Source organism: Pleurodeles waltl, chromosome 1_1, assembly GCF_031143425.1.
Source record: "Pleurodeles waltl isolate 20211129_DDA chromosome 1_1, aPleWal1.hap1.20221129, whole genome shotgun sequence".
Classification (NCBI taxonomy): domain Eukaryota; kingdom Metazoa; phylum Chordata; class Amphibia; order Caudata; family Salamandridae; genus Pleurodeles; species Pleurodeles waltl.
In genome coordinates this window covers 270,514,412-270,586,500 of record NC_090436.1, presented here as the reverse complement: position 1 = coordinate 270,586,500, position 72,089 = coordinate 270,514,412, and positions in this window count along the sequence as shown.

Below are 72,089 nucleotides of genomic sequence, written 5' to 3'. Positions count from 1 at the left end.
ATTCCATGCAGTCCAACAACTGCCAAACCCGTCGGTCTCACAGGGCCTGCAGCAGGCAGGGAAAGGCAGAAGCAGGTGTGTGTTAATCTGGATGTATTAAAAGGTTCAATAGGTCACAGTACCAAAACTTCAGTCAAGAGTTCAACAGTTCATTATACAGGAGTTTGATATTTAATTTAATTTTTCCTCTCAATTCCTCCCTTTGAAACAAAGGAGTATATTCTCCTGATGGCTCACACCAACACGGTTAGTGACATTAGTCCACTGATTTCTTGCCTTTCATTATCTTTGTCCACCTGTATCCTCTAATACATGCGAGCCACCTCGTGCTCCGTTGGTGGCAATACCATGGCTGACAATGGAGTGAATAAGCCTTGTCTGCAGAGCTGCTGTATCAAAGAGCAACACCATTGCAATATGCACAATCCCAGGATGATGGCAGTGACAATGCCTATGAATGCTACCACCACCTTTTTCACCTTTTTTATCCATCCTGTGGGCAGCCAGGATCACAACCATGAACAATCTATGCCCCCAAGGTTTCCCTGGTCCCCCCTTTGAGAATACATACACAGCATCATTTATTCTAGTGATGTTGGTTTCCATGTTTCCAGATCTGTTGATATAGTAACAACTTTCATTGATGAGTCTGCAGACCCCCCCTTGCTGTGATGTTAATAAATAAAGCGCCAATCTGTTCTGCACTGTCATGGCTGTAACAGAGTTAGCTTCCACTTGCAGTCCTTGAATAGCATCCCTGGTGGCATTGAAGGCAATGGCCAACTCTGCAGAAATGTTGACAACAGCTTGTTCTAGGTCATATATCCCAAATCCAGCAACATACACATGAAGGATCTTAAAAAACACATTTTGTCTTGTCTCCAATATAGGAGTAGGTCTTTTATAGCACTGTGCAAAATGTCCCCAATTCAGAGGTTCATGAGCTTCCACACATGGAACTACTGTGATATTAGGAGTAAGGTAACCTAGAGATCACGTTCCCTCCCAGTCCTGTGAGATCACCTTATAGGCCCTCTGACCACATACAAAATACAAGCCTCCTTGCACCTGGGTGTCCATCTCACAATATTCCCTATCAGGGAGGCCTACCCCTTCTGGCACATCATGATGGAAGCTGCTACACCAACTGTAGTCTCTCCAGAATGTTTCAAGCCAGTGACATTCTTCCAAGGGGAGCATTGGTCCGTCCAGATCGGCAACTCCAGGAATCTAGAGACTAATTGTGGAGGGGCAGTTCTTGAACCTGGGGCCTCATTCAAGGGATCATGTACGGGCACCTCAGGGACCACCAACCAGCACAGTATCTCCATCTATAGGCAGGTTCCAATAATGGACTGTGTAATAGAGGTTCTGTGACCCGGTCACAAGGGTCCAGTTTCTACTCTGTAACTCTCTCACCTTCATTTCCCAGTTCCCTGTCACTATGTCAAACTCCAGCAGGTTAAGACACTCATCCCCCTTCAAGTTTCCCAGATACTGGGCCTCTGGAATGCGTCCTAGCAACTGCTGTCAAAAGCACAATGGGAATTTGTCTTGGGTAGAGTTTTCCCCAGGAGAGGGATGCACATCATACTGGGTCTGAACATTAGATTTCAAGGTGCAATGGGGCTGCTTCCCCTCTAACCCTGTAACACACATCCAGGTGATGTCTGGTACATGGCACACATCTCCGTCTTGATATTCTCCCATTTGCTCTGGTGTGGCATATAGCCTTATAGGGCCCCCTGGATGCCTGGATAGTTGTTGACGGATCCAACAGTTAAGACTCAAAATTTTGGCAAGCTGCACATGAACCTTGATCAAGGGTTGCAGTGCTGGCTACTGCAACAAGAGGGTAACACAGGTAACCATTAAGCTTATTAGGGCAAAATATTCCTGCCACCTCATTTTTTATTATAATTTGATATTTCAGTAAAATGAACGTTAAAAAAAAAAAAAGTTTCATAAGTCCTGGTATAGCAAGTTCTATTGAATGTTCAGTCTTTACCATCCTGGGAACCAGTTGAGCAGTTTCACAGTTAAATTGCTGTCGTCTACTACTCGTCCTGGTTCGTCTATTTCTCGTCCTGGTCCATCTACTTCTCATCCTGGTCTGTAGTCGTCTGATTCTGGGGCAGTTTCCCAGCCCTGCCCTGCAGTGTCCCCTTGAGTCTAGTTTTCAGCAGGTGCACACCAACGAGATTTCGTTCTCTAGACTTCACTCCACAGCATTTGGTGGCACTAGATTCCTCTTAACATGCGACAGGTGAATCCAGTTTGGGTGTGCATCCACTTTGACTGCAGTGTGGGAGGTTAGTAGTACCTAGCAGGGTGCACTCAACCTTGGCTCGAGGCAGTCTTTCCATTTGAACTCCCTCACGCAGACCCAGTCCCCTGGCTGCAGATCGTGGGCAGGGACTGCAAGAGGGATAGTTTGAGCACTTTTAGCAAGATCATGATATTTGGTAAGAGCCCTTTGCATCCTTCTGCAATACTGCACCAGGTCCTATTTCCCACCCATAAGAGAAACATATGGAATTCTAAAGTGCTCCAGGTGTGGAACCGCCCTTCCAAACATGATTTCAGAAGGGGATCCATGTTTCTTACTGGGCTGAGTCTAATGGTCATAGGGACCACAGGGAGAGCTTCTGGCCATTTGAGTCCTGTCTCTTGATACCTTTTGGCCATTTTATTCTTGATTTGCCCGTTCATCTTCTCAGCTGCCCCCAAGGACTAGGGATGATAAGGGGTGTGCAGATTCTGAGAAATCCCTAGACACTTAGGAATGTATTTAAACACTTGAGCTACAAAATGGGGTCCATTATCAGAGTTTATAGATTCTGGTACCACGAAACAGGGAATGACATCAAGCATTAGGTTTTTTTGCCATTGTTATTGCATCCACATTCCTGCCTGGGAAGGCTTTGGCCACCCCAACATTTTATCCACCATTATTAGCACATGTTTGTAGCCTTGTGAAGGTGGTAGGTCTATAAAGTCAATCCCCTTGCTGTCTCAGTGCCCCTCCTGGGTTATTCCTCCTACATGAAATGCAGTTGCGGGTCATATCCTTCGCTATGTGGTGTATCCAGGGGCATACTAATGTTTCAGTTTATATTTGCAGTTGCCCCCTTGCACATGTGTGACATTGAATGAAACATGTGCCAGCTGTCATTGAAATATGGGAGTAATTAATGTCCTTCCGTCATGGGAAACGGGGTCTAGGGTGCAGCCCTGGGAAGTCCAAAATGTTGGAAGTTCATTAGTGGTCTTCTGTTGCATTGCAAGCAGGTCAGAGACAGAATGAGACAGGGGGTTTTGCAAAGCACCTAAGTAAGAGAAAGTGGCAGCAGTCTCCTACAATGCAGCAGGGCGGGAAGTGACATCTGCATGGGCATTACCATAGGCTACATCTCACTGTTCTCTAGTTTGGGCAAAACAATGGACAACTGCAATTTCTTTGGGCCGGTGAATGGCATCAAGTAGAGCTTTAATAAGTACAGCAGGAGAAGTAGTGGAACCAGAGGATGTGAGAAACCCTCTCATCTTCCATAGCAGATCATTAGCATGACAGACATTAAAAGCATACCGTGAATCAGTGTAAATAATCACCTGAGTTACAGCAGATAATTAACATGCACTAATGAGAGCAACCAATTCTGCAACTTGAGCACTGCGGGCTTGACGGAAGGCAGCACCTCTAGTGTAGCGAATTGTGTACACACTGCTTAACCAACGCATAGTGCACCAAAATCATCCCACAAAGCAGAACCATCAGTGTAAAGAACAGAGGCCCTCATTACAACCCTGGCGGTTGGTGTTAAAGTGGCAGTAATACCGCCAACAGGCTGGTGGTAACTACCAGCAAATTATGACCATGGCGGAAAGATCTCTGATAGACAGCCAATGTACCACACTGACTGCCAGGGTGGAAACAACAGCCACCACGGGGGTAGCCGCCTACAGCCGGGCGGAAGTCAATGTTCCACTCACCATATTAAGACACAGCAAACTGCAACCTTTTTTGGGGGAAGTACCAACGACATCAAAAGCCTGGCAGAAACTGAGCTCAGAAGGGAAAGGACTCACCATTGGAGACACAGGGAACAACCACACCACCATGGAGCCCGAACTGCATGTCTTCCCCATGATCTTCTACGTTCTGCTCCACCACGAACACCAACGCCGGCAAAGACGATGACGGTGAGTACAGCCGCCTAGCACACAAGGGAGGGAGGGAATAAAAGGAGAGTGGAACACACACCACAGCCCCCCCAACACCATACACACAATCTACTGCATTACAAAAAAAAGATTCCCCCTAACTCAGATGAATAATGCAAGGACAAAACAATTTTGAAAAAGTGAATGTAATGAGATCAGCACAGCAATAAGTTAGGCAAGATAATAGATATATACATATGTACAGAAAATGAGAGACAGCCCAGTCCACAATGTTTGTAGGCCACATGGCCACAGGCCAAAATCCAAGGTCACACATGTCACCTGCTTCAACAGAGATAACACTGCAGGGGCATCAGTTGGTAAATAGGCAGGTACCTCAAGGGGGACGGGGGCAACTCAGCCAGGAGATGGAACAAGACCACTGGTTCTGGAGGGGGCAACGTGCCCTGTGCTTGGTCCTGGGAGTGCAAGGCCACAGTCTCTCAAGTAGGTGACTTGCCCACTGGTTCTGGAGGGGGCAACATGCGCGGTGCTTGGTCCTGGGGAGTGCAAGGCCACAGTCTCTCAAGTGGGTGTCTTGCCCACTTGTTCTGGAGGGAGCCTCGTGCCCTGTGCTCTTTATCCTGGGGAGTGTTGGGCATGTGGGTGTCTTACTCACTGGTTCTGTAGGGGGCCTCGTGCTCTGTGCTCTTGATCTTGGGGAGTGATGGGCATGTGGGTGTCTTACCCACTGGTTCTGGAGGGGGCCTCGTGCCCTGTGCTCTTGATCCTGGGGAGTGATGGGCATGTGGGTGTCTTACCCACTGGTTCTGGAGGGGGCCTCGTGCCCTGTGCTCTTGATCCTGGGGAGTGATGGGCATGTGGGTGTCTTACCCACTGGTTCTGGAGGGGGCTTCGTGCTCTGTGCTCTTGATCTTGGGGAGTGATGGGCATGTGGGTGTCTTACCCACTGGTTCTGGAGGGGGCCTCGTGCCCTGTGCTCTTGATCCTGGGGAGTGATGGGCATGTGGGTGTCTTACCCACTGGTTCTGGAGGGGGCCTCGTGCCCTGTGCTCTTGATCCTGGGGAGTGATGGGCATGTGGGTGTCTTACCCACTGGTTCTCGAGGGGGCCTCGTGCCCTGTGCTCTTGATCCTGGGGAGTGATGGGCATGTTGGTGTCTTACCCACTGGTTCTCGAGGGGGCCTTGTGCCCTGTGCTCTTGATCTTGGGAAGTGCAAGGTCATAGTCTCTCAGGTGGGTGTCAGGGGGCCTTGTGCCCTGTGCTCTTGATCCTGGGGAGTGGAAGGTCACAGTCTCTCAGGTGGGTGTCAGGGGGCAGGCCGCACAGCAGCCCATGGAGGCAGGATTACATACCGTCTGCCGGCAATGACGGCTGCTCAGTGGAGGTGGTGGTGCTGCTGATGGGGGGAGGCTCCTGCCCATCCCCTGCAACCTCGGATGGCTGCACAGTGGAGGTGGTGGTGCTACTGGGGGGGAGGCTCCTGCCCATCCCCTGCAACCTCAGATGGCTGCTCAGTGGAGGTGGTGGTGCTGCTGGGGGGGGGCTCCTGCCCATCTCCTGCAACCTCGGAGGGCTGCACAAACATGGTTAGTGGTGGGGACTCCGTTAGAGTTCCTTCCCCAGGCCTCCTGCTCTTCCTGCCTGCTGGTGCAGGCTCCTTACTCTTCCTGGCAGCTGCTGCAGGCTCCTTTGTCTTCCTGCCAGCTGGGGCAGGCTTCTTTCCCTTTTTACCTGCTGGGCAGGCTCCTTGCTCTTTCTGGCAGCTTGGGCAGGCTCCTTTCTATTCTTGCCTGCTGGGGCAGGCTCCTTGGTCTTTCTGGCAGTTGGGGCAGGCTCCTTTCCCTGGAGGCTGCCTGGTGCAGGCTCCTTCACCTTCAGGCCATGTGGCCTGGATCCTTTTCCACCACAAGTGGGTGTGGTGATGACTGGGTCCATGGACTGGGTGGCTGAGGTGCTTGGCTGGGTTCTTCCAAACCTACCCATACGTGCAGGATGGGGGAGGGGTAGGGAAGAGGTCAATGGTGGATAGAAACAGTTTTTTAGGCACATTGAGTTGGAAAGAGGGACAAGGAATGGGAGTGGAGGAAGAGGGAGTGGTTGTTGGAGGTGTCCGTCTGCTGCTTTTGGGTGCAGGTGCATGGGCTCTATGCTGTTGTGAGGTGGATGGCTGTTGGGTGTCTGAGTGCTTGCGTTTGTGTACCTTGGGGGTGGGACAGACAAAGTGGGAGAGGACACAGGTGGCAATGGCATGGCTGTTGTGGAGCTGTCTGCCAGTAAAGTGTGTGTTCTGCTTGGTGTGGTGATGATGCTTGTAGTGGATGATGATGTAGCGCGTGCAGGTTTGAGTGTAGATGGAACTGGGAGCGAGGTAGAGGAGGAAGAGGGGGAGACAGTGAAAATAGTGGATGTTGGTGTGTCTGCATCTGGATGGTGTTTGTGTGAGTGCCTGTGGGATGAAGTGTGGTGCCTTTGTTTGCCTGTACCACTCTTGTGTGTTGTCTTGTGTGCATGCTCGTCTGGCTGTGTGCTTGGGATGGGCTGGGGTTGAGGAGAATGGGACTGGGAAGAGGAAGTTGGAGGGGGGAAGGTAGAAACAGGGACAATGGCTGCCATCAGACAGGAGGCCAGAGCCTGGATTGATCTCTGTTGGGCCACCAATCCAGTGTGAATGCCCTCCAGGAATGCATTATTCTGTTGCATCTGGGTTGCCAGCCCCTGGATGGCATTCACAATGGTTGACTGCCCTACAGAGATGGATCTCAGGAGGTCAATAGCATCCTCACTCAGGGCAGCAGGGCTCACTGGGGCAGGGCCTGGGGTACCTGGGGCAAAGGAGATGCCCACCCTCCTGGGTGAGCGGGCATGGGCAACTCAATGAGGGGCTGCTGGGAGGGTGGTGCTGGTACGGGGGTGGCGGATGTACCTGTAGCTGGGGTGGTCACTGAAGTGTCCTCAACCACCAGAGAGCTTCCATTGGAGGAGGTATCTGTGTCAGAACCGTCCCCTCCAGTCTCTGCCATGGTGCTCCCCTCTCCCTCCGTCCCACTTGTGCCCTCACCATCAGTTGACTCTGCCTCCTGGGTCCTGTGGAATGCAACTCCCTTTGTCGCCGCTGCCTCTGCTCCTCTGCCAGATGATGCTAATGCACATAAGGACAGGATGACAAAACAAAAATGGAGGGGGAAAGAGACAAAGGATACACTTGGTCAATGGCTGCACCAACACCACCGTTGGCGTACACAGCACCCTCACACACAGGGAACAGGCCTACAAAATATGCCATAGCACCACCAGAGAAATAGTTAGCAGCCAAGGCATGGGGAAGGGCACACTCCGCCAAGTGCACTACACTTGGGACCCACATAGCCCTGACCAGTATTGGATGCCTAGGAGTTAGGTAGCAAGATTTTCCCTTCAGAACCCTTGCCACTAGGGTACCTACGCTGCAGTGTCAGGCCTGGTCTAGGGGCACCCACTGACACACATACACTACCCGGATACCACCCTACCATGCGTAAGTTGTAATGATGGTCACTGTGCTCACCACCTTGTGCCTGCTGTGATGCCCTCAAGAGCCCATCGAGCTCAGGATAGGCCACGGCCAGTATGCGGGCCATCAGGGGGGTCAGTGCTCAACGGGCACCCCTTCCTCGTTGGGAGGCCAGCCCCAGCTGAGCCTCTGCGGTCTTTCGTGCCCAGCCTCTCAGGTCCTCCCACCATTTCCTGCAGTGGGTGCTCCGCCTGCAATAGACCCCCAGGGTCCACACCTCCTTGGCGATGGCATGCCATATACCCTTCTTTTGATGGGCGCTGACCTGCAGAGGCAATACACACAGGAAAATAGAATTAGACAAACAGTCCTGCCTGTTACACTTATGGCCCACCATACCCCTTCACATCACCATTTACAAACACATGGCCCGGCACACAACCTATACGCCGCCCAGAGGACATCCACCCACCCCCCTTACACGAGGCCTTCACACACACCACTCCATGCATTCATGCCACATGCATCGTGCCCACAGTGTACTCACCTGTTTGTCTGTAAGCCCATACAGCAGTCCGTACTGGGGTAGGCCCCCATCGACCAGTCTCTCCAACTCCTCTGAAGCGAAGGCAGGGGCCCTTTCCCCAGTCACACGGGCCATGGTAGGTTTCAGACACAGGTCACAGCAGTACATGCAGTATAAGTCCTCTCCTGTGGAAGATCAGGTAGCAAGTGAGGGATCAGATGGAAAATGGCGGTCACGTCTGCGGCGGTGCATACCGGCGTAGATCACAATTGGCCACTGTAACCCATATGGCCCTATGTTAACCAATGAGGAATAACATGGTGGATCCCGTCCGCCTCCCACAATGGTGCACAAAGTCAGTGGAATTACCTCACTTCCACCTGTCCCTCCACACAGGATAGGTGGACGCCATTTCGGGGGGGGGGCAGGCCCTAGAAAATTGCTGCTTCACTGGTGAAATTAGGACATACTGGACAAATCACACTTACCCATTACAAGTTAACAGCATGCAAAGTTCAGTTGTAGCTCATTGTTCAGTTTGTGACCGGCTTCTCACTCTTTTGCCCCATAGATTCCTACTGCTGTGGATGAATAGGAGATGGAGACATACCCCCGTGTACAGACCCCTGGTGGACTTGGCAACAATGGAGGACAGGCACATTATCCTCACCTATAGACTGAACAGGGCCACAATCACAGAGCTGTTTGCCTAATTGGAGCCTGGCCTGATATCTGCTATCCGTCATCCCACTGGGATCCCCCCTCTTGTGCAAGTTCTATGATTTCCTGGCAACTGATTCTTTCCAAGTGACAATGGTCTTGCCAGCAGTAATGTCACTGCCAATGTTCGCAATAGTGCTGACAAGGGTGTTGTCTGCCCTGATTAAACACATGTGCAGCTACATTGTATTTCCCCAGGTTGAAGATTTGGCAACAGTGAAGGCCGAGCTCTACGCAATGAGACATATTCTCAACATAATTGGGGTGATTGATGGAACACATATTGCATTTGTCCCCCCCGGTCAGAATGAACAGGTGTTGAGGAATCGTAAGAGTTTCCACTCTATGAATGTACAGATGGTGTGCTTGGCGGACCAGTACCTCTCCCACCTCAATGCTAAGTATCCTTGGTCGGTGCAGCATGCCTTTGTCCTGAGGAATAGCAGCATCCCAAATGTGATGTCCCAACTATGGAGGTACAGGGTGTGGCTAATAGGTGAGCCCTGGTTCCCACCCAGTATATGTTGGTGTATGGGTATGGTGTGGGCCATATGGGATGGCTAAATGTTGTCCCTCAATATTTGCAGGTGACTCTGGATACCCCAGCCTATCATAGCTGCTGACCCCTGTGAGGAATGCCAGTACAAGGGCAAAAGAACGTTATAATGAGGCCCGTGGGTGAACCAGAAGGATAATAGAAAGGACATTTGGCCTCCTGAAGGCCAGGTTCTGGTGCCTCCATCTAACAGGGGGTCCCTGTGCTACTCCCCCAAGAAGGTCTGCCTGATAGTAGTGGCATGCTGCATGTTGCACAACCTTGCCCTGAGACGCCATGTGCCTTTTCTGCAGGAGGAGGAGGCTGGAGATGCCCGTGTGCCAGTGCGCCAGCTGTGGACACTGTGAACAGTGAGGATGAGGAGGTAGAGGATGAGGATAAGGACAACAGAATATCAGTGATCAGACAATACTTCCCATGGCACTGGCATGCTGATATTTCCCACCTCTATGCCCACTTACTGTTACCGCTGGCAACTCATTTTGCAGATGTTCGTGACCTCACAAATATTCCTGGTGTGATCACTACAGCCAGCTACAGGTCATTAATCAATGTTCATTTCCTGTACAGTTGAATTGCAACGTTTGTGCCTGTTTCAATGAATACCTAATTGAAAAATATAACATACTTCAAACTTCTTCTTTTTCCAAGGGTGTTTATTCAAGTGCTAAAATATTGAGGGGCAAGTGCAATGGGATGGGGTGATGATGGAGGAAAGTCCAGGGTATTGTTCCAGTCTGTTTGTAGCACAGGTGCATTGTCGAAGGGTTCATAGGAAGGGGAGCAATGGCAGTTCAAGGTGGACAGGGTGACTGAGTGGGACACAAGGGTGACAATCAGGAGAGTCTCATTTCCTGGTGGGGGTCTTGGCAAGTGTCTCTGGCTTCTGTCTGGTTCGCAGGGAACGTTTGTGGGGTGGTTCTCCTTCTGCAGGGGGAGGGGTGCTCGTGGCCTTTGAGTCCTGTGGCGGGGCCTCCTGGCCACTAGCGGCAGCAGAAGTGGAAGGCTATTCAGATGTCTGGCTAGTGTCAGGGGCCTGCTGTTGTGTGACTGCCTCCTTCATAATGTTGGCCATGTTTGCCAGCACCCCTGCTATGGAGATCATGGTGTTGCTGCAAGTCCTCCCTGATCCCCTGGTACTGTCACTCCTGCAGCTGCCTGTTCTCCTGCACATTGTCCTGGATCTGGCCCATCGTGTCCTGGGAATGTTGATAGGCTCCCAGGATCTCTGCAAGTGCCTCCTGGATAGTCGGTTCCCTGGGCCTTTCCTCCACCAGGCGCACACAGTCCTCCCAGTGTCCCTGGTGGCTTGTGCCTCTGTCCCCTGAACCGTGTGCCCACTGACCCCAAGTCCCTGATTGCCTTGGGTATGAGGTGTGGCCTGGAGTCCCTGTAGAGGTGGACACACTGCTGATTGATGTGTCCTGGGGACAGAGGTGTGGGTATGCTGAGTGGGTGCTGTGGTGTTGGATACTGATGGGGGAGGCTCTGTGGTGGACTGTGAGTGGGCTGGGGTAACCGACTGACCAGTGGTCCCCGATGGGCCAGGTTGCTGATCCAGATCCAGAAGTCCAGAGTTACTGTCATCACTGGGGGCATCTTCTGTTGGGGGGCTGGATAGTCATGGCACCTCCTCTCCGCTGACACTGGCTGGGACACCTGTGGCGATGTAAGTGATGTATTATGCTTCATGCCTGTGACATATTGTACATCCCTATCTTCCCCTCTATCATTGCTGTTGCCCTGCCGATTTTGAATGTGTATGTTGATGTATTGTGGGATTGTTAGTACCCCTATGCTGTGCATGCTTTGGTGATGGGTGTCCATGCAGGGCTGAGAGGGCTGTCCTTGCATTGCTATGGCATGCAGGGCTTGGCTTTGGTGCAGTGTGTGGGATGGAGTGGAGTGATGGGAGTGAGGGTGTGAGATGGCATGCAGGCATGTGGGTGATTAGTGCTAAATGTTGACCAGTGTCCAGCCCTCCGGCTACTCCAGTGAGTCCCTCAGGATGTAGTAATGCCAAGACTTGCTCCTCCCATGCTGTGAGCTGTGGGGAGGAGGTGGGAGTCCACCATCCAGTCCTCTGTATGGCGAGCTGGTGCCTTGCTGCCACGGAACGTACCTTCCCCCGTAGGTCGTTCCACCTCTTCCTGATGTTGTCCCTTGTTCTTGGATGCTGTTGCATGGCATTCACCCTGTCCACGATTCGCCACCATAGCTCCATCGTCCTTGCAATGGATATCTGCTGCACCTATGCTCCAAACAGCTGTGGCTCTACCCTGACTATTTCCTCCACAATGACCCGCAACTCCTCGTTTGTGAAATGGGAGTGCCTTTGTGGGGCCATGGGTGTTGTGTGGTGTGTGTACATGTGTGGGTGTCGGGTAGTGTGACTGGGTGTGCGTAGTGGAGTGCGTGAGGGATGTATGAGTGTGTGTAGTTGTCGCAGTGGTCTTGATGTCTGGCTGGCGGCAATGATTTGTATTTGTAAGGGTTGATGGGTAATGTGGGTGTGTGTTTTATAATGGTGTGAGTGGGTGGGTGTGGTGTGTGTATGGGTGTCAGGTGTGTGTTTTTCGAATTGGCCAATGTTGTGTTGTTTTGTATTTGAGTATCCATTCAGAGCGTGGCGTGTTTAACGCCAATGGTTTACCGACATTGAATGTCCGCCATGGTAATTTGTGGGTCATGATGTGGTGGGTGTTGTTTTGTTGGCGTAACAGTATGGGTGTTGGTATCGACAGTTTACCACTGACCTTTGGGCTGGTGTATTTGTGTATGGGGCTGCATTCTGTCAGTTTGGTGTGTGTCTCATAATATTGCGAATAGATATGCGCCACCGCAGCGGTATGTTAGCGGCTGTCACCATGGCGGTAAGTGGGATTTACCTCCTATGTCATGATGAGGGCCTATGTGCTCATCCCACCCTCTGTCTTCAAGAAGCTGGTCTTTTGTACCCCGATATGCTAATGTTTTTAACTTCGTTGCCAGACTGGGTTACATATCGCTACAACATATGGTTGGGTTCTACAATATAAAGTGTGCTGCTTCAGTGTTTTATGGTGTACGTGTTTGAGGCTTTGCTGATTCCAGAGTTTTACAGGTCAAGGAAAAGAAATATTGTAGATAGTTACCAGCACTTCCGCAGAGTAGTCCGCATTTTTCGTGTGTCAAGAACTGGGTCTTTTCTACTTAATGGCTACTTAATGGCTAGAGTTCAGCATTCCCTGCTCCCTTTATGTTTATATCTCTGGTATACTCCTCGTACAGATTTAAAGAGAAGAGTAAGCTAGGACTGCTGAGCTCACGATTTCCATCTTCATTCTAAACTGTTAAATGATATAAAATCACCTTGTCAAGAGCTGGGCAGGTACGATTTATTTGCTAGTCCCAAGAATCATACAAATCAGATAAAAATGAGAGAAAATCACTCTATACCAAATAACAAATTTCAAACAGAGAAGACCTTGAACTCTTAAATTCTGCTGTACAATACTTGGTTGTGATCAAACCACAGAAATCCATGGAACCGTATTTAATTAACATTCAAAATACCTGGACCTTTCCATTTTGACAGGTTTTAAAATGTGTTCATTATTCTCTTTCAATTCCAAAGGGGAGATCGATGTTTTAAAATTCTGTGCTTGTGATGCGACTTCTTCAAAACCTGCCAAAAGATATCATGGGGCTGAGTTAAGAGCCCCTAGCTCCTTCGTGCACCACTTTAGTGTCATTTTCTGCTAAAGTGGCCCAACTAGGCCAAAATCTCCACGCCAAATTTACAAAGTGGCGCAATGCATGCATTGCACCACTTTGTAACCCTTTGCGCTACATTGTGCTTGCGCCAATGTAAGCAAAGGGGGCGTTCTCCCATTGGGGGAAGTGAAAAAATGGAGCTTAAAAATCTAAGAGACTTCTTTGTGTCATTTTTTTGGGCACTTTTAGGCTCGTATTTACACTTTTTTGCGCCGCATTTGCGCCATTTTTTATGCAAAGGCAGCGCAATCGTACAAAATACAATTATATTTTGTAAGTGTGCACCACTTTTGTGTAAAAAAATGGCGCAAATGCGGCGCAAAAAAAGCATAAATACGGGCCGTAATGTCTTCTCAGAGCAGGCGTTAAAATGGAGGCACGCTATTGCTTACAATGGGCCTCAATGGGCTTTGCAGGATTAGCGTCAACATTTGGACGCTAGTCCTGCAAAGCTCTGAACTAGCGTAAAAAATGTGGACGCTAGTTTCCCTAACTACTACCATAGTGCGCCGTATCTTAGATATGGCACACACATGGTGGCGTTAAGGGGGCGCTAAGGTGTGCATGAAAAGTGGCGCCGCATTGGGTGCAGCGCCACTTTTTCTTAAATCAGGGCCTATGTGTTTTGGCATATTTTATATGTCACCTAGAAGTAGATTTCTTATACCAGCAAATAAAGTTGCTAATTTTACCCAGTATTGTCCGGGTTTTCTTTTCCGTAATTACTAGACACATCTTTGGTGTGCATATCTTTCTGTCTTGCGATATTAAAATTAGAAACAGGATGGATGTATCAATTTCATGATCTCATATGCACTTTTTTGTACTTCTCCTGCTGTACTGTATTAATTATTTTTAATTCTTTTAGGTCTTGAATTTGTGACATATTTTTATGATTTGTCTTCTGAATAAAGTATGAATTGAATTGAAATGAACTGCCATTTAAGGTAATATGGCTAATCACTGTTTGTAAGCATAGTATGTTCATATTGCTTTTTAATCAAAAATAGATTAATAGAGTAAATTCCACTTATCACATGTGAGATGCTAAATGCTATAGCGATCACACATATGTGTAGTATGTGCTGTTTAAAGTATGTATTATAGAATAAAGTCTTGAGCAAGAATATTCAAGTGGGTTTGTTTCGGTTGATGTTTCAACCAACAATTCCAGGGAATTACCTGTCCCTCTCTGTAACAGCTACGTGTTTGTCCAGAAAGACAAATGTGCAAAGTCCTTTACAGCCACCTACAACTCTTACCACCAGATTGTGGCTCTCTGCAGCATTGTCAGATAAGGCTGCAAAAGACCTAGGTACAGACCTAGGTACAAGAAGGTTATATTAATCTAGGTATAAAAGGCAAGATTTTCTTGATAACTTTATGTTGGAAGAAAAGAGAGGAGGAGACTGTCTTAACTTGCTGCTTCATAGAAAGATAGTTGTCAAAATAAAAATCAAGGGCCATATTTATGGCAAAGTGGCACAGTGCAGCGCAGCAAGTCATCTTGCTGCACTGCATTGCAACACTGGGAAAGGGCAGGGATATGCCACACAGGCCCCCTTGCAAAATGGTGCAATGGTGCCTGTGATGCATGCAGGCTTGTTTTTGTGCAGGAAAGGGTACCTTCTTGCACAAAAACAATGCTGGGAGGCACATGCCTCTATTTATGTGTGCGGCAAAAAGAAGCACACTTAGAAAGAGGAAGAAATAAGTAGAAATGGAGATGTTTCTTGTTGTTACGCTTCCTGTAGGAAGGTGCAAGCTTTTGCTGCATTCCCAGGAGTACAAGTTCTTGTAAATCTGGGAATGCTCCAAAATCCCTGGGGGTTGCTGGGAACATCCACACAACACCCATGGAATGCCTTTGCAGGGCAGAGTAGGACAATGTAGTGATTAGCAGTGCATTGCCTTACTCCTTATCTTTGGAGCCACTCAAAGCCACACAAAGTGGCTTTGCCTGGCTTCTACAATATGACTTAAGGTTCGCATCCCACTTATACCATGTTGTGCAGTGCAAGCATGATGCAAACTGCTCATAAATATACCCCTAATTTACTTAACTTTTGAAGGAAGAGAGGGAGTGGGACCCAAAGAATTAGGCCAGGTGGATTTCTGCCATCACACCATGTGGTTTCCTACCAGTAGGACCCCTGTCTTATTGGAATCAATCTGTGTTAGAAATCAGGTCTCTAGTTGGCAGAGTCCTGCAATCTGTCCAAGTATGGACCACAATCATAGTCAGGGCAAGTAACAGACACACTAAAAGTTTACCTAGGCTAACCCTTTGGTAGCTTTGCAAAGAACAATCAGGCCAAACTAAAGAGGCAATGTGGAAAGTATTTGTGCACATACACAATAACACAGTGAAAACACCACAATGAATCCATACCCAAATAGAAAAACAGCCAATATGTATATGAGTCAAACAAGACCAAAACAACAAAAATTCAACATATACAGGCCAAGTTATGAATTTAGAAATATTAAAGGCCTTATTGCAACACTGGCGGTTTGAGGACCGCCACTGCCGCAGTGGCAGTCGGACCACTGTACTCCAGGCCGTCTGACCGCCACATTACGCCCCTGCAGTCGGACCACCCGGGGACCGCTGGGCTCACCAATAACATGGTTCTCGATGTGCTGCCATTCTAATCACAAGTCCAGTTTTTGCCTGCCCTTTCATGGCAGGGACCCTTGCAAGAAAAGGCTTGTGGAAACACAGTGCAGCCCCCCCCCCCCCGCCCAGCACCCTCAGAATGTTCACTGTCTGCTTTGCGCATTCTGAGGGTGCTGATGTGCTACGGTATTGGCCACCGCTCCATCAAGGGAGCCGAGACCAATATTGGAGCACTTGGAACATTGTAATATGATGTTCCCACCAGTCAGCCTGGTGGGAACATCATAATTCAAATGAGGGGTAGGTAGCCTGTATGATGGCTGCCTCCTCCCTGCATCTTTGACGGTTGGGCAATTCAGATGGAATGCAGGGATAGTTGAGTATCTTGTATTTATGGCTGTCTGAACTGAATGCACAAAAGTAACTGTCACCTAACCTTACACAGACCAAATGTGGATTAGAGGCAGGCTAAGGCACAGGATGGATAAAGTAAGAAAATGGCAACTTTCTAAAAGTGGCATTTTCAGACCTGCTTTTTTAAAAAACAATTTCACCACAAGATGTGCTTTTAAATTGTGAGTCCAGAGACACCAAACTCCATTGTTCTATATTTTCCAAATTGGAAGTTACACTTAAAAGATGTTTTAAGGCAATCTCCATAGTAGCCTATGGGAGAGATAGTGCATGCAATAGAGATAAACAAATTTAGGAGTTTTTCATTACCTGGACATGTTAAACTTAAAAGTACATATGCAACCTTTTAAATACACTGCACCATGCCCTTGGGACTAACCATGGCCTACGTTAGGGGTGTCTCACATGTAATAAAAATGAAGGTTTGGGCCTGGCAAGTGGCTACACTTGCCAGGTCGAAATGGCAGTTTAAACTGCACACACAGGCTCTGCAATGGCAGGCCTGAGCCATGCTTGGAAGGCTACTATAGTGGGTGGCATGCTGCAGGCCCAGTAGTAGCATTTGACTTACAGGCCCTGGGCACACATAGTGCACTTTACTAGGGACTTACCAGTAAATCAAATATGCCAATCATGGTGATGCCAATATTATCATGTTTTAAACACAGAGCACATGCACTTTAGCACTGGTCAGAAGTGAAAAAGTGCACAGAGTCCTAAAGCTAATAAAAACAGGGCCAGAAAAAAAGAAGAGGAAGGCAAAAGGTCTGGGATGACCCTGCAGAAAGGGACATTTCCAAAAAGCTGTAATAAATTTAAAAAAATCAAGTATCATCCAGGTATGAAACCACCATGCATTCAAAGGAATTAATAAGTGAAATGAAAGGGTATGTGTATATTAAATAAGATAAGTGGTAAGGATGATCTCTGTGGCACTCCACAGTTGTTTTTTTGAGAAGATGAGAGAAAAGGCAGGAGCACAACTGTGATTGTTATGTCTTGTGTAGACAGTACATTTGCTGTCTCTTTGAGACCTGTTGTTTTCTAACACCAGGCTTGGAGACTGTCTATCCCTTACCATTGATTGGCTCCATAGTCACCCTCATTGCCTTGCTTCTTAGGGGTCAGCTGTCATTAACTTCCTTCCAATTTGTGTGCTTGTCCCTTCCCTGGAGCATGAATGTTTTAGTTGTATCCTTCCACTGCTGATTTTTTAGGAGCTACTTTTTTCTTTGACTGTAATCACTCAACGAGAGTGCATCTTTTTGAGCTGTCTCCCTTGTGTACTTGCCCCCCTCTGTGTTTGATGCCCCGACAGCCCTTCACTTTCAGTTTTATCTGTCTGCTTGCCCTGACACTCCCTCCCACTCTCTGTTGTCATCATCTTGCCCCCAATTCCTCCTGCGCACCCTCCTTTTTCACTGGCATTTGCCCTCTCACAGTTCATTGTTCATGTACTTCCTCTTGGTTCCTCCTTCCTTCACTCTGTTTCACCAGTGTGTTGCCTTTCCTATCTCTGTTTTGCCAGATGCCCTTCTCCCTTCCTCAATGTTTCCTCCCACCTACCACCCCGCAATAAACAAAATAAGATGCAATGACGTGGCCAACACTGTACCACTCCATGTGTGTGGGGAAAATTACCCCCACACTCCCAACCTACTTCCATCCCATCATGTTGCCTCCTGCCTGCCCTGCTAGCAATAAAAACAAGAGACATAATGCAGTAAGTGCTGGCTGCATCATAACACATTTTTACTTTCATTCATGTTACATAGCAGCCTGTGCTGTGTACAACATGGCTAAAAACATTGAGAAATCTAGTAGCTCTCTCCTCGGCAAGACTCATTGGCTTTGTCAATGCTTGTTCAAGAAAAAGCAAACCATAACAGCAGCAAAATCTGTGTGACTCGGTCTCCCTATGTTCCAGTTCTATATTGAGAACCAAGGGGCATATTTACAATCCCCTTGCTCCGCTGATGAGTCATTTTTTGGGGGTGGCTTTTCATAGAGACGTAGATATGAAGTAAGGCAAGGCAGAGCAAGTTGCTGTATTGCCTTACTCTGCGTCAGGGGGCAACCATGAGTGTTCCATGGACTTTGTGGTGGGTTTTTCCCATGCAACACTCGTGTGTTTTGGCACATTTCCAAATTTACAAGGCATGTTAAAACTTAGATTGTATCAAAATCTTGGGTCTCCCCAGGGGAGGCATAACAAGGAGAAATACCTTTAGTTCTCCTCGTTTTTTTCCTCTTTCTATGTATACTTCATTCATTTTGTGTCGGAAGGTGTCCAGTTTGATGACAAACTATTGAAACCCTAAATATTGTGATACAAAAATATTGTCTCAAAAACATCAAGCAAAAAAATATTGTTTTCTTATTCATATATTGTAAAGTACAAAAATATTGAACAAAAAATCGTTTTACACTAATATTGAAAAATATCTCCAAAAATATCGTTTTTTAGGATGTATGTAGCCAAAATAGTAAACATTAAATATATTAACCTGTAACAGTAATATAATGCAAATTAAATATATTTAAATAATATCAAAAATATATTATAAACATATATTTATATAAACAAATTATTAAAATAATATTTTTTCATTTTAAATGCAATAATGTAACAAGTATATCTATGCATATATATACTGATGAAGGTACACATCCAAAACGTGCCTGTTTTTTTGTTATATGTATTTATATATCTTTGACAAACTAATCTACAAGCACATGCAATAGACTGCAATGGGTACCTGCTTTGACCCCAGCTATGAGAATTTGTTCATGGGATGGTGGGAGGTGCAGGTGCCCATTGGAAACATGGAATTTGAGGAACAGGTAATTTTGTGGTGCCGATATATAGACGATGTGTTCCTTATTTGGAAAGGTGATGAAATATTGGCCAAGGAGTTTGTATTGAATTTGAATACCAATGAATACAATCTACAATTTAGTTCTAATTTCAGCAGGTCCTGCATTGAATTTTTGGATGTGGAGGTTATGGTGAAGGGAGATTGCCTGAGTTCTAGATTATTCAGAAAACAAACAGCGGGGAATAATTTGGTAAATGCACGTAGTGCTCACCCCTCTAGTCTCATACAGAGTATTCCTTCTGGAGAGTTACTATGTGCTTGAAGGATATGTAGCACTATTGAAGACTGTGAGCAGGAGTACACGATTATGTGCAAACGGTTTAGAGAAAGAGGTTACAGCAAGCAGACGATTTCCCAGGCAGCAGAGAAAGTCAAAAGTGTCACACAGGATTGTATATAATATACTGTTGCCAAAAATAAGATAAAAGAAGATCAAACAGTAAGGTTCATTACAACTTTCTCCAACTAATCATATAATATTCTCAATACACTCAACAAGAGTTGGCATACTCTGCAAACAGATCCTGTTCTGGCCAAATCTTTACATGTTACACCCCAGATCACCTTCAAGAAAAGTAAAGTTCTTCATGATCTAAGCCACAGTATGGTATCCAGACAAACAGCCTTTCAGGATATGACAAGTCTGGGGTTCTTTTGCTGCTTGCGATGTAGGGCTTGTTCTATCAGCAGAAATTGTAGGAGTCTACAGACTGGACAAGGCAATAGGTTATATCACATTAGAGGTATCTTTAACTGTAATACTGATTTTCGTATATATTGTCTAATATGTCCATTTGACAAGCAGTACATTGGTAGCACTATCTATAGAGCCAAAAAAAGAATTTGAGAACACAGGAGAGCTATTCATCACAACAATCAGAACCATCCTGTTGCCAGACACTTCCATGAGGTGCATGGGGGAGATGAAAAGTTACTGAAATTTGTGTTGTTAGATCAAGTGAAAGCAGACATTCAAGAGGGGCAGACAACAAAGATTAAGAATACTAGAATCTAGATATGTCATTGATTATGAGACTCTCATCCCTCGGTGCCTGACCTCCAGTGAAAAACTTGCCGTACATTAGGGTGAAAATTATGGGGGCATGGGTTTTCTTGCCCTGAATTATTTTTCAGCCTCCTAGGGCATTTCAGTGATTCCAAATTTTTAGTATGCTTTTAATGGGTGTGTATGTAATATTTTTTGCTTCATGTTCTCTTTTTTCTTTTTTAATTTTTACACAGGAGAAAGAAATGGTGGGATTACAAAAAGCGCCTTTGTGGTTACCAGAGCCTCTACGTATCTGTTTTCATACTCATATGTCATATTAATGATGGAGCATTTAAGTCATATGTGAACTGTGGCCCACTGATTTATTCTGATCAAGTATGTGATGTAACCAAGTGTTGGGACTTTCCTCTGTATGAAATGGATATCACCATCAATAGATTTGATAATCTGAGATACTTTTTGAATAATAGGCTCCATTTATTCGCTCCATTACTTATTAGCCATACGCCCACTGGGGCGAGAGTGATGCGACTTGGGAATTACTCAAGAATTATGGCTCATGGAATACCCACTGGGGTGGTATGTACTCTTGAAGTAAAAACAAAAAAAATAAATAATTGGTGTAAACATACTAATCTATTGATAGGGTGAGGCGCAGCATACAATGAGTATAGATGTAGATGATTTATTTGTATTTCTGATATGTAGTGGGCTATTTTATGGTTATTACTATTAATGAATTTGAGAATCTGAGATACTTACTATATTTCAAAATGGCCGCCACATTAGCCCTCCATTGAGCACTGGTTAAGATATGTGTCTGTTATTTGTGTTTGTTGTGTCTATATGGATGTGCATTTGGCATTTTCACTTTTTACCGTGAACAAGGCTACGGCTGAAACGCGTTGGTGTGGATGCCTGTAATTCCTATTATTTTCAATTAAACAGCATTTTCGAATTGTCATTGAGTCTGTATTCTTCTTTATGGCAAGAGGGTTTTGCGTACCATGATTGTTGCTATTTATAACTTGACATGTGACAAAATCATAAAAACAAACAATGGGATTAACATGCCCCATTTCAAAAAGTTAATTTTACATGCCATTTTGTAATAAGTTTCTTTTCCATATTCTCACTCCTTAACTTAAACTAGATAATACATTAATGGTAACACAGTAGTTTTCTCTTCAACACATCCACGTTTACACCTAATACAATAACCCATCCATTAATCATGCCTTCATTCATACAACACCAGTTGTATATTGCCCATATTCAGCTGCTACCTCTATTCCAAAACACCTAATACATTGAAATATGCCCACTTCCTACATGCCAGATTGAACTGATTGCAGTACTATTAATATGGGCAAGTGCCATTCCCTCAAGGAATCCTTTGGGTCAGGACCCCAATCCTATTCCTTGAAATCATTTTAATCACAGTCTGCTTGGCTCCACTGATTTAGTATAAGTCATCATCTCCCAAGTGGGTTTGGGTGAAATTAACCCTAGTTGCCAGCATTATTCTAAAACATAAATTAAATTCAATACACACTTCTGTACTGATACAACATTATGGCCCTCATTATGACTCTGGCGGTAAATCCCGCTTACCGCCATGCTGACGGCCGCCAACTTACCGCCACGGCGGCAGATATCCATTCACCATATTGTGAGACACACACACCAATCCGACAGAATACATCCATATAAACAAATCTGCCAGACCAAAGGTCAGTGATAAACTGCCGGTATCAAAACCCACACTGTTACGCCAAAAAGAACAACGCCCATCACATTATGACCCACGAATCACCACAGCGGACATTCAACAGCGCTAAACCATTGGCGGTACATACCAATGCCCTCACAATGGACACCCACATACAAAACAACACCACATTGGACAATTCAAACAACATACACCTGACACCCATACACACACCACACCCACACATCCACACCACTATAAAACACACACCCACATTACCCACAACCCCTTATGAATCATTGGCACGAGACTGACACCAAGACCACTGCGACAACTAGACACACACACCACATATACCCATACATACCTCATGCACCCCACTTCACACACCCCAACAAATTACCCAACACACCCTCACCAACACACATCACATAGCATCCATGGCACCACAAAGGCACCCCCATTTCACTGAGGAGGAGTTAGGGGTCATGGTGGAGGAAATCGCCAGGGTAGAGCCACAGCTGTTTGGAGCACAGATGCAGCAAATATCCATAGCCAGGAAGATGGAGCTATTGTGGAGAATCGTGGACAGGGTCAACGCCGTGGGACAGCACCCAAGAACAAGGGACGACACCAGGAAGAGGGGGAACAACCTATGGGGAAAGGTGCGTTCCATAGCAGCAAGACACCAGTTCACTATCATGAGGTATGGTAGTGAACCTCACCTCCTCCCCAACAAGTCACAGCATGGGAGGAGCAAGTCTTGGCAAAACTGCATCCTGAGGGCCTGGCCAGAGTCAAAGGAGGACTGGACTCTGGTAAGACAACTTTCAACAATTATCACCCCCTACCTGCATGTCATCACATACCCTCACCCTCACTCCCATCACTCCACTCCTTCCCACACACTCCACCATCACATCTCACTAATCCCAATGGCAAGCCCTGCATGCTGTACCAATGCATGGACACCTCTCCAAGCCCTGCATGGACACTCAGCACTAAAGCTTGCACAGCATATGGAAACTAACCATCCCACCACACTCCAACATACACAAGTAAAAGCTGACAGGGCAACACCAACCATAGAAGGGAAGCCAGGGATGTACAACATGTCATACACGTGAAGCATAATACATCATTTAGATCCCAACAGGTACCCCAGCCATTGTCACTGGAGAGGAGGTGCCATCACTATCCAGTCCCCCAAAAGAAGATGCCCACAGTGATGACAATAACTCTGGTCTTCAGGATCTGGACGATCTACCTGTGGGCACAATGCATGTGGCATGAATGTATGGAGTAGTGTGTGAAGGCATTATGTAAGGGGGGGGCGGATGTCCTCTTGGTGGTGTACACGTAGTGTGCTGGGCTATGTGTGTGCCAATGGTGATGGAAACGGGTATGGTGGACCATTCGTAGTACTGGCTGGACTGTTTGTCTAATGGTGATCTCCTGTCTGTATTGCCTCTGCAGGTCAGCGCCCATCAAAAGAAGGGTATATGGCGTGCCATCGCAAAGGAGGTGCGGACCCTAGGGGTCTATGGCAGGTGGAGGACCCACTGTCGCAAATGGTGGGACGATCTGAGACACTGGGCACGGAAGACCACGGAGGCCCAGATGGGGATGGCCTCCCAACGAGGCAGGGGTGCCCGTCAGACCCTGACCCTCCTGATGGTCCGCATACTGGCAGTGGTCTATCCTGAGCTGGATGGGCGCTTGAGGACATCACAGCAGCCACAAGGGGGTGAGTACAGAGGCCATCATTGAAGCTCACGGCTTGAGGGGTGGTATCTGGGTGGTGGTTGTGTGTCAGTGGGTGCCCCTAGGCCAGGCCAGACATAGCAGTGTAAGTCCTCTGGTGGCTAAGGGTCTGAAGGGGAAATACCTCCTACCTAGCTTGTTAGCATCCACTACTGGTCCCAGGTGTGCTGCAGTTGGCGGTGTGTGCTCCTCCTCATGCCTTGGTGGCTAGCAATATCACTGGTAGTGCTATGCATAGTGCGTAGGCCTGTACCCTCTGTGTGAGGGTACTCTGTTCACTAACAGTGGTGTTGGTGCAGTCATTGACCTAGTGTATAATTTGTCTCTCTACCCCCCTTTCTTGTTTTGTCATCCTGTCCTTATGTACATTAGCATCATCTGGCAGAGGAGTGGAGGCACCAGCGACAGAGGGAGCTGCATCCCACAGGACCCAGGAGGCAGAGTCCACTGACGCTGAGGGCACCAGTGGGACGTAGGGCGAGGGGAACACCACAGCAGAGACTGGAGGGGACAACACAGACTCTGACACCTCCTCCAATGGGAGCTCCCTGGTGGTGGCCACCCCAGCTACAGATACAGCTGTCACCCCCGTACCAGCACCGCCCTCCCAGCAGCCCCTCAGTGAGTTGCCCATACCTGCTCACCCAGGAGGGTGGGCATCTCCTTCGTCCCATGCACCTCAGGCCCTGCCCCAATGAGCCCTGCTGCCCTCAGGGAGAAGGCTATTGACCTCCTGAGATCTATCTCTGTAGGGCAGTCAACCATTGTGAATTCCATCCTGGGGCTGCAATCTAATGTATTCCTGGAGGGCATTCACAGTTAATTGGCGGCGCAACAGAGATCAATCCATGCTCTGGCCTCCTCTCTGATGGGAGCCATTGTTCATGTTTCAACTGCCCCCCTCCAACTTCCACTTCCCAGTCCCTCTCCTCAACCCCAGCCCATCCCAAGCACACAGCCAGACGAGCATGCACACAAGACAACATCCAGGAGTGTCACAGGCAAACACAAGCACCATACTTCATCCCACAGGCACTCACACAAACACTATCCAGTTGCAGACACAACAACATCCACTATTTCCACAGTCTCCCCCTCCTCCTCCACCTCCCACCCAGTTATGTCCACACTCACACCTGCATGCACTACATCATCATCATCCACTACCAGCATTATCACCACAGAACACACACCTCACTGGCAGTCACCTCCACAACATCCATGCACATGTCCCCTGTGTCCTCTCCCATCCTGTCTGTCCCCCCTCCTAAAGTACACAAACGCAAGCACTAGACACCCAACAGCCATCCACCTCAGAACAGCATAACACCCATGCACCTGCACCCAAATCCAGCAGACAAACACCTCCAACAACCACTCCCTCATCCTCCACTCCCATTACGTCTTCCTCTTCCCGCCCCAATGTCCCTAAAAACCCTTTCCTTTCCCAGATTGCCACTTCCCTACCCACCGTCCTGCACGTATGGCCAGGGTATCAAGGACCCAGCCAAGCACCTCAGCCAAACAGTCCACGGGCCCAGTTTTAGCAGCACCTACTCATGGTGGAAAGGATTCCAGGCCACAAATACTGAAGGGAAGGAGTCTGCATCAGCCACAAAGAGGGGGAAGGAGCCTGCTCCAGCCATAATGAATGGGAAGGAGCCTGCACCAGCCACAAAGAATGGGAAGGAGCCTGCACCAGCCACAAAGAAGGGGAAGGAGCCTGCATCGGCCACAAAGAAGGGAAAGGAGCCTGCACCAGCAGCTGTCACAGAGCCCCCACTGCCAGACGTGGTTGTGCAGCCATCAGAGAGTGCAGGGTCTGAGCAGGAGCCTCCCATAACCACCACCACAGTGTAGCCATCGGAGGGTGCAGGGGCTGAGCAGGAGCCTCACAGAACCACCACCACAGTGCAGCCTTCGGAGGGTGCAGGGGCTGAGCAGGAGCTTCCCACAACCATCACCACAGTGCAGCCATCGGAGGGTGCAGGGGCTGAGCAGGAGCCTCCCACAACCACCACCACAATACAGTCATCGGAGAAGGCAGGGGCTGAGCAGGAGCCTCCCACAACCACCACCACAGTGCAGCCATTGGAGGGTGCAGGGGCTGAGCAGGAGCCTCCCACAACCACCACCACAGTGCAGCCATCGGACGGTGCAGAGGCTGAGCAGGAGCCTCCCACAACCATTATCACAGTGCAGCCATCGGAGGGTGCAGGGGCTGAGCAAGAGCTTCCCACAACCACCACCACAGTGCAGCCATCGAGGCTGCAGGGGCTGAGTAGGAGCCTCCCACAACCACCACCACAGTGCAGCTGTTACCGCCGGCGGACGCCATATAGTCCAGCCTCCATGAGCTGCTGTGTGGCCTGCCCCCACCAGAACCAGTGGGGTATTCACCCACTCGAGAGACTATGGCCTTGCACTCCCCTGGACAAAGCACAGGTCATGTTGCCCCCTCTAGAACCAGTGGGCAAGTCACCCACTTGAGAGACTGTGGCCTTGCACTCCCCAGGACAAAGCACATGGCATTTTGCCCCTCCAGAACCAGTGGGCAAGTCACCCACTTGAGACACTGTGGCCTTGCACTCCCCAGGACCAAGCACAGGGCATGTTGCCCCCTCCACAACCAGTGGTCTTGTTTCTGCATCTGGCTGAGGTGCCCCCCTCCCCCTGAGGTGCCTGCCTATTTGACAATTGATGCCCCTGCACTGTTCTCTCCGTATTGGTGCAGGAATCTAGTAGGGCTTTGGTCTTTGCCCTGTGGTCATGTGGCCCCTGTGAACTATGGACTGGGCGGTGTCCCTTTTTTGTACATTTGTACATTTCTGTTGCATTGCCACATCGACTTATTATTTTTGATGTTCCTCTTATTATAATCACTGTAGTCAATTCCTGTTGTCTTTGCATTATTTTGCTGATTATTGTGGACAAATTGGATTTTCTTGTGCATCTGCTTTTGTGTATGGTGTGTGTATGTTGTGCGTGCATGTGTCACTCTCGTTTTCACCCCCCCCTCCCTTGTGTGCTAGGTGGCTGTACTCACCGTTGTCATCTTCGTTGGTGTTGGTGTTCGTGGTGGAGCATGACGTAGAAGATCATTGGGAAAACATGCAGTTCGGGTTCCATGGCAGCGTGGTTCTTCCCTGTGTCTCCAATGGTGAGTCCTTTGACATCTGTGCTCTGTTTCTGCAAGGCTTTTGATGTCGTTGGCACCGCCCCGGAAAAGAAGGTGGATTGAACGGTCTTAATATGGTGGGTGGAACTTTGTCTTCCACCTGGCTGTAGGTGGCTACTGCCGTGGTGACTGTTGTTTCCGCCCTGGTGGTCAGTGTGGTACTTTGTCTGTCTTTTGGAGATATAACCGCCATGGTCATAATTTGGCTGTAGTTACTGTCAGCCTGCTGGCAGTATTACCACCACTTTATCACCCACCGCCAGGGTTGTAATGAGGGCCTATAATCTTAACCCAGCCCCCTGTGTCAAAGCCAAAGGAAAAAGAAAAGAAAAACAAGGGGAAAAAAAGCATATTATAAGACTCATAAAAATGTGTTACTCTCATTCCCTCAGTACCAGACTAAAAACACACAAATTCATGGCACCCCTCGATTGTGCATAGACTTTTCAGGTGTCATCCTAGATATGAGTGCAATTCTACATTCATGTTCAATCTGTATGGTTCTTTACTGTCTAACTCCAATATTAGCTTTGTTTCCAATCTATGGAGTTCCTTTTCTGTATCTGTCCTTCTTCTCCTTTTAGGGACTTGCGCTAGGCAGCCATACTTCAAATCTGTAGCGTCGCTATGATGGATTTTCTCAAAGTGCTGTGCCACAGGGTAGCTCCAGTCATTATTTACAATTGCTCATATGTGCTGTAATATACGCTTATGTATTGGTAGAATGGTGCTCCACACGTATACTTTGCCACAGGAGCATTTCAGAACATACACAACGTAACTATTCCTGCATGTGAGGTTCCCCTCACTTTTGATCTTTCTCCTACAAGGGGTTTGAAACTCATGTATACTCTCCCTATATTTGCACGCTTTACATTTTGATCATCTGGTAAAGACATCCTTGGGGGTGAGCTATGTTCACTGTGCTTTCTGTGCCTTCATATCACTCCTTACTAGGTGACCCTTCAGTGACTTGGGTTTTCTATAGTTCTCCTCATTACTGCCAACCCTCTGGGCCCTGTTCAGTTCTCCAAATGGGATGCTCTTAATCAGTAGGATTGGGTGGAAGCTATCAGCATGGAGGATGGTATTACCTTCAGTAGGTTTTCAATATATTGTGTTTTCTAATTTCCCTTCTCCCACTCGTACCAGCATATTCAAAAATTCAATAGCGTTGTTATTTGTTTTACCTGTAAATTTTAGGTTAAGATCATTACTCTCAATTTCAGACATGAATTGTTTGACCTCCTCTTCCATGCCTTTCCATTGAACGAAGAGGTTGTCTATGAATCTTAGCCACTCTATGATGATTCTTGACCAGTGTTCCATACTCTGGCCCCCAAGCACCTGCTCCTCTCACCAGCCCATATCCAAATTATCAAAGCTGGGGGCCAATCAGGTGTCCATAGCCATACCTCTTAACTGTTGGAATAGCACACTGTTAAAGAGAAAGATGTTCTTTGTGAGGCACCACGCCATCTTTCTAATAACATCTCATTATGTGCCACACATTTTATAGGCCTCATTCTTAATAATGTTGTACAGCTCTTAAACCACCCATGTGTCTTATACTTGCATACAGGGTTGATACATCAAGAGTCATCAACAGCATGTCCCTTTCCCACTTAACATCGAAAATGCAACACAAAAAATCTGTTCTGTCCCTTATATATGATGGCAAATTGGCTAAAATGGATTTCAAGAAATAGTCTATATATTTTGAAACATTCTCAAAAATACTGTTCATTGCTCGGTCTTCCCGGTGGTATTGTCTCATTTGTGTGTATCTTGGGCATTAGATAAAATACTGGTAGGACCGGATGTTCTTGCTTCAAAACATTTATTATCCATAAAGTTGCCTTTGTTTGCAAGTAATAATCCATTGAAATTCATTGGTAGCACTTGGTATCATTCAGTTGGGAATACGCCTTCTTTAAATTCATCTCCTTATCCCTCCTAGGTATAGATTTAGACATAGATATAAATATAGATATAGATAGCTAGATATATAGATATCTAGATATATAAATATAGATACATATACACACACACAATAAATTAAAAACCGTAACTAATAAACTGGAAAGATTTTTTTTTTGTTTTTAATTTTTAAACAGCACATAAAAAGTAAGCAATATAGAAAACACATTTCTCTAAAAATATAGTACATATTAGAAACATTAAGAATTGAAAAATATAATTTAAAATACACAGAAACATGATAATAATATAATTTAAAGAAATATAAACAAAACTATGGATTTCTAGGAATAATACATATATCATTCCCGCTCCAATTTGTGCAACAGTAGGGAAAGCGTTAGACTCAGGAGAGGTAAATTTTACTATTCCCACTCTAGTATGTGCAACAGCTGGCAAAGTTTTGGACTCAGGAGAGGTCAAATTTACTATTCCCACTCTAGTCTGGTCAACAGTACGGGAAGCACTGGACTCAGGAGGAGTAGAATTTACTAGTATCACTCCAGTCTGTGCAACAGTTGGGGAAGTACTTCACTTCAAACACATACCTTATTTCAATCCAAGTATTAATTTTATAAACCTCTAAAACTATTAACATAAAATTAAATAAATACATTATAAAACATTTAACAATTAAAATAATTAATATAAGAAAAAATGTTATTTAATAATTATTTTATTAAATTCCCACACTATAGTCGCACAGTTAACATATATCTAATTTTTTTTTTTAATAATTACACAATTTACAAAATAATTTACATACTTAATTGACAATTATTAATAATAAATAAATAATTTATAATGAACCAATTATTATCTAATTCGCTTCCCACCCTATACTCCTACAAGCACAACAACCTGCACCTAAAATGTAATTTTAAAAAAGTATAATAATTGCACAATTTGCATACTTAACAGATGATTAATAATGCATCCATAATTAATAATTAATAAATTATTATGTAATTAACTTCCTACCTTATTCCCCTACAAACCCAACAACTCACACCTAATATATAAATGTAAAAAATTACAATATTTACACAATTTAGATAACTAATTAACAATTAATTAATAATTTATCATTATTATTAATTAACTTCCCACCCAATAACTCTACAAACCCAACAACCTGCACCTGAAATATAACTTACAAAATATTATTTGCACAATTTACATACTTATGGCCTGATTACTACCTTGGCAGATGGGATATGACTTCATAAACGTGACGGATATCACTCTCGCAGTTTTACAAGTTCCATAGGATATAATGGAACTTGTAATATGGCGGGAGGATATCCGTTAGGTTTGTGATGGAGTATCCCATCCTCAGCGGTCATAATCAGGCCCTAAGTATATGAATTAATTATACTTAATTACATTTCCACCCTGTATCCCTACAAATCTCACAACCCGCTACAACACTATAAATTACTATTATACTATTAAATTAAAAATATAAATAACCTAAAATTACAAACTATATTTAAAAACAGTAACAAAAATTATAAAAACAACATAAAACATATGCAATTTAAATATTATTTAAACACATAAAGAAACTTAAAAAACAATATTTCATACATTAAAAAATCTATATTTTTGCTCACAATATTTCTGTGTCACGATATTAAAAACTGAGGGGCAGATTTAATACCCCCAGCACCTCCTTGTGTCACATTACCAACATTCTTTTAATGCTAATCTGGCCCAACAACGCCAAAATCTCTGCACCAAATTTGAATGAATGAATGCATTGCACCACTTTGTAGCTCTTTGCTCTACATTAGGCCTGCACCAGGCATAATGTATGCAAATGGGGTATTCCTTCATTAGGCAGGGGAAGTGGTGCAAAGAAATTCAAGAGATTTCTTTCTGTCATTTTTTCCGGCGCTGTTAACACCTGCTCAGAGTAGGCGTTAAAAGGATGCACACCATTGTTTACAATGGGCCTCAATGGGCTTTGCAGGATTAACGTTAACATTTTTGACGATTATCCTGCAAAGCTCTGAACTAGCATCAAAAAGTTTGATGCTAGTTCCTTAACTATCGCCATGGTGCACCATATTTTACATACGGCGCACACATGATGGGATTGAGGGGGGCCCTGAGGGTCGCAAGAAAAGTAGCGCTGCACTTGGTGCAGCACCACTTTTCTTAAATCAGGGCCTGAATATTTCTGCAATTCAATATTTTTAAATCAATATTCTGTCCGAAAACCAAGGTATCCCTACCTGCACAGAAACAATCCTGTCTGCAATGCAAGCTTCCTTGCACCATTGTGCAAGGGTGCCAGGGTCAGCTCTATGCAGCCCATTGTGCGCCATCATAGGGGGCTAGGACTGAAATGCGCTGTATCTTGTTAATATGGTGCATTCCTGCCCTTCCCTGTGGCCTTGCAGCAACATCATTTGCTGGGCTGACCTGCGCCACACTGTTGTAAATATGTCCCCAAAAGCACGAGATTAAAATAAATAAAATATATCTCTGCAAAGCTGCAGCTCCCTTGGTAAGCGAGGAAATCTCCTTATCTGCCCAGTCAGCTCTGAGTCGCACAGTAGACTGAAATTTTAACTGACAGTAACCATGCAAGCACTTTACCCAATGACGACCAGTTATCAAGAGGTGTAAAATAAAAATGGATATACCAAAATGCGAGAGACATAGAAAAGTGTAGTAACCTTGGAGTAAGATCTCTACCTAAAGTGGGCTTCTCTGATAGTGAATTTCAATGATGTTCCGCATTCCTCTCCAGACCATGGCCTAACTATTTACTGTATCTATCAGGACAGCCGTGGAAGTCGAGACTTTAGTTTCTGTTTGCTGATGAGTGGCTCACGAGTTTAAGAATGCAATGATCTCATCTGGGTGATGTTCAGTTTTCTGCCAAAACTGCAAAAAGCCGTTTATTTGCCAATGAGCTGTTCATTTTTTAAGCTGCTTTGTAAGTGATGGACTCCGTTCTACCGTATTTTACAAGTAATCATGATGTCACATATTTAGTAATCCTTCAACAAATCACGCAATGAAAAGAGGAGTGTGTGATGCCGTGCAAGTCAAGTAACCCTTATCTTTTAAGTTACAGCAAAAGCTCAGGGATGCTAAATTTACTTGGCCTGGAAACTTCTAAGCCATGTGATGATTTATATTTTCGGTGACTGTGTATGTATAAATCTGCGCAATAGTCAGAGTCTAACACTGATGCTCTGTTGCTGATGGTAAGCACCAAGTAATAAATATTGCAAGGAGGGAGCATTTCAGCATTTCAGCTAATTCAGAATTACCGGATAAAATATAGCCCTTCACTTTACTGACATACAACACAAATTCAGCACCCAGACAGAGCACTCCAAGGGGCTTATGTGCAGACTGCACAGTGAAATATCTAAACAAGAATCATTTTTGACATTTGCCGAAGTTTAAATTACCCCTGGTAACAGAATTTGACAAAAAAGCATTGCTTTCGGCCGTCGGAGAAAAAACACTCCTGCATCAGCTGTTAAATGTTCACAAGCAGCAGCAAGAAAGTAAGTATTCCAGCAATGGTAGTGTGCCAGAAACAAAGGAAGGAAACAATATCCTCATAAAATATTGATGTGATAAAAAAGAAAATATTTGAACCCGTTTTATGCATTTCCTTCGATATTACGTGCATTTAACAAATGTTTGTAGTAAAATTTGGTTTTAAATAGAAAAACGATTTGAACAAGGTCCTGATGAATACAGACTTTGCGAAGGGTTTGCGTCACTTTTGTGATGCAAACCCTGTGCAAATTGTTGGAGTGGGATTTTCTATCAAAGGCAAATCATAATTTATGTTGGATAGTATTCCAAAGTACCACAAAGTTGTGCTATAAGCTGCTTTCTGTTACTTTGCAACAACCGGCATCCAATAGTAGGTACATGGGCATTCCCAGGCAACCACTCATGGGTTTTGATGCAAATCCCTATCTACAAGGGAGATATTTGTGCAAAAATCTTATGCCTCCTCGAGGCAAGCAAAACAAGGAGAATTTTTTCATTTCTCCTCAATTTTCCGACTTTGCATGTGTGCTGCATTGTACAACACAACTACAAAATAGGAAAAGTATTAAAGCATAGTTTTTATACTGGAAGAGATACTTTCTAGTAAAAAAATATATTCTTCTGAGAACGTACAAAACTTTGCAGTATGGCACAAGGGTGTGTGTCTTTTTGTATAGCTTTGAAAAGTGCAGCAGTACTAAGGGAGAGAAAAAATGCACCATGTTTTAGTAGATATGGCACATTTTTTCTCTCTCCCTTAGACGCAGGACAGTGCATAACATTTTGTGCAGTTCTTCCTTGAATCAAAGAAAGGTAAATCTGGGCCTTACAGCTTGTTGGCTATGTTAGACTTTTAAGGCCTCATTAGAAGCTTGGCGGTTGAACCACCAATCCGACGGCAGTTGGACCGCCAACGCTGCCATGGCAGTCCATGAACCTCCAAACTCGTAATAAGGCCCTTAGTTCTCAGTGACCCCCCAAGCTGTTATTATAAGATGAGCCTGAATTTCTCAGAAGGGGACATTCACAAAATCTTGCAGTTTTAAACACAGTGTTAGGGCGAATGTGCCTTCTTTTGTGCTACATGGTGATTGTGCAGTTATAAAAATCAGTGCTGTACAATATGGATTCACATCACAAAAAATAATGTTCACCCCTCTTACCCGAGAGTTTTATTGAAATTACATTGATTTTCATGGTTTACATTGTGCATACATGAAGTGGCTGTTACACCTTTCTGACTACTGCATTGTTACTGACAAGGAAAGAAAATACTGTCACCACAGTGGCCTCTCATAGAAAAACAGACACCCAGGTGAGAAAGTGGAAGTTCACAGAACCCGGCAGCTGCCAACGTTTCCAATATTTCCTAGTAGACTGACACTACCACCTTTCATAGTAGTAATAAAAGGAATGTAGAAGTAAATGTGCCACTTCCTATTTTTTGCCGTATTGCAATGAAAAGAATGTCTGAATTATTGTTTGGTGGACAAAGTCCTCAAATCTCTGCACAAAGGCTGGAAGGCTTTCTCGCAACAGCAGTTAAGGAAACCATTCCAGATTACCTCTCTCCTTTCATTTTCTAATGCAGGTGGTCTGTTGTATGAAACGAAAATCTACCCTTTTAATGTGTTTCAATTAAGAAAGGATGTCTTCTCTTACTCAAAGTGGGTGGCATGCTTCATTGTAGAGGCCTCTTTCACTAGCACCCTACTAGTGCATGGTGGGCCCATCCATCCTGGGCTCTTTTCAACAATATACCCCTGAGTATGAGGAATTCAATCTGTTAAAATATTATTATGGCAGAGGGGTCTCACTGACTTTATTAACTGGTATCTGTCCTAAGCAAGATTAACTTTCAAGGGAAGTGAAGGATAAACATTAGGGTTGCTTCTTCACTCATCCTTCTTTGTCAACATGCGTAAGTCCCTTCTGTTGAACTTGAGGTATCCATGGGCTCTCTGCCGGACCAAACATGAGGGAGTACTCTGTCCGCCAAACGCTTGGTCCACCTACTTAATTATGAGTAAGGCAGACAGTCAGCTGTCTGTCGGTGGTGCTCCATTGGCTCTGCTGCTAGAAAACTGAGGACGGACTGGTCTGGCCAGGGTGGTGAAGATGATGACTTCTGATGGTTGGTGGGACAACAGTTACAAAATAAATCAGGTGCATCGCCTGTGACAGCAGAATAGTGTGTCCTGGTGGATGAAGTAAATGGTACAATGAGCATTTGGACAGAGAATCTTCAGAACCTCACTATCCATCAAAGAACTGAGTGTATTTAATAATTCTGGTGATGTTGGTTGCTGTGGGTTGCGCAACTGTCATGAGAAAGAGACACATTTCTTTCAGGTGATGGACTAAGGAAACTGGTCAGAGTCAAGTTCAGAAAAGTGACTGGAACCCTTGCTAATAGGCATTAGCAAAGAGATATTATCTTGCTTTGCTCTATCGAAGCTACAATTGTCTTTGCAAAACCTTGCTGCTTTTGCAATGTGCTAATGTGGCATAGTTAAAAGCGGTCACTGAGCATCTTAAATTATAGAAAACATTGATGCTCTAAAAATAGCGGCTGGTTGTGTGTTGCTCCATAACCATGCATAGAGGCAACTATCTTGAAATTGTAGAAAAACAATGTTTTCATAATTTTACAATGGCCACGCCATGGCGTGATGCACAGTGATGATAGTGGTGGCTTGTTTGTTATAGACCTACACTGTCAATCATACTATTGATAGATGTGCAGAGCTTGCCACTGGGTGACCAGTCAGAAAAGGGTTTAAGAGCAGAGAGGCCTGATCTTGGAAAGACAGGAAACAGGAAACTGAGGACCTCAGTTAAATATCAGTTTGTGAGGGAAGACTTAACAACTTATCAAGGCAAAATCCCCACATCTCAGGACGATGGACTTTGACTTAAGATGAGATTAATCAGGAGCTGTACTTCAACCAAATAGTCGTCATGAATTCAAGTATTATTTTTAGTCAATAAAGAAAGTTGGTGTGAGTTCAAAAGCTTTATTTATTAGTCATTGTAATTACTTATGTTTATTGAAATCAGCATATGATGTCATCAATTTAAATTAGTAATCAATACATCAAAATAGCAGTAACTATATTAGAAGAAGTGCACTGAGCATGTGCCAAAAAAAGAGTCCCCACTCCAAAATTAAGAATACATTTGGGGAGAAAACCCCTGAAGAGATCCAAAAGGAGAGTTTAAAACACAAAGCATCAGAGTCACATAGCAGTTATCTGTCAAAGCAGAACTTTCCATAAAGAAAGGTTCAAAAACCTCAGTAGAGTCTTAGAGCACCATAGATTCCCACAGGAAAAGGGAATGATTATGGAGAGTCTCACCTACTCTAGGAACACAAATGAATATGAACAGTATAATCTAAAGGCCTCATTTACGAGCCCATTGTGCCACCGGAGCGCAACTTTTATCAGGTTTTGGAGGCTGTGCACTTTTCCATATTTACAAGAAGGCATTAAGCCACTTTCAATAGCTTAACGCCACTGTGTGAATATGGGATCCACCCCGATGCAGTTTTCTGCAGCAGAGCGGCGTGCAATGTGTGTTGCTGTGGGCGTTTCCATGCAACACCCATTGCTTTTAACACTGTCCCGTATTTACGAGAAACCTGAGGCAGCTCCAAAAACAAATGTCAGCCCGGGGTGGTGTTAAAGTGGCGAAATGAGGAGAAACTTCTATTTCTCCTTGTTTTTGCTTTTTCTAAGTGTGCTGAAGAATGCCTTCCTGCACATAAACAATAATTGCCTGCAATGCAGATACCCTTGCACTATGGTGCAAGGGTGCCTGTGTTGGTGCTAGGCAGCTAATTTTAGCACCAGCAATAGGGAACACACAGTAGTGCGATGTATTGTTGTAATTACGGCACATCCCAGCATTTTTTAAATGTCAGAGCAGCATTGCATTGCCAAATTTGGCGCAGTTACGTACTCCAACATTTTCTTGTAAACGAGGCCCTAAGTTTTTGCAACATGTTTCTTCTTGTTCCTCCAGCCAGCCAATGAGCTTTCAATGACTTCATGGGCTCAGGATCATTTTGATGTCTTCTCACCAGGGAAACAATAGTCCACATACAGCACTGTTTAAGTGAATTATTTACATCAACTGCTTTGTATAAATTCACTAGGGTGCTCATCATTTACTTTAATGAAGAAAACTGCAATTTCATGTCTAAGCTTCTAGATCACATTACTAAAACACAATCTACTTATTTTTCCTCTATATTAAGGGCCTCAGGACGACTTTGGCGGTCCCACCACAGGACCGCCAAAGCTGCGGGGAGGACACCACCACTATGACGGTGTTGTCCTCACCGAGCATGTTCCAATCTTCCCACTGGGCTGATCAGTGGGAACATTGTAATACACATTCCTGCCGGGCTCACTGGTGGGAACAGTGCTATGGTATTGCATTCCAGCACCCTCACAATGCGCACAGTCTGCAATGCAGACAGTGTTCATTCCAATGGTGATGGCCCCCGGCACAGGCTTTCCGCCAGCCTTTCCATGGCAGGGTCCCCGTCATGGAAAGGCTGGCAGAAAGTGAGGTTGTAATCAGTCAGAGAGCACTGACTTTAGCACTGCCCTGGTACAACTGCAGCTGCCATCTATCCATTGGGAACCATGTTCCTGGGGGGGGGGGGGCGGTCCCCTGGTTGGTCCACCCATCAGGGTTGTAATATGGTGGTCAGATCGCTACAGTTGTAGTGATCGGACCGACACTGTGAGGCTGGCGGTCCTGGGAATCAGGCCCTAAGTCTTTGCCTGGTTGGAAACATTTAGCAGAGTTAAACTAAAACCTCTTAATACGTTATTGTACTCTATGAAAAGTATGTTTAAGGGACGTTGAAAATGACTTCTTTTACAGTAAGTCATCACTTTCACAACATGTCAGCTTGTCCGGAATTAAACATTTCAGTCTTAACCTAGGTCAGCTTTGCAGAAAATGCTGCTTGAGTTATTCAAGTCTAATGTGTGAAAGTGTCATTCTATTGCATTTATTTAAACTAAAAGTATTATTCGAATCTAAGGCTTGCAAGTTAATTCTACACATTATTGCATTAATTTGTAATATTTTAAAAACACGTCATCAACATTAAAGGCAAAGTCAGTGCTGGATCAAAGGGTGTGTCTCTGTCTGATTGTCTGCGATTGTGTGTGTGTCTCAATGTGCCTATATGAGCGAACATAATGTAACAGCCTACCGCCCTTCATTTATGGAATGTCAAGATGCACTAACCTGGAAATCCGGATCCGGCAGAAGCAATGGCATCTTCCACACTAAATTAAGCCCACAGCAAACCTCACACTATTATAGTGAATTTCAATAGGGCTGGAGAAAAGGCAATGGTAAACCAAAGAGAAACAGAAATAATGGATACTGTCTCATGTTTGGTTGCACAGCTAGTATCAATCTGCACTCCAGAAACATTGATATCTAAAACATAAAGGAGATCTTTAGTATAACCATAGTATAAACATTGAGGTTTCAATAACTATAGTATAAACATTGAGGTTTCAACCTGAAATACTTTATATGACATATTTCTACTATCTATTATAATTTAAAACTTGAGTTTTCTTCTGACCTGCAATGCAATTCAGTGTTGCCACAGTAATGAAATTACAATCTAGATTGCACACACTGATCTCCTCAGTCTCCTCAGGTACTTGAGGTACTGCTAACAAAGCGGGTCTCCCATCAGGTCTCCATTCTCATCAACACAGCAGGTAAGATGCTCCCATTGTCACAGCTCACCTTGAATGCATCTTTCTTAGTCTCTTTAGATCAAGATGTTTTCAAAGGGTTAGACCACTGTTTGATCCCTTACTTAGTGAGAAAGGCATAAGGAATGTTCAATATCAGATTTACATGGTTACCAGGTCCAATATTGTTATTAGAGTTCCACTGTTGTGGCTCAACTGGATACTGTAGAATTATGTAGCCTCAGCAACAGAACTCCTAAAGAACAGTAATATTGGCCATTGGCTCAATGGTGTCCTAAAAAGAAGCTATTCGAATGAGTGGTATCTGGCAAAGAGCATTGTCGACAGTCTCACAAAGAGCCTAGTGCAATATAAATAAAGGCACATGCCAGGCCCAGCATGTGCTGGGTTAGGGTTACTGGGCACAGGGGGAGGCCAAAAGGCTATTGTCCACTGGAGACAACTGCAGTGCTCATTTAACCCAGTAGAAGCTCAAGCACAGTGGATAGTTAGAGCAGGGTCACTTGCAAATTCTAGGGAGTTGATAAAGTATATGATTGCAAAATTAGGAAAATTCACTATATACATCATTTTAAAGGTATATTATGTTTGTCCAAAGAGATCATCCCCTAACCAACATTATAAAAACATCCCCTTAAAGCAAATTAGGTTGAAGGAACATTATGGTGACATTCTAAAAATGAAAACCCGCTCAAATTAATCAGGTAGCTATGCAACCAAAATGCATTATTAATTATGTTACACATGACGTCAAAGTTTACATTTTAGTTTGCATTGTGAAGCTTCGTCTACACTTATTGTGATCAAGAATATATACAGAAAACTTTCATGATGGTTATTTGGGGACCTTTCTCTCTCTAGGGATTGCAACATCAAGGGTTTTGGTTATGGACCTCCATCCATGTATGTAATGTGTAGACAAAAGTTCGGGACCTTTGTAAAGTTTCTTTAGAAGAGCTATTCAGTTTTTGAGAAAATGTTTTGAAAATAATGAAACTTATATTAAACCTGTGTCTGTAAATATCATCCAGATGTGATAAGAAGTGTTACATATATTATTTCTGAATGTCCCTAAGAGGAGTCTGCTGTTGATTACCTCAACAAATCCCGTGAAAATGAAGTGGACTGTGTCATAATAGCATGACCTCAAAAAAGCTGTAAAAACTTTAAAACACTCACAAACGAATACAGCTAAAAACAATTAAGCGAGTGCAGGGGTGCATGACACTGCCACACTATGCATCTGCGCCAACCCCGCTATTATTTCTTTTATCCATGAACTACCCCATCCTTTGATTGTTAACAACAGTTTTAAGGGGCCCTATTAGGGGCCCCATCTGGTCTCAAGGAAGTAATTCCAGTTGGTTGCCTCTGCACAAGCCTAACGGCTGACAGTATATTATAGGTATGGGTACCCAAGAGGATTGCTAACTGGTTGCATCATGTAAATTGGTATCTAGATGACTGGGACAGACAGGGGCCCCTTCATGTTTCTTTATCGTTCACAAATAATAGAACAGTTAAAGGTATTTTCATTGCATTTGTCAAAATTGCTTTGTGCTGTATGTAGACATTTCCATCATCCCTCCCTTGAGTTCAGTATTGGCTGCTCATCTACCTCTTTTCAGAAAGATAAGAGGTCAGAGGTGACAAATAAAGTCCTGGTGTATGGCTTGTGGTGCTGCCAGGGTGATGGAGTAAATTACTCTGTTCCCCTGGTGAAGGGACCACCCACCAGATTTATAAATGACCTCCAAGTTGGTGGTACATATAAAGGTAAGTAAAAAATGTGGGGAAAAAATGTTTTACACTAATACCAAAAAATATATACAAAAATATTTTTTTTAATAATATATATATAGTTAAAAACAGTAAATAATTAGGGGAATATTTAAGGAAAGTGGCGCTGCAGCCAGTGTAGGGCCCCTTTCCTTGTGCCCCTTAGCGCCACCACGTGTGCGCTGTATTTAAAATACAGCACACCATGGCGCACGGTAAGGGGCAATAGCATCATTTTTTTTTTTACGCTATTGATGTACTCTGCAGGAGTAGTGCCAAAAGGTTGGTTTGAGCAGGCGTTAAAAGTGCTGATAAAATGGCACAAGGAAATCTATTAGACTTCCTTGCACCATTGTTTCAACCCACCTAATGGAGGAATGTCCCCCTTACATACATTATTCCTGGTGCAGGCATAATGTGGCGAAAGGGTTTACAAAGTGTTGCAATGCAAGCATTGCACCACTTTGTAAATATGGCACGTGGGAAATACCATCTTAATGGCACATTTGCATTAAAATAAATGCCACAAATGTAGCGCAAGGTGGCGCTAGGGGCTTATAAACATGCCCCTTAATATTTTAACAGATAACATTAATAAAATATGCATTAAGTATGTTTAGATATTATTTCAAACTATAGGACCTCGTTATGAGTTTGGCAGTCCATAGTCAAATTAAAAGCAGCAAACAATTCACTACTATTTATGTATGTTCAAGGGACGCACCCATTTTTCAGAATTTGCAATGTCCAACGCAACTGCATGATGGAACGCAGCTGATTTTGCCCATGTTGTAAAAGGGACATGTCATTCTGAATTATATCAATTGCAGAAGCCACAATGTTATTGAGTGTTGGGAACGATTTGTTTTGGCTAATTTTGAGCGTTTGCCCTATTACTATCTGAATACGATGGGTAAAAGGAAGAACACTACATCCGGGGCTGAAGGAGTACATGCTGTGCCTATTCAATCATCAATAACTAGCTATTTATCTACAGTTATTGGGGCCATTGAAACTAAAATTGGTCAAGTAGAAGAAAGGATTGGGGTGGCCAATAATTTAACTCAAAGAATCCCCTTAGACCCCATGGTTCATATTCAGTCTACAGATTCTTTAACTATTCCTTCTAATTTTGGTCTGCCTCAACCTAAAGATAAAACTAACGTGCTGCACTCCCTACAGTCTCCTAACGTATGCAATGAAGCCACTAAAAAAAAACTTAGTTGCTCTCTCTCCTCCTTCAAAAAAAAGGAAAGCTGGAGGTCATCGCAAAAGCACCAAGCTGCTAAAACAAGTGCCGAAGGGTAAGGAACTTATTTCTTCATCATTGGACACCCCGGTTGATCATTTCTCTACGACAAGTTTACCATCAGGAGAACTGGGCCCAGACAGTAGGAATTTAAAGGGCAACTCTCTGCCCAACTTGGACCAAATTCTTAGAGGAGCAATTAATACTATTAGTTAACTCTAAATTCAAGCAGCTACAATAAACTGTTTTCAAATTTCTGTCTCAACAGTCCACTACAAAAACTAATATAAATCCTGTGGCTTCTTCTATCCAGGAAATTACGCCCAATCCTAAAGATTCACAGCAAGTTAACTGCTTAATGGATTATGATCAAACTTCGGCTCATCGTAAATCCACTCATGGCTTCCATGGTGACTTACCTATAGATCCTATGCCTATTCTGACTGGCAGCACGACCGCTCTTTCCAAACCTGATTCAGCCTTTAGGCCTAAATTACCTGTCACTCCAACTGAGGTTTTACAGCTTCCACCGGACAGTATGCCATATGTTTTAGTTTTAGCTAATGTGCCCCCACTTGACTGTACTCAGAAAGGAGACACCCGGGCTCTAATAAGGAAATGTTCACATTGGATGAGGAGAAAACTTAGATGCCAAGATGATTTAAATAATAGAATCATTATGGCAAGAAGGGGTGAAGTGGGTAGGTTTGTCCAACAAAGCATATGAAGGTGATTGCATATTGATTAATTTTGCCTACCCTCATTTGGTTAACTGTCTGCTGGTGACCCTGTGTTGGAAGGTGGGTCATTAGTTGTGTGGCCTGCACAAGTAACGAGTCCGCACACAACCGCCACTGGGAACCAAACACCCCATTGTAGCGCTTGACTCTCATAGGGTAGCGTTGCAGAGCAGTCCAAGGCTTACTCAAGGGAGGTGGTGTGGGCTAGTAATCCCCATTCACAAGCACGCAAGCATGACTCTTAATAAATGAATGTCCAGTCTGTGCTTTTTCTTTTGATAAAGTAAAAGTACATTTATTATTCACACACACACTACTCAATACTATGCAACAATCTACAAATATATACAAAGTGATAAAATCACTCTGGACCAACAGTATGTAATCGTTCAGGTCTCCTTAAGGGAGAATATAATCCAACAACCCACATGGCAACACAATCCCAGTGCCCCCCTTTGCGACATTTGAACATTCTGACAGTATTCAACAGTACAGTGCAATGATGACTCCTACATTTGTGAATAAATACTTTCATCCTGCCAAGATGTGACTGTCAGTATCATTATTCAAATTAGCATAATCAGGGAATATAAGAAACCAATTTCTAGCACTCTAACCATCAGGATTACTTTGAGATTACTTTTGAGTTACTCTTACTTAAACATAAAATAACAGTAGAATACATGGGGCCATACCAACCTACACCTATGGTAGGCACCCTTGCACAACCAGGAGCAAAAGTTCACTGAAGCTTGTGCTTCAAACATCCCTCTAACCCTGGAGGGGTTATCTCTCAGGTGTCCCACCCTACCTAGGGTGGAGACACCAACAGATGTTGGGGGGAGGCTGCGCTGCTCCTGCAGCTCCCCCTGTCTCCCAGTTCTCCGTTGGTGGTGGCCCCCATCTCCCTGGGACCACCACAGGCGTTTTAGGGGCTCAAAAAGCAGCCCCTGCCCCACAAAGCATGCTGGGGCGGCTGCATAATTGATGAGCGGCTCTCCCGCTGAGAGGGGAGAGCCTTGATTCCGTTCTGCTTTTCCTTTTGGCCCTTTTCTTTTGATTTTGGGGGTGCCGGTCCCACCCGGCCACCCCCCACACCAAAATGAGGATCCCTCGTGGGAGGGTGGCTCAGGGAGCCCACCCCTGGCCGCCCCCGCCGGCTCCCCGCACGGCCAGCACCTCCGGGTGCTGCCGTGGGAGCCGGCTTGCTGCCTTAGAGTGTGCCCGCTCCAGTGGGCAGACTCGGGGATGCTGGCGGTCGCTTGGGCCGCGCGGGGGAGTGCAGCGGCACTCCCCCTTCCTGCCGGCATCTTCGGGGCCCCGGGATGGGGTCCGGGGCCCCTCCTCCTGGTAACAGGGAGCGCGACGGCGCTCCCCGGAGTCCTCCTCTTCTCGGGGCCCCGGGATGGGGTCTGGGGCCCCTCTCCTCCATAGGGGGGAGCGCGACGGCGCTCCCCAGGCCCTCTTCTGCGCGGGGCCCCGGGATGGGTTCCGGGGCCCCTCTGGCCATATTCACGGGCGAGCGTGATGGCGCTCCCTGACTTTTCTTCGGCTGGGGGTGCGCGACGGCACACCCCCACTCCCGCCTCTTCTTGGGGCCCCGGGATGGGGACCGGGGCCCCATTGGACCATCTTCACGGGGAGCGCGACGGCGCTCCCCGACTTCCCTTCTGCTGGGGGGTGCGTGACGGCGCCCCCCCCCATTCATCTGTTCTTCACGGGGAGCGTGACGGCTCTCCCCGGCTTGTCTTCGCCGCCGGGGGCCCCGGGATGGGGTCCCCTTTCCACAGCAGCAGGGGGTGCGCGACGGCGCCCCCCCTCATTCAACGTCCTACACGGGACCAGGCTTCACGGGGCCCCGAGATGGGGTCCGGGGTCCCTTTCTCTTGTGCGAGGGGGAGTGCGACGACACCCCCCTTGCTCCTCTTTCTCCTGGGCAGCCCCCAGGCCCTGGCCCACCCTGGGGGCACAGTCTCAAGCAGCTGCAGAGCTCCACGCGCTTCGTAGCTGCTTTCACAAAGGTCGCCATTCTTTGTCCTGTGATATCTCGGGCCCCCAAGGGCCGATTTTCTTCATTCTTGTGTCGTTCCGCTCCTGGTGACAAGCCCTTGCCACCAGGAGCACTCTCCGCAGGCTTCCTGGCCTGGAAGGGTCCCAGATCATCAGGGAGCCAGTTCTACTGACTCCTGCGCCAATCTTTCCTCTGGGTTCCCTCTTTTCCTTCTGGGCTGCGCGCTCTCCTTGCGCTAACCCAGTCCTTCCCCCAACTAGTCCTCTGGGGGGTAAGGGGGCCAGCTTGCCTGGCCCTGGCATTCGCCTCGCTGGCCTGGGATCCTTCAGGGGCAGAGTCCCTGCCCCACGGGCAGTCAGGAGGTTCTTCCTTCCAGTTGTCCATGACGCCCGTCTGCAGTCCCAGTGTCCAGCAGTGAAGCACAGCCAAGAGAGAGAGCTCTCCCCTGTGCAGGACCTTTTAAGTGGGGGCGGAAGTGTCCAGCAGGTCTGCACCTCTGGCCTATCCAGATGTGCCACATCACTTCCTTTCCCCCGTCCCCTCCTTCTTGCACAGTCTTCTGGGATAGCTCAAGATGGCATCCTCCAGGAGTTAGTTGCCACATGTGCTCTGAAAGTCTCAGCCCCTTCCTGACATTCCTCGTGGGGCTTCTCCAGCCTGCTCCTGGCACTGAATGACAGCTGGCTGATTGATGCTAGGCCCTGCTCCAGCAACTGGACAGAGCAGTAATTTGCCCTAATCCTGAGCTGAGGCAGAAAAATATGACATCCCTGGATGACCCATAAGTTGTACAACTATGCTCCTGTAACCTACTGCATCATTCTTTTCTTACAGGTTACAGTGTACTTTGGTGTGACTCTGGTCTCGGTGGACCCCAGAGAACTGGAGTTGCACCCTAGGCCCTCCTTTCCCATTGACATTCAATGGAGTATCTCCCCAATGCAAATACCTTAAGCACCCTGACATTGGCATTGAACTGGGTGTCCCTACAGTGAAAAGACAGTAAGCACCCTGACTCTCCCTCACATGTATACACCCCTCTCATGAGACCTACTCCAGGTCACCACCCACTCTGCATAGTTCCTCCTGCACCTTGACTACCTAAGCGCAGTTCTAGGGCTGCGCACACTATGAATCCTCCTCTCACAACCCTCACATGGGTGCACATCCATGCGCACACATGATCACATGTAACCTGCCCGGGGCCTCCTGCCTTGCTGCGCCACAGCAGCCTTTCCTTAGCACGGCGACACCAGCGGTAAACATGTGCAGTCCATTTTACCATGTGTTTATTGTGCGGGAGTCACCTCATAGGAGGCTTCCTCACAGTAAACAGTCAAAAACCAGGTGGTCAAAAATCGAAAAATCAGGGCAGTCCTGATGGTCAGAACCGTCCTCTAACACCCTGTCATTGTGTGCGAAGGGGGATGGTGGGATCAAAATTCACCCTTAAAGTTTTTTCTATGAGCCGACTGTTCTATCAATTCCCTCCATGAAGATTCCTTATGGACTAAATGGAGATCCGCTAAAGGTACCACCATGGAACTCCACCCTCGTTTTTGAAGGTAATCAAAATCTGTCACCCCTTGACGTTAATAATTGACAAGTGGAGGGGAAGGTGTTTCCAATTGATATTCCGCAGGAAAATTAGATGGTGGGAGGGCATATATCTCTGGCATTATCAACAGGTTTGGTCTTCTGCCTTTTTTATGGTTGTCCTATTATCAATGGCTGGGTGTAAGGATATTTTACTTCTGAATTTATATAACAACATTCCGTGTAATGCCTTGTAGGGAAGCCTTGAAGAGTTAACAGATTTTTTAGATTCTGCAGGAAAACTTCAGGACAGGGAATTCGATATGATTTGGGTCAGAAATGTTAATGTTCAGTTGTATAATTATGAACTACCCCATATATGTGGCTCCCTTATAGAAGGTAGAGAGTCACTTACACACTTTATTCACTCTAACTTAGGTAATGCTCTGAATTCCCTTATTTATAAATTCGATCTTATTTTCGCAAGGGATACGACAAATACTCAGATAAGGAAAATACCGAGCTATACTGGGAGCACGAATGGTAGCATTATTTACTTCATTCTTATCTGCCCCTCACTCCACCGGGAAATTGTGGATTTTCAGATTATATCCCATTGTGCTAGTGACCATAATCCCTTGAGCATAAAACTAGCCCTTAAAACTAGGGCAATTTTACCTAGGATAGAATGTAAGGGGAAAGTGGTCTTTAAAATAAATTTTGGCCCCGTATGAAGTGGGAGAGAGTAAATTCAAACACCTTTCACGAGGAGTTTATAACACAAAATAAGGTCCACATTAATATTTGTCTGTCTTTGCAACCTGTTTGTGTCCATCTTGTAGCTGCTTATGAGTCCTTAAATTGTGCTATTTCTGAGGCACTGACGTATGCTGAACACTCTAAAGGTGTGAAACCTCAACGCTGGTTTAATTAGGCCTGTAAGGCTGCCCACAGAGATTTAAAAACAGCTATTAAAACTATTCCATTTAGCCGTGACTTAGTTATACAGGCTAGGAGTCGATAGAAGTCAGTCCTTGAGGATAGGAAGAACGAAGTACGTACTAGAGCATGGGAAGATCACATGGCAGCCACGGAATTGAGGGACCCCTCTCAATTTTGGAAGGTGGTTAACCATCCATATTTCTCAGGACAAGATAATAGGGAGGATGACTGTCTGATACCAAAGGGGGTCTGGATAGAACATTTTTCATCTGTATTTCAGTCCACAAATGACCCTAATCATGGCACGGAGTTATGTGGTTCTCCGGGACTGGCTACTTCCATTCCAAATAAGAGTGGAATTTTATTTGATTTACATGAGATTGCCACGGCAATAAACAAAATGAAACTAGGGAAAGCCCCCGGCCCTGATGGGGTACCAGTGGACTTATTTAAATCCCTCCCTGACTTGTGGGTCCTGATAATTAGAAATGTTTTGAATAGTGCCATTCAAAACTCTATTCCTTCATTATGGCTTACGGCAATAATTGTCCCGATATTTAAATAAGGTAATAGGCTTGACCCCTTTTGTTATAGACCCATTTCTCTCATTGACTCTGCGCCAAAGATCCTGGGGAGTGTAATCTTGAATCGGCTCGAGGAGTGGGTGGCAAGTACAAATATCTTATCGCCAATTCAATACGGGTTTAGGCCTGGATTAGGTACAGTGGATCAGGCCCTAAACTTGCAACTCATTCTTAGCAAATATGTCTTTGCTAAAAGGGAATCTATCCACTTAGCCTTTATAGATTTCTCCAGTGCATTTGACACAGTGAACAGAGTGAAATTGTGGGCACTAATGGATACAATGGGGGTTGAGCAAGATTTGTTGGATCTGATCAAACGCTTATACTCTGATCTTACCATTTCAATTCAGTTTGGTCAACATGGTGAAAGGTCCCATCGGCTTGCATCCAATCGGGGCGTAAGACAGGGCTGTACTCTGGCACCTTTTTTATTTTTGTTATATATCAATGGCTTGTATAGTTATCTAGCTCAAAATGGTAAGGATTTCCCAAGGATGAGTTTTAGACAATTGCCAATTTTATTGTACGCTGACGATGCTGTTTTAATAACCCGTACAGCTAATGGCTTACAGACCCTTCTGGACCTCTTTTTAACGTATACCCAAGAGCTTGATGAGAAAGTTAATTTTAAAAAGTCACATGTTATCATCTGTGGTCCTAGAAATACACTTACTAAATGTTTTAAAAAGGGGGGGGAACACCCTAACAAAGGTGAAAGATTTTTGTTACTTAGGTTTGTACCTAAGTTCCTCTTTGTCATGGAAACCCCATCTGAATTTTAAGCTTTTACAAATGAAAAGAAATGTTGAAGCAATTTTCCGTTTTGCTCACAGACTAGGGCATAGACCAGTTCATCAGATCATTACGCTGTATAAATCCAAATGTGTCTCGGCGGCGATTTATGGGGGGGGGGCTTTGGGGATATACCAGCTCAATTACACTACAACGGGCAGAGAACAAATTCCTCCATCTACTACTTATGGTACCCAAGAATGTAGCGAATATTATATGCCATGAGGAGCTGGGAATTGGTTACATTACTGATCTGATAGATATTGCCCCTCTTTCGTTACAGATAAAAGTATGGTCAAACCCGGCGGCCACTTTAACACAGGATTGTGTAAAAGACTGTTCTTCGTTAGCAAACCACAACAAAATTCCATGGTTAAATTCTATTCAAACTTGTTTTCGAAATTTGGACTTGGAGTTCATGTACCTTAATCCGGAGCTTATGCCTGCTAATGCAAAGGAAATCGTCAAATCCGGTTATAAGGAGTATGTCATGAATCTCAGAGATCAAGCGGCAGAGAAATTGAGATCGTTTGAGTTATATGTACAAATCTCATTTTCAAATTCGATAGAACCCTATTTTGTTTGGTTTCCGTTTCCCTCCCTATATTCCTTACTTGTATTGTTTAGATTTAATATGATTCACTTTAGAGTGGCGTTTCCAACAAAATGTGTGTGGGAAAAAATATTACCACCATGCCCTTGTGATAACATCTCGAAACAAAGCACTTGTCACTTTATTCTATTTTGTTCACTTTACTCAGTTCCCAGGAAACATTTTATATTACCAATTCCACGCAACTTACATACTCTTTCTCACAAGCAAGGATTGATTGGTATTCAAAGCCTCTCATCCAGACAAATGTGTAGTTCTATTTTAAGCTTTATCAAATCAGCTATCGTTATTAGAAATCGATATGAACTGACTATTTGTTAATGCAATTTTAAATATTGTTTTATTGTTGCATATGATTTTATAAGTATTAACCATTATATTTTTATTTTGAAGGGCTAAGGGACATGTTGTGAATTTATAGTCCTTGTAAATTAGCAGATTGACGATATTTGTTTGAATAATTATGTAATAAGTATTGTATTTTTATGGTGATACATATATATGCACGTGCACTTTTATGGCAATATGCCGAATAAAGTTTTCTGACTGACTGACTGACTGACTGAGTGTATATATTCTGTTGGACAGAGTATTCATGCCATTATCGACAACAGCTAAAGCCTTTTCTATATTTTCCTTATCTGTCTCCCTTCTATGTGCAGCCACTTCCATTTAAGAAAGCTTCCAAATCTCATTGTATATGGCATACAGGAATCATCTAGAGTGGGGGTGTCTTGGACTTAGCAAAAAATCCTGAAAGTATACTTCCTCTGATAGGAGACAAAGGGAGTCATTACGACTTTGGTGGTATCAGGACCACCATGTTTGCGACATCGGTCATACTGCCAACGGGCCGGCAGTGAAGACCACCAAATTATGACCATAGCCGTCTTCCCTACAGAATACAGCCAAACTGCCGCCAGTACTGCCAGTGCGGTCAGGCCGCTGCGGACAGCGATAGGCAACTTCAGACCAGCAGGGACCATGTTCCACCGGACACATTACAAGGCTGCACACCGCCAAGGGTTCTGCCTTGGTCGCACCAGCACCAAAAACCTGGCGGAGAACAACAATATAAAAGGAGACACTCACCTTCAGGAAGCCATACCCTTTCGGAGCCTCCATGGAACCTGAACTTGAAGTACTCCCACTGCTCTTGCTCGCACAATGACTCTGGAACCATCGAAGGCGGCGAACAACCGTAAGTACATACACCTAGCACATGCTGGAGGGAAAGACATTAGTATACACTCACACACAACATACACAGTTGGGACGGCTTGCGATGACCACACATGTAACTACACACCCATACGAACACACACACACACCTCCATACACACACGCACACACATACTACACACGTGCACATCCAAACTACACACACCACAGCCAACACACATGTGCTATACACACATCAGCCTGCAAACACACATCACCGCCACTGTCGAACACAATCATACACAACACCACCAAGTCACACAACAACATCACAACCACAACTACACAAATGCTTCGGCAAGCAATTTCACTGCACACCTCCACATGACAACATATATTAACAACAACTCGTAACAACACCACACAACAAATCAACACTATCACACGGCCATACAGTGTACCATATGTCACACCATACCCACACCAGACACAATGTATATGACATAGCTACACCACATACACATACGCACACACAACAACCACACAAGGGCACACAATACCACCATAACACATGGCAACACAAACAATACACAATTTAGCTACACACATGCATGTAACAAACACAAACATATCCTACACACAACACACAGCAATGACAGCAAGACTAATAGAAGGGCCACACACACAGACATGCAGCCCAGGCACAACAGCTAGCATAACCCTCACACACACACACACACACACACACACACACACACACACACACGTCACACACACACACACACAAACCAAAGCCAACAAACACTAAACAGCCATGTAGAAAGAAAGGCAGGACAAGTATGTTTCATCAAATCCAACACCAGGTTGGCCCAGATGTATTAAGAAGGTGACATGGAATAAAAATAAATAACTATTTACAATCATAAGGTCATTGGCCAGTCCAATGTTTAAACTGCCAAAAGCACAAATGGCACTCCACTGTGACCCTATGTGACTCCTGACTGCAAAATGACCTCCACAAGGTAGGGGCATAAAGGGGGCAGGCAGGCACCTCAGGGGTGAGAGGGAGGTGAAGGGGGGGGTTGGGCTTGGGAGGTGGGTCCTTGAGCTTGGGTTTAGGAGAGGGGTCCTTGGGCCTGGATTTGGTAGCGGGGTCCTTGGGTCTTGGCTTGGGAGGGGTAGACTCCTTGGTGGGGGGGGGCATGGGCACTACTGGGGGGCATGGGAAGACTTGGAGGTAGAAGGGCTGAACTTGGGGATGGACACAGAGCATTTGGGGAAAGGGGGAGGGAACAGGGAAAACTCTGAGAGGAAATGCTTCTTAGACACACGGGCAGTCATGGCAAAAGGGTTTGGCAGTGGAGGGAGAGGGAATGGTTGCAAGATGTGTCTTCATGGATGCCTTGGGTGCAAGTGCATGTGTTGAGTGCTTGTTGGTGCTGGGTGTCTGTTGGGTGGGTGAGTGTGGGCGATAAGGTGTTTTAGGAGGAGGGTGAGGTGGTGCTGGAAGATGCCATGGTGGATGGGTGACTGTCTGTTGGGGTGGTGTCTGCAGGTATTGTACATGTGCTGCAGGTGGAGGTGTTGGTGGTTGTGGTGGCTGCAGATGTGGTGACTGGGGTCGATGTCTGCGGGTCTGCTATTGTGCTGACTGTGGGTAAGATAGGACTGGTGGCTGGATCGGTGAATGATGCTGTGGTGGCTGCAGGTGTGTCTGGTGTAGTATCTGTGAAGGAGGGGGTGGCGGGGAAGACAGTTCAGGGAGTGAATGTTGGTGTGTCTGCAGGTGGCTGTTGCTTATGTGGTTGCCAGTGGTGGGTCTTATTGTACTTGTGTTTGTCTGAGCTACCCTTGTCTGTTGAGGTGGATGCATGCCTGTGTGTATGTGTGCTTTGGATGGGTAAGGGGAGAGGGGTTTGGGATTGAGAAGAGATAGGTGGCAGGGGGCCAGTAGACTCTGGCTGCCATCAGAGTGGAGGCCAGAGCCCGAAAGGATCTCTGTAGGCCAGCCATGGCACATGAATGCCCTCCAGGAGTGCATTTCTCTGTTGGACTTGAGCTGCCTGTCCCTGGATGGCATTCACGCAGGTCGCCTGACTCACGGAGATGGACCTCAGCAGGTCAATAGCCTCCTCATTGAGGGCAGTACGGTTGATTAGGGCAGGGGCAGAGGTGCCTGCGATGAAGGAGACAACCAACCTCCTGGGTGAGTGGGCATGGGCAACTGGGTAGGGAGCTACAGGGAGGGCGGTGCGAGTAAGGGGGGTGGTGGACAAAGATGGTGCTTGGGTGGTCCCAGAATGGTCTGCCACCACCAGGGAGTGCCCACCGGAGGAAGATCACGAGGAAGAGGTGGTAGATCTGGTCTTCCCTGTGGCACCCCCTTGCTCTCCGTCCCACTGGGTCCCTCGGTCTCACTGGTGCCAGCTTCCTGGGTTCCGTGGGCTGCTGCTTCCCCACTTGCCTGTGCCCTTCTCCTTCGCCAGATGATACTGATGCACACAAAGAGAGAGAGGGAGAGAAAGATAGACGGGGGAAAGGGTCAACATATACCTCTCATATACACAGATAAACATGTTGCTCTGTGACAATACATATCATGGCAAGGCCATTGCATTTGCCAATACACATCCTCCACATCATGTCATTACATGTCACTACTACCCACGCCTGAATGCCAACCCTAACACCTACATCAATACCTAAGTAGGACTGCACTACTAGAGTCATCCCCATGATCCAATCAAAGCCCTTTTGGCTGGCACAACATGCCCTGGATGCAGTATCAATAGTATACCTGGATTCACATCTCACCTCTCCATACCCCTTTCACCCATTGAATGTGCAGCTGACTGAACACAACACTTCAGGCCTCTACGATAACAACACCTGATTAGTCCATGTCCTCTTTAATATGTCAATTACAGTGACGACAACTCCTCTCACAAACCACACAGCACCTACCTGTCATATTACACAGCTGGCCACTCAGTACAGTGATGCCATTAAGGAGAATAACTCTGATTTAGCCAATACAAGTCAAACACCCAAATAGTTCACATCTGATGTGTACCATATGAACCTGTGGTATAGCCATGTAAACAGTCAGAACCTATCACATAGCCAAAGCAGCGGACACCCAACAAATATATCACTACTCAGCATACTGCTAAGTGCATTAACAATGGGCCATGTACCATATATTATACATCCAAACACATCCACTGAGTGCAGTGCCACAGCAGATGTACCTCTGAAACACACATATCACATCATGGACCACTTCCAATGCCACCACACTTGCAGGTACACCAGTTGGGCTACACACCATAACAACTCCAGCCTCACACACACCATTCCACAAATGGCAAAACCTGACACTGACCCCAGACAACACACATCTCAGATGGGAAACATTTGCATTCATTCATTCATTAGGCACACATGGACCAACACCACTGGCTGTACACCAATTACACATGCTACTACTACATAAGACAGCCTGAGGAGACAGAATACAAAATGTGAATCACATCAACATGCCATGTGTCATGCAATACCCAAACCACTCCTGATCTGTCACTACCTATTACCCAAGTCAAGCTGTAATAGTCACAGGCCACTAGACGTGCCCCCACATCTCCTTGATGACATGATGTAGGCAGTTACTCAGCACTGCAGCATAGGAATTGTTAGGGCTTTGTCATACATGCCATATAGGGATCTCCCATGACACTTACCACCTCTTGTACCATCCCATCTCAGGTCTTCCCACTGCTTGCTTTGAACCATTATTTAATACCTGGGTCAGGGCAGGCGTTAGGGGACCTGTGGGCCTATTTCCATGGTGGAACACCATGGAATAAGCCCACAGGAGCCCACTCCAGCCCCCAGAGACACCCCTACCCACACCAGAGGGACACCGGAGGATGAGGGACCCCATCACAGGTAGGTATGGGTAAGGACATGTACGTTTTATTTTATTTTTTAAAGTGCCATAGGGGGCCCTGAAATGGGCTCCCCTACATGGACCTGGGTGTAAATGCCATGCTTAGGGGACCCTGGTCCCCCTGTGCTGGCCATTGGGGTGGTGGGCATGACTCCTGTCCTTTCCTAGACAGGAGTCATGTGGTATGGATGGTTTCGGTTCACAAAATGACGCTAGGCTCGTTAGAGTAATTTCTTTTTACTCTAACCTGCCTAACATCATTTTTTGGGTGGGTGCAAAACCCATTTCTTCCATACCGCCACCCTCACCCAGCTAACATCATTTATGTTTTACCCTAGCCTACCCTTTGCGCCAGCTTGCACCATTCTATAGATATGGTGCCTGGCTGGCGCCCAAGAATGGTGCAATCTGGTGCAAAACCTTTTGATGCAAAACAGCGTTAGTCCTAAGCAGATTGTTTTTTGAACTGTGTCATTTAAAAATATAAGTTCTATAGGAACAAGGCATCCTCTAAACAAAGCCTCCCTACCCTGAATTTGCCAATCTTGTGCTCCCCATACACTCTTCATATCAATAGCTTTTTCCAGTATTCATAACCTTCAATAACAAGCCGAAAATAAATGAATCTGAATAGACTAATTTGGCGTTGGTTACCATATTTTACTACATTTTAGATGATGGTAATTAAAAAAAATATAAATCTGCATTTGTAGTGTCATGCACAGAGAAATATGCAAATATATCTTCATATGTATTGAGGCTCCCCACAGGTGGGGTTGAACAATGTTCCCATTGTGTGCAATTAAATACTGCTCTAGATCCTGTAGCTCGGTGCAGAATGTAGTGTCCCCAATGATGATAACAGAACATTTCCCCATAATTTGCTGTGTTCACATACACATCTTCACTTTCAAATCCAGTGTAATCCTGCAGTTCAGACAGCATAGAATCAACTGTTTTAACATCCTACTCATCAGAAACAATACTACGTGTATTTACATCAGTCATTGAAATCTTAAATACATAAAGAATTTGAATAACTTCAGTAGGCCCATATACATCAATTGGTACTATATCCCAAACAGTCCTGTCTGAAATTGGTACTGCTGAAATGTTCACAAGTGGCCAGTCACTTCAGACCCTATGCAAGAAAACATATGGTGTTAAAAAACCAAATAGTTATTTTTAAGCAATATGTACAGCTTACTTGTATTTGAAAAAGTTTCAGTTGCAGATGTAGATGAGGAAATGTCATATTGGTTGATGGAATAACCAGAGGAAGTCCATGAAAACACAGGAGCAGGTGTATTACTGATGGATGGATCCACTTCCTATGGAGGTTCATAGTGGCCAATGTTGTCAGTTTGTGTTGCAATAAACAGCCACATCTTGGACAGTTCTTGTTAGTGAAGTGGTAACAGGAAATAGCTGAAGCTCATTCTCTATCCTCCACATGCTTGAGGAGGCATTTGAAGAGTTGTTGTATATTCTGGTATATTAAGAAGTGTTGTTTATTCTTTGAAGAGGTATATCCTGTTGGGTAGTGAGAGGGGACTGGGAACTACCCAAGGGACCTCGGGGTCTACTGTGCAGGATCAGCAACATGATGTAATTTGATGTTGTGAATAGAGATAAATCTGTTTCCTTCGCAACCTGGCAGCGGTGGTAGAATGACAGTTCTGGAGCCTTGAATTACCAGGGTTTTAGTTGGTGCTCTGTAAGATGGGCCGAATTCCTTCTTCAACACAATCTTCTCACAAACCAGATTCCCAAATTTTGGAATCCAGACTGAGGATGTTGTTGATAAATCCCTTATTTCTAAGGTGGCAACACTGGTGGATGAATTGTCATCACAAAATTGTTGCAGTTCCAGTGAGGCAGTGAAACATCCATTATGTCAAATGGTGTGTCTGCGGCCCCATACTAGGGCCATCTAGATCCGGGACTTACATAGGTATCCCAAAGAGGACATCATAAGGAGTGCAACCTCTTGAGGATCATCTTGGCAGATTATTCAGTGCTCTCTGAACCACATAAAGGTGGTAAAGCCAACTGCAGCCTGAACCTAATACTCTTGCAGTTGAGGACTGCTCTAGGTCACGATTCCTCCTGTCCACAACACTGTTACCCTCGGGATGATATGATGAGGAGTAATGGAGTTCAACACCTATCATCCTTGTGGTGTCCCTGAATGCCCTAGAGGCAAAAGCAGGGCCCTGGTCCAAGTGGAATGCTGCAACTACATATGTACGGATAAACACCAGCAAGTCTTTTATAACAGTTCGAGTGTCAGCTGACCACTGTGGCCATACCCACAGAAATCTAGAACCAGAATCAACAGTGACTAAGATGTATTTGTATGCACCATCAGGTTGTAAGGGACCACAACGGTCCAGGGACACACATTGTAGTGATCTATTGTGGTGGGCATTTGATGTTGGAACCCATTATTTGCTGACAACTTTCACAGCAAAGGACATATTGCCTGGTCTGTTTGTATAGACCCAGCCACCAGAAGCATTTCTGTAAAAGTGTTATTGTGGCTGCCACACCAGCATGGACAGATGCAACACCCTCATATGCTGCTTTGATGAGATCTAGTCTCTGGTCTTGGTTGGGGATCACTTGATCTCCCGCCCTAGAAATTGTCACCAAGGCAACATTCTGTGTACTGATGTGGTAGGAATATTTTGCAGGATATGCTTTTGGAAGATGCTTGCCCTCAGTCGAAGCTTTCACGGCAGCCTGAATCTCATTATTCAATCATGTGTGTGAAAAAGTCACTGCAGTAACAGAAGCTGTAGCTACTGCAGATCTGGCAGCTTTGTCAGACAAAATGTTTCCTACAATGTGTACTCCTACACATTGAAGGCCCAGTATAAGTACTACATCTTTTAGATTGTCCTTTTCCCCACAGATTTCTGTGTTTTATGGTGTTCCCCTTTGAGTCTCTGAACCCCTTTAACGACCAAGATTGAGATAATCATTACATGACAGGAGACAGTATTACAAATCACACACAATCAATGTGAGCTTTTCAGGATCCCTATGTTCCAGTGCCAAGATAAGAGCTTTAAGCTGAGCAGTGCAGTCCCCCAGGGTCTGCGAGTAGGTATGATGATACACCTTCCCTCATCACTCTGCTCACAGCTGCACAGGTGGCTTAGTGTTGATGTTTGGTCCTACTGCTGGTTGTGCTGAGCCAACATTGTAAATGACAGCTTTGTATCTGTCAGGTGGCAAGATGTTAGTAGTTGCGGGTACTCCTATTTGTACTGAAGAAATTCTTGTGTTTGAAGTTTTGGTTTAAAAATGGGGTCAACATCAGTGGCAGTCAGGGAGGCTGCGGTTTGAGGCTAACATGGAAGTAGTGCTTTTGCCATAGGAAGCTTGCTTTGGTGACAGCCTCTAAGGCCGGCACTGGGGTAACAACAATAATGTGTTTCTTTTGGGCAAGTGGGCTCTCCTTAATGACAGCCATCGGAATCTTTTCTGTGGCTGTAAAACATTGTTCTGCATTTGAGTACAAATGTGGTTGCATGCATTATTCTGATCATCAAATTGTTTTTGTTGTCAAATGTGTGTGTCTTGCTTCTAGCATGTCTTGCTGCAACCCCCTAAGGATGCGCATGTGTTCAACTGTCCAGTGTTTACTTTAGAAAATTTGGGTGAATTAAATCATAGAGTGGATTTATGCAATGTGCATAATCTGAAATGTAAGTTCTGACAAAGTTATAGAAACCAAGTAATGACTGCAATTCCTTAACGGTATTTGTTTTTTTAAATTGAGCGCATTTCTCCAGAAAGTGCAGGGCCAGGCACTAGCCTTCGTCTGATAGCTGGTATCCCAAAAAACGGGAAACTTAGGCCCTCATTACAATCCTGGCGGTCGGTGATATACTGGCGGTAATACCTCCAACAGGATCGCTGTAATAAATATGAAATTATGACCACAGCGGAAACCGCTCAGACAGACAGCCACTTTAACACACTCACTGCCAGGGCGGAATCAACAAGCACCACAGCGGTAACCGCCAACAGCCAAGCGGAAGACAATGTTACGCCCACTGTATTATGACAGGCCAATCCGCCACCTTTTCCGGGGCGGTACCAGCGACATCAAAAGCCTGACGGAAACACTGCACAGAAAAGAAACAACTCACCTGTAGAGACTCAGGAAACAACCACGCCGCTATGGAGCCCGAGTACCATGTCTTCCCCATGCTCTTCTACCTGCTGCTCCACTACTAACACCAATGCTGGTGAAGATGACCACGGTGAGTACAGCCACCTAGCACACAGGGGAGGGGGGAGGGAAAAAAGAGTGACACACACACACAACACCCCCCCCCAATACCATACACACAACCAGATGCCGTAAAATTACATATTCACCCTGTACCTCTCAGGAATAATGCAAGGACAAAATTAATTGAATAAAGTGAGTGTAATAAGATAAAATAGTATAAATATGTGCATCCAAAACAACAAGTATAGACATATTTAAAAATGTAGGGACACTGCCCAGTCCTCAATGTCCGTGGGCCACAGGGGCACATCACATAGTCCACGGCCCCACCTCACTCCTGCAACAACACGTAGAGAACACTGCAGGGGCATCAGGTCAAAAATAGCCAGGCACCTCAGGGGGACGGGGAACGGGGGCACCTCAGCCATAATATGGTACAACGCCACTGGTCCTGGAGGAGGCAACATGCCCTGTGATTTGTCCTGGGGAGTGCAAGGCCACAGTCTCTCAAGTGGGTGATTTACCCATTGCTTTGTCCTGGGGAGTGCAAGGCCACAGTCTCTCAAGTGGGTGACTTGCCCACTGGCTCTGGAGGGGCCAACACACCCTGTGCTTGGTCCTGGGGAGTGCAAGGCCGCAGTCCCTCAAGTGGTTGACTTGCCCACATGCTCTGGAGGAGCCAACATGTCCTGTGCTTGGTCCTGGAGAGTGCCAGGCCACAGTCTCTCAAGTGGGTGACTCGCCCACATGCTGTGGAGGGGCCAACATGCCCTGTGCTTGGTCCTGGGGAGTGCAAGGCCACAGTCTCTCAAGTAGATGGCTTCTCCACTGGTTCAGGAGGGGGCATTGTACCCAGTGATCTTCATCCTGCGGAGGATGGGGTGAGTGGATGGCTTCTCTACTTGTTCTGGAGGGGGCATTGTGCAAAGTGATCTTCATCCTGGGGAGGATGGGGTGAGTGGATGGCTTCTCCACTGGTTCTGGAGGGGGCATTATGCCCACTGATCTTCATCCTGTGGAGGATGGGGTGAGAGGATGGCTTATTCCACTGGTTCTGGAGGGGGGATTGTGCCCAATGATGCTGATCTTGGGGAATGCAAGGTCACAGTCTCTTACCTGGGAGTCAGACCCACAGGATTTGCAGGGGCCAGGCTGCACAACAGCTCCTGGATGCAGGACTACACACTGGCCCCCAGCGATGACGGCTGCTCAGTGGTGGCAGTGGTGCTGCTAATGGTGGATTTGGCAGTGGTGGGGGAGACTCCAGCCCACCCCCTGAAGCCTTGGACTGCTGCCCACTGGAGCTGCTGCTGCTGGTGGCGGTGCTGGTAGCAGTGCTGGAAGTGGTGGGGGGGGCTCCAGTCCTTCCCCTGCAGCCTTGGACGGCTGCACCACCATGGTTGGTGGTGGGGGCTCCGACTGAGTCCCTGCACCAGAGCCCTTGTCTCTACTGCTTGCTGTTGCAGGCCCCTTGCCCCTCCTTTCTGAAGATGGGGCTGCCTCCTTGCGTGTCCGTCCTGCAGATGGGGCAGACTCCTTGCCCTTCCGTCCTGCAGCTGGGGATGCCTCCTTACCCTTCCTTCCTGAAGCTGGGGCTGGCTCCTTGCCCTTCCTTGACATACTTGGGGCTGGCACCCTGTCCATCTGGTTGGCAGATGGCTGGGATCTTTTCCCACCTGGAGTAGTCGGGGACACTAATGTGCTCGTGCACTGGATGGCTGAGGTGCTTGCTTGGGTTTTGACCACCCTGGCCTGATGTGAGGGATGGGGAGGGCTAGGGAAGAGGTCAATGGTGGTGAAGAAAAGCTTCTTCGGGACATTGGGGTGAGAAGAGGGAGATGGTTTGGGAGTGGAGGAAGAGGGAGTAGTTGAGGGAGGTGTCTGTCTGCTGTGTTTAGGTGCAGGGGCTGGATGCTGTTGTGAGGTGGATGGCTGTTGGGTGTCTAAGTGCTTGCATTTGTGTTCTTAGGGAGGAGGGGGCACACACACAGTGGGAAAGGACACAGGGGGCGTGTGCATGGATGAGGGGGTGGTGACTGCCAGTGAGGGGTGTGTACACTGATAGGTGTGCTGGTGATGGAAGTAGTGGATGAGGATGTAGTGCATGCAGGTGTGAATGGAGACGCAACTGGGACGGAGGTGGAGGACGAGGAGGAGGGGGCCACAATGGAGGCAGTGGATGTTGGTATGTCTGATTCTGGATGGTGTTTGTGTGAGTGCCTGTGGGATGAAGTGTGGTGCTTGTGTTTGCCATGTCCACTTGTGTGTTGTCCTGGGTGCATGCTCGTCTGCCTGTGTGCTCGGGATAGGTTGGGGTTGAGGAGAATGGGATTGGGAAGAGGAAGTTGGAGGGGGAGGGTGGAAACAGGGACAATGACATCAGAGAGGAGGCCAGATCTTGGATTGATCTCTGTTGGGCTGCCAAGCCAATATGAATGCCCTCCAGGAATGCATAGGTCTGTTGCATTTGGGCTGCCAGCCCCTGGATGGCATTCACAATGGTTGACTGCCCAACAGAGATGGATCTCAGGACAGCAGGACTAACTGGGGCACGGCCTGAGGTGCCTGGGATAAAGGAGATGCCCACCCTCCTGGGTGAGCGGACACGTGAAACACGCTGAGGGGCTGCTTGGAGGGCGGTGCTTGTTAGGGGGTAGTGGCTGTACCTGTAGCTGGGGTGGGCACAGGGGTGTCCGCCACCACCAGGGAGCTTTCACCAGAGGAGATATCTGTGTCCGAACTGTCCCCTCCTGTCTCCACCATGGTGCTCCTTTCACACTCCGTCTCACTGGTGCCCTGACCATTGGTGGATTCAGCCTCCTGGGTCCTGTGGGATGCAGCTCAATCCGTCGCCGGTGCCGCTGCTCCTCCGCCAGATGATGCTAATACACATAAGGACAGGGTGACAAAACAAAAAGGGGGGGAGACAAAGGATACACTTGGTCAGTGGTGCCAACGACACCACAGTTGGCGTACACAACACACCCACACACAGGGAACAGCCCTATGCACAAGGTAATGCACAATTTTAGTTACCAGCCCATGGATGGGGACGCCTAATGCCAATTGCAGCATACCCACAGACCCCTGCCCAGTAATGGATGCCTACTAACTTGGTTGGAGCACTTTCACATCAGAACCCTGCCCAACATGAGACCTACCCTGCAATGCCAGACCTGGCCTAGTGGCACCCACAAGGCCCACACCCCCCACTCGTATACCACCCCACCAGACGCAAGTTGTATATTAGGGCACTGTACTCACCCCCTTGTTGCTGCTGTGATGCCCCCAAGCACCCATCCAGCTCCGGATAGGCCACGCCATCAGGGGGGTCAGAGTTTGACGGGCACCCCTTCCTCATTGGGAGGCCATCCCCAGCTGGGCCTCTACTGTCTTCCATTCCCAGCGTCTCAGGTCCTCCCACTATTTCCGACATTGGGTGCTCCGCCTGCCACAGACCCCCTGGGTCCACACGTCCTTGGCGATGGCATGCCATATTCACTTCTTTTGATGAGCGCTGACCTGCAGAGGAAATACACGCAGGGAAAGGTATTACTCACACCGTCCTGCCAGTTACACTCATGGCCCACCATACTCCTTCCCATCCCCATTATCACAGACATGGTCCAGCATACATGCAGCACGCTTCCCAGGGCCCAAGTACATGAGGCCTACACACACAGCATTCCATGCATTCATGCACCATGCATCGTACACACTGTGTACCTGTTGGTCTGGAGGTCCATATAGCAGTCGTACTGGGGTATGACCCCATCCACTAGTCTCTTCAACTCCGCCGAGGTGAAGGCAGGGGCCCTTTCCCCAGTGACATGAGCAATGGTTGGTTCCAGACACAGGTCACAGCAGCACATGCAGTGTAGGTCCTCTCCTGTTGAAGGTCAGGTAGCAAGTGAGTGAACAGATATAAAATGGTGGTCACATCCACGGTGGTGCGTACCGTGACAGGTGGCGTACATCACCATTGGACACTGTAACCCATAGGGCCTAATATAAACCAATGAGGAGTTGCACTGCGGTTCTCAACCGCCTTCCGCAACAGCGCACAATGTCAGTGGAATTACCTAATTTCCACCTGTCCCTCCATACAGGACAGGCGGATGCCATTTCAGGGCAGTACAGGCCATGGATCCTAACTGCATCACTGGACACAAATACACATTATGGACATATCCCACCACATTCATGTAACAATCACAAAATGCATTGCTCTGTAGTAGTTAAAATATACAGATAATGACCAACTACTCACTCCTTTGTCCCATAGATTGCAACTGCTGCAGATGAATAGGAGATGGAGACTTCCCCTGTGTACAGACCCCTGTGGACTTGGCAACTATGTAGGACAGGCACATTATCCTCACCTATAGACTTGACAGGGCCACAGTCACTGAGCTGTTTGCCCAATTGTAGCCTGACCTAATCTCTGCTATCCATCACCCCACCGGGATCCCCCTTCTTGTGCAAGTGCTATCAGTGCTCCATTTCCTGGCAACTGGCTCCCTCCAAGTGACAGTGGGCTAGGCAGCAGGAATGTCACAGCCTATGTTCTCAATAGTGGTGACCAGAATATTGTATACCCTGATAAAACACATGTGCAGCTATATCGTTTTCCCCCAGGTGGCGGATTTGGCAACAGTGAAAACTGATTCCTATGCTATAGGACATATCCCCAACATAATTAGGGCTATTGATGGAACACATATTGCATTTGCCCCCGCCAAAATGAACAGCTGTCCAGAAATCAAAAGATCTTTCACTCCATGAATGTGCAGATGGTGTGCCTGGTGGACCAGTACATCTCCCACGTCAATGCAAAGTATCCTGGGTCTGTGCATGATGCCTTTATCCTGAGCAATAGCAGCATCCCAATTGTGATGGCTAAACTCCAGAGGCACAGGGTGTGGCTAATAGGTGAGCCCTGGTTCCCACCCAATATATGCTGGTGTATGTGTATGGTGTGGGCCATAAGGGTTAGTGTGTGGCTAACAGTCGTCCCTCGATATTTGCAGGTGACTCTGGTTACCCCAGCCTCTCATGGCTATTGACCCCTGTAAGGAATCCCAGGACAAGGGCAGAGGAATGTTACAATGAGGTACATGGGCAAACAAGAAGATTTATACTGAGGAGCTTTTGCCTCCTGGAGGGCAGGTTTTGTTGCCTCCTTCTAACTGGTGGATCCCTGTGCTTATCACCCAGGAAGGTCTGCCAGATCATTGTGGCATGCTGTATGTTGCACAACCTTGTCTTGCATCGCCAGGTGCCTTTTCTGCAGGAGGAGGAGGCTGCAGATGGCCGTGTGGCAGCAGTGGACCCTGTGGACAGTGAAGATGAGGAGGCAGAGGATCAGGATGAGGACAACAGAAGTGCAATTATTCGTCAATACTTCCAATGACACACAGGTAAGACAATGTTGATAGCCATATAATTGACAGTTTGATGTGTGACATTGTCACTGACAGGCCGTGTAGTCCTACTTCTATGGCCACTCACTGTACCCTTCGGCATCTCTGTTTGCAGATATTGGTGCCCCACTATTGCTCCAGTGCAGCCAACTACAGGTCTTTCCAATGTAAACCTTACTGTACAGTTGAATTGCATTCTTTGAACCTTTGTTAAACGAATACATTTTGAAAAAATCTGACATATGCCATACTTGTGTTATATCAAAGTGTGTTTATTGCAGTGCTCTGAAGAAGAGGGGGTAGTGCAATGGGCTGGGGTGATGGTGGAGGAAAGTTCAGGATAGAGTCCAGTCTATTTGCATCACAGGTGCATTGTCCAAGGGGGCATAGGAAGTGGAGGAGTGGCAGTTCAAGGTGGACAGGGTGACAGAGTGGGACACAAGGGTGACATTCAGGAGAGTCTTATTTCCTGGCGGGGGTCTTCGCAATAGTCTGGCTTCTGCCTGGATCACAGGTAACATTTGCGGGGTGGTTCTCCTTCTGCAGGGAGAGGGGTGCTGGTGGCCTGGTAGTCCTGTGGCGGGGCCTCCTGTCCACTAGCGGCAGCAAAGGAGGAGAGCTGTTCCGTGGTTTGGCTAGTGTCAGTGGCCCAGTGGTGTGCCACTGCATCGCTCATAGTGTTGGCCATGTCTGCCAGCACCCCTGCAATGGAGTGCTGTTGATGTCCTTCAATCCCTCCCTGGTCCCCAGGTACTGTCCCTCCTGTAGCCGCATGTTCTCCTGAAACTTGTCTAACATCTGGCCCAACATATCCTGGGAATGTTGGTATGCTCCCTGGATCACAGTGAGTACCTCCTGGAGGGTCATTTCCCATGGCCTGCCCTCCCCAGTCCTCCCAGCTTCCCTGTTGTGCTGTGCCTCTGTCCCCTGAACCCTGTGCCCACTGCAACTGACCCCAGGTCCCTGATAGTCCTGTGTTTATGGGGTGGCTTAGGGTCCCTGTAGTGGAGGACACACTGCTGATTGACGTGTCCTGGGGACAGAGGTATGATCCCGCTGGGTGAATGCTGTGCTGGTGTTTCCTGATGGGGGAGGCTCTGTGGTGGTGTGTGACTGTGCCTGGGTAACCGACTGTCCGGAGGTCCCTGATGGGCCAAGTTGGTCATCCAGATCCAGGTGAGCCGAGCTGCTGTCATCACTGTGGGCCTCTTCTGGGGGGGGAGGACTGAATGTTGCTGGCACCTCTTCGCCGGTGACATTGGCTGGGTTACCTGTGGGGATGTAAATGCAGTGTTATTGTTTCTGTGTGTGACATCATGTGCATGGGTGTGTTGCCCTCTATGGTTGATATTGCCCTGGCAGCTTTGCCTTGTGTGAGTTTGGGGGGCTGCATGATTGTCCCTAGAGTGCATGCTGTGGTGATAGGTGTCCATGCAGGTCTGTGATGGGTGTCCATACATTGGTTGTGCATGGAGGGCTTGGTATTGGGATGAGTGGGTCGTGATGGTGGGGTATGTGGGAGGTGGTGGAGTGATGGGAGTGAGGGTAGGGATGGGGGTATGTGATGTCATGCATGTCGGGATGCTAATAATAGAGAGTTGACTTACCAGAGTCCAGTCCTCCTCCTACTCCTGCCAGGCCCTCAGGATGCATGATTGCCAAGACTTGCTCCTCCCATGTTTTTAGTTGTGGGGGAGGCGGTGGGGTCCACCACCAGTCCTCTGTACAGCCAGTTGGTGTCTTGCTGCAATGGGATGCACCTTCCCCCGTAGGTCGCTCCACCTCTTTCTGATGTCATCCCTTATTCTGTGGTGCTGTTCCACGGCATTGACCCTGTCCATGATTCTCTGCCATAGCTCCATCTTCCTAGCAATTGATATCTGCTGCACCTGTGATCCAAATGCCTGTGGCTCTACTTGTAGGATTTCCTCTACCATGACCTTTAGCTCCTCCTCAGAGAACCTGGGGTGTTGTTGTGGTGCCATGAGTGTGGTGTGAGTGGTGTGGGTGAGGGTGTGTAGGGTGATGTGTTGGGGTGTGTGATGTAAGGTGCGTGGGTGATGTATGGGTGTTGGTGGTATGTGGCTCTGGTTGTGTGGGTGCTCTTGCTGTCTCTCTCTGGTGGTATTTGTTTTATAGTCGTAAAGGGCTGTAGGTAATGTGGGTGTGTGTTTCATAGTGGTGTGGGTGTGGTGTGTGTATGGGTGTCAGGTGTTTGTAGCTTGAATTGTCCAATGTGGTGTTGTTTTGTTTGTGTGTGTGTATTTTGAGGGTGGCGATATGTACCGCCATTGAATGTCTGCTGTGGTGATTCGTGGGTCATAATGTTGTGGCCGTAGTTCTATTGATGTAATGGTGTGGGTTTTGCTACCGCCAGTTTATCACTGACCTTTTGGGTTAGCGGACTTGTGTGTGTGGCTGTATAGTGACGGATTGGTATGTGTGAGTCATAATATGGTTGGCGGTTATCCGCTGTGGCGGATTTATGTTGGCAGCAGTCAGCATGGCGGCAAGTGGGATTTACTGCCAATGTCACAACGAGGGCTTAAGCAAGGCTATCTTTGCTTTCTTAAAATTCAATTTGCAGCCAATGCCTCAGACAAGCGGATCGACCCTAGTAAGATGAAGGTTGAGGTCATCATCTGTGATATAGATATCATCCACATAAGACTATGACTCTGGATAAGTATCATGCAATATTGATGTTACGCGGGCAGAAAACAAACCTGGGATGTTCTTACAGCCCAGGTGCTAACGACAAAAGTGTTTTTGCTAGGCAAATGCGAATGCACTCAGATCCCAACTTTCCTGCGCTAAGTTTTGGCAGAAAAAAACGTCTGAAATATCCAAGGTTGTTTTGTATTTCTTACACTATCTTGTTAAATAGTTTTGGTGCTGTGTGCATTTTGTATTGCATATGTATATACTATAATCTAAGACTATTCTATATGAATGGTCTGGTTTTGCAACACGGAATAATGGGTTCATTGCAGAGATAAAGGACTTTATTACTCCCTGGTACTCAAGTTGAGGGAGGATCACTCTCACTGGGGCATTTGACTGGATATTGGGGTTGAGGCTGGGATGTGGCTCTCATAGGTATTACACAATGGGGGAATCCTTATCCTACCCTACATGGTTGTGGTACAGCGCGAGTGCCTGCGCCAAAGCCCTGTCAACAGCATAGGCTTCCTTTACCGAATAAGGCAAAATGACATCTTCCTCATGTGGCAGGTACTTGGATGGCCAGTCGTTTTCTGCCAATAGGATATCACAATTAAGTTCTTCCCAAAAAATTGTGCTAATATTGTGCTCTATGTCTCCCCTGATTTGGATATTTAAATCATAAACCCTGTCAGGTGGGAGAACGCTCCCACCTGCAGTCTCGACTACAAGAAAGTCATTAGTTGCTGTCACATCCAGATGATCTTTCAGACTCTGATGACAAATTGTGACTTCTGTTGTGCTGTCCAGGAGGGCCACTGTTCTCAAGTTTGCTGGCATGTTTTGTTTATATCTCTGCCACCTTCTTCTTTTTGAATTGTGGCTTTTGTTTTGGGGATTTGTCCTCTTTCTTGTCTGAGGAATGCTGTGAGTCTTTCTTCTGTTCACACCGCTCACTGAATCGTGTCCCAGGATTCAGTGTGGTGGTGTTCTGGTGACGGGGAGCTGGTGGCAGAGCAGCCCCCATGGATCCCGTTCCCTCCCGGAGGATACAGGACCAGGTAAGATGATCGTCCGTTAGGGGAGGGGGGGTGTTGTGTGCATGCATGGGGGTGTGCGTGTGAGTGTGTAGAGGGGGTATGTGAGTGCGTGTATGCATGCGGGCGTGTAGTGTGTATGGGAAATGTGTGTGCATCTGTCTGTGTGCATGCATGTGTGTATGTGTGCGTGTATGTCATTGTGTATGTGTAGTAGTTGTGTGAGTGTGCGTGTGGGGGTGTATGTGTGTCAATGTTTTGGAGGTGTGGGAGGGGGGTCCTCCTACCTTTGGGGGCTGGTAGGGGGGTCGTGGGTTTGGGGGGAGGACTCTGGGGAGGGGGCACTGATAGTGCCTACCACCATGGATTGCATGGCAGTACAGACAACTAAGAAATCCATGGTGGTATGCGGGGTCATGATGCCACCGGCGGGGTAGTGACGGCCTCCGGGCTGGAGACCAAAGTCTCCAGCCCAGCGGTCGTTACCACCCTGGCGGTCGGAGAGAAGAATTGGCGGTTTGGCATGGGGGTCTCTGCCATGCTTGTAATTTCATTTTTTTTACCGCCGGCCTGTTTGCGGTATTACCGCCACTTCTCCACCGACCGCCAGGGTTGTAATGAGGGCCTATATCTCCTTTCAGAGCTCTCCGGATGCAGACTGACTTCTTCTGTCTTTATATTATTTTTGTTTATCCCAGCGTTTTTTAGAATTCTCTTGTGTTTGATAAGTACCGTCTCAGGAGTGGTACTCTGAATTTCAGGCTTCTTCGGCTTGACTCCCAAGCTATCCCGTCCTATACTAGTATAGGTTTCAGAAATAATTTTCGGTAGTTGACGCTCCTGTTCCAACTGTGGAATCTCAGGGAGCCGATGGCGTATAGCCAACGCTACTGCTTCCTTTTTAATGTTATTGAGTATTATTGAGGAGACTGTGTTGAGGATGTGCATCAGTTTTATCCCCAAATCCAGGGTTGAAGCAGCCCGGTGTTCATTTAGAATTTGTTTTAACACTTCCGGTAAGTTGGCAAATGTGGGGGTACCATGCGTGTAAATTGAATCTAAGACTGTACCCCATGTGGCACAGTCATCCACTGAGTGAACCATTCCGAATGTCAAGCACATTGTAAGAATTCTGGCCCATATTTATTCTTTTTTTAGCGCCGTATTTGCGCCGCTTTTTGAAGCAAAAGCGACGCAAGCTTACAAAACACAATTGTATTTTGTAAGTTTGTGCCGCTTTTGCGTCAAAAATTGACGCAAATACGGCGCTTACAAAGTATAAATATGGGCCTCTATGTTTATCTTGGGGTCCCATATGGTGAAACACTGCTTCAGCTGGTAAGTTTTTTGTGTTATCCAGAATCTAATCTTCTTATGTTCCATGGGTGCCTTGCCCATGATAGAATGTACTGTTTGTGATTTAATCCCAGTAACGACCCGTGCTGCAGCAGTTTTCAAGGACTGCATAGCAAATTGTACCAGTCATCTGTAAATTGCCACTAGCTCATTATAAAGTGTGTGTACCTCATCTGTTTCCATTGTCTGTAGGCCAAGATGTGGTATATATGTGGCAGACAGGGGCCACGTTGGTCCTTCATTACTTAAGGGACCAAATCTCATGGGTTGTATTACATGTGGTAGGGCGCCATTGAACCAATTTTGATGTTCTTGATAAGAAAGCGGTATCTCTAAATACTGGTAAGCCTGGTACTGTTGTGGTACATTCGATATTTGATATGTGTGGAATGTATGTTTTGTATTGTCTTCTTCAGGGAGGGTGACCCATGAATAGAATTGTTCTGTTTGGTAAACTTCATGAGCTTCCATGATAAATGTAACATCCCCGCCTTCACCTGTTAAGCCATGTGCTACTAGATGTTGTGCTAATGCATGTCTAACATGTTCTGGAATGTTCATAGCATTAGCCATGTTTCTTAACGGGTACAGAGAAGGAACACCAAATGAGGAAAAATCCTTTTAAATGGTTCAAGCTTGAACAACCAGCAGTCTAATTGGGCTCTGTATAATGGTACTTAGGGTACCTGCTGTGTGGGAGACAGAGATACTCAGGATATCCGTAAATTATTGCCAAAACACCATTGTTGGTGGTGCCATGTCATTCTTGGACTCTGGCTCCTTAGCAAGACTGCTGGTTTAGGGAAGACAGCACTTTTGCTTGTAGGTGACTGAGTCACTCCTACAACAAGTCACAGCTGCCAGCCCAACCCTCCCGGCTCAGAAGCAGCACCTCACCAAACCTTTCTGACAGCCTTACGCATGGATTCTAGATGAGCCCTCTCAGGGAAGTTGTGGTTGATCGGAAGTTACCCTTTTCTCTCATTAGCAGTCTCACACATACACATAGGCAATGAAGAAGATGCAGAAGAGTTTTCAATATCTTTATTGAAAAGACTGCAATTTATGATAAAATGCATGTGCTGCATTGATTATGATAACAAACAGTATTAAAAGTAGAATTGTGAAGAGAGTTGTGAATATGAAATTCCCCACCATCTTACAATAAGCACAAGATATAAAATCCTAACCAAGATAGCCTAATTTCTACCCTAATGAGAGCTAGGTATGATAAACCCTAATCTGCCAGTACCATGTCCATGAAAAGTGCCCCCCAACCCTGTTTACCTTGGAATGAGATCTCTAGCTCAGACACCGTGAAGACACAAAGGCTGATTTCTGCAGCAAGGTGATGTGCCGCGTAGATGGCATCTAGAAGGAACCCCTCTAATGACCTTGTCTGTCTGAGGTGTAGAATCCCTGACACAAGTATGTACCTAAACAACTGATAATGTGGCAGACTTGTGCCAGCAATTGCATAAACAATTCCCCAAAAAGTGTGCATGATGTTCCTGTCACACATAAGTGAGAAAAGGACATGATGACAATACCTATGTGTATCACGGATAGTGACGCCGATAATGATGCCTTCTCAGAATGGCACTGATAATGAAAATCAAAACATTTCTTGATGACTTTGATCCGATCAAGAAGGCGGACATTAAACAGATGAGTGCATCTTGAACGCGAGGTGCATGGGACTTACATTGAATAATACCGGTCTTATGGGAGCCAGGAACTGGAAAGATTAAGGATCATTAAGTGAGAACGCAAAACATGAAGCGTGAAACAGAGCAGTGTTTGGCTGGATGCAGATGACGCTAGTGCCGGGTGGTTGATGGCACACAAGCTTGCAAGGAGGAGCGAGTGAGGAATGAGGAAAAAGGAGCAGGGTGGCGAGGTGGTGAGGCGGTGGCAGGCGACCGTAGGCATCTAGGCAGGCACGAGTCAAGGTGTCAAGGTGAGACATAGCTGCACTGGCCCCATCAACCCCCGTCCCAGCGCTCCAGCCTCAACCTCAGTCCTAGCTCTTGCCCGGCTCAGATCAGCCCAGCACAGGCTCTGGACTCAAACGGCTCTCAAAGGCCCTAGGGGCACAGAGGGCACAGAGGGCACAGAGGGCACAGAGGGTGACTATTGTGTCCCCCCGGTGTGATTAAAGTGGCAGTGGTGTTTTAAGGCCTGTGGTATCTAAAGTTCTTCTGCCACTTATCTATTGGTAGTAGTTGCTAGTATAGCCACAGCAACAGCCCTTTTGTTTCTGGACCCAGGATCAAGACCTGAACTTTGACCAGCACCACGACCAGGGCCCAGGACCTGGGCCTAGGACCCAGGATCAGCATCTTAGTACCTACCATGTAGCGCAGTCCAAACCAGCAGCGTGGGAACAGCAAGTGCGCAGTGAGAGTGTAGTGAGAGCGCAATTCAAGTGCCCTAGGCTGCAGCCACCTTCTGCACGGAAGCGGGCAGCGTTAGGCCGGTGCGTTTTGTGCTTAAGGGGAAGCATCCTGAACAACAAGTCCTGAACAACGAAGTAGTGGAAAACGAAAGCGGAACAACGCTTTCGTTTTCCACTACTTCCTTGTTTAGGGCCTTAACCACTCATATGCTGAACCACATACATGCGTGGTTAAGGCACAGAAGAAGGGAATCGGCTGAGGAGGACGACGCAATCAATGAGGAGGTAAGTTGGGCTGGGACTGGGACTGTTATAAGGGCAGGGGGGGTCGGGGAGTGGGGTCAGGGTTTAGGTTTTAGGGGTGGGGTGGGGTGGGGGTTGGGTTGCTTTAGGTTTTAGGGGTGGGGGTGGGGAGTCGGGGTATTTTTAGTTTTTGGGGGTGGGTTGGGGAGTTTGGGGTGATTAAGGTTTAGAGGTGGGGAGGGGGGTCAGGGTTTAGGTTTTAGGGGTGGGGTGGGGGGTTGGGTGCTTTAAGTATTGGGGTTGGGGCTGCGGTAATTTTGGGGGTGGGGGTTAGGGTGGTTGTGGGGGTGGGGGGTTTGCAGTAGTTTTTAGGGGTAGGGACACATGCTGAAACCATGCATGCCGTTCACTAATGCCTTTACCAGGAATGCCTTCACAATGAAAAATCGTTGTTAAGGCATTCGTGGTAAAGGCATTAGTGGTAACAACGAGGTCGTTGTTCTGACCTCGTTGTTCAGGCATGGGTGGTTGGAGCATTCATTGTTCCGACATATAACCGCTTAAGGGAAGCCTGCCAAGTTCCCTCTCAACTTACCTCTCTGTCTCACCCCTCCACTCCTTCGTGGCACAGGTGCCACTACAGGACCATCATAAGGCCTTCAACCTGAGCCCAGTTTCGCCTAGTCCTGCTGCTTTATTCACGCATTAACCAGCAATTAGTAACCAGTAACCATCGACTGCCAAAGCAGGCTAAGAACCGAGGAGTAAGGATGCCACTAACCCTTGGGAAGAGAAAGGCAGCAAAAAGGCAAAGTCAAAGTTCCCCGAGGCTTGCGGGACAAGTAGATCCAACGGGCCAGCCAAATGACTCCATTACCAGTCCAATTATGGCTGAGAAAGCCACTAACAACTTGTGCAAACCTAACTCAAGCAAATCGGCTGGTCAATACAAGAAAGAGTGGTATAAAATTACTGACTTTTTGTTACCTAAGCCAGTGAATAAACCTACCTCAGTTTTCACATCCACTCAGACTGACCTTCAGCACCCGAATGTCATGGAGGCGGCCGTCTCAGCGGCAGAAAGGATTTCCCCCGACAGGGTACGCCTACTCTGTAGCACCCCAAGTATCGTGAATGCTCCCAACAATAAGGCCAGGGCGGAAGTACATATTGGTAATCAACAGGACTCTTTTTCTACACTGAATCTTAGCAACTGGAACAAATGGAGCCACAATTCCCCCTCACCATCTTCACAGGCGTCACTGCAGGTACCATTAGTGC